We start from the raw sequence: 65,858 nt of genomic DNA, 5'->3' as shown, positions 1-65,858 counted from the left end.
CTGAGGTGAAGGAGACTGTAGCGGACTGAAGGGTTGAGGAGTTAGGAGGAAGCTCAGAGTCTTGGACATCTGATCACCAGCCTAGCTGGACAGGCAAATCTGAGGGAGGAGAAGGAACGTGACCATCAGAGTGTTATTTATTTACTTTTGAATGAAAATGGCTGAATACATTTTTTTTTTCCTGATTGCAAAATTAATGCTCATTTTAGAAATTGGGCCACATCAAAGGATATACGCAAGAAAGCAAATATCCGTAATCCCAACACCCAAAGATAACCACTGTTGACATTTCGACTCTCTCTTATTTTCTGCCTGTGCACATACATAAATACATTTATTACAAAATGTTATCATCCTGTACATTCTGCTTCTATTATAGATACCTTTCCACAGCATTAATAGTAGCTATACATTATTGTGTTTAATAGAAACATAGTGTTCCATTTTACAGATCTACTATAATTTGTAAAAAAAGTTTTTTGACGGGTATTGAAATACTACCAAATTTTATTATTATAAACAACTCCGAGATAAACTTCATCCTCCCTCTTCCTCCCTGTTCCTACTTCTTTCCTTTTTTCCTTCCCTCATGTAAGTGGGATTGCAGGGTCAGAGGGTTTGCATTGTTTAGTGAGTCTGATACGTATTCACCCAACAGGACTGTATATAGACAGTTACAAGTCATGGAACATTTATTATCTGCCGGATACTATACTAAGCACTTTAATTTACGCAACGATCCTCATACCAACCCTATGAGCTGGCTCCTGCTTTTAGTCTCATTTTACAGAGGAGAAGACTGAGGCACAGAGTGGGTATCTAGCTTCCCAATGCACACAGCTGGCCAGGGACAGAGCTGGGATTTGCACCGAGGTGATTTGGTTCTAGAGCCTGTGATCTTACCCCATTTCATCATCACATAGCTCCATGAGGCAAGTATCCCCATTTAAAAAAAAAAATTTTATTTATCTGGTTGGTTGCACCGGGTCTTAGTTGCGGCATGTGGGATCTAGTTTCCTGACCAGGGATCGAACTTGGGCCCCCTCATTGGGAGCGCGGAGTCTTATTCACTGTGCCACCAGGGAAGTCCCAAGTATCCCCATTTTTATGGATAAGGATATTTTGATGCATGTTAAGAAACGTGTCCAAGGTCAAAAACTGTTAAAGGAAAGCCGATGTTTGACTCATGGTCTGTCTGCCCCCAAAGCAGGGGTTTCTCGGTCCCTCGTGAGGATTTCTGAGTTCATTCAGGAGAGTGTCCTCAGCTGGGGTCTCACCTGCTCACTCTCCAAGGTTCCTCTCTGGCTTCCACCAGAGGCTGGCAACCAGGGCTGGGGGGTCTGCAGCCCCAGGACACACCCCTGTCAAGGCCTGCCGTTACCTGACTGTCTGCCTGGACCCAGTGACACACTGACATTCCCTCCCCTCTCCTCTCATCCTAGATCACTGTTGGGGTCCAGAACTCTCTCAATTGGGCACAGTTTTGGTTGCGTGTACCAGACAACTCCATTTGAACTGGGCTTAACAACAAAGACAATTTACTGGCTCATGTAACTGAAAAGTACACAGAGAAGAAGACCTCTGGGTACGGTATGTTCAGGGCCCTGGCTCAGTTTTTCTGTGATTCTCTCTGTTCTGTCCTCCTCCAAGTGTTAGTTTTTGTCTCTGGGCTGGTTTGCCATTTATGGTAGCAAAATGATTTGCAGCAGCAACAAGACTACATACTTGCTTTTCCACAGTCATTAAACAACCATCCTGAACTTGGCTCTGAGTGGGATCATCTTAGGTCACATACTTGCCCTTGAACCTGTCACTATGGCAACGGGGACCATCACCGGGGAGAGGGGTGAACCTTCTCCTCCTCCCTTGCCTCTACTTTGGTCCCCAGGTCCAAGTGGATTCTTCTGCAGGGATGAGAAGAGATGCTGATGCTGGCATCAAAGCTGACAAAGGGACAAAATAGATATCCTTACAGCTATATTGTGCTGTTCACATGGTCTTGCATACAAGCTGCCATTTCTAAAAGAGAATGGCAAGAACAGGCCCCTGCATTTTGTCAGAGGACTGGCATTTGGGCTGCACATGTCACAACAATCTTTGTGGCACTGGATGTTCTGCACAGAATGGAAAAATGCTCTCCCATTAGGAACATTATAGATCCATTTAAGAGGGAGCCGTTATAAGTGGAAAGTGACGTATGGAAGATACGTTGGGTGGGCGAACTTGCCGGAACATTTTCAAGTGGGTAAAATTTTATTCCAAGCACATCTGTATGTGCCTTTCCCCCTCCTTTAGTGAAATGCTCTTTCCCACCATGAAGGGAAAGATTCTTTTCAACTCTTGTCCTCCAGATCGTCTTCCCACTGGAGACCTAAGTTACCACCATTGCCACCCCCATGCTCATCCAGAGGGGCTGCTTCCCTTTTACTCCTTGGGTTTGAGGGAGTACCAGACCCTTCCCTAGGACCCCAGTGATTAGTTGAAATAGACTGGAATGCTGAACCAACTTGAGTGAGGGCCTGGGAAAGCAGAAGGGAATTATACACAAAGAGGAGTTTAAAACCAGGTATTAGATCAGGCTGCTGTCTCCCTGGTCTCTCTCAATGGGTCTCTTCCTTGCAAAGACTTCCCTGTCCAGTGACTGCTGCCCCCTCGTGGCAAATACTCTCTCAGCTTGCACTTGAGTGGGTATAGGCTTTGGCAGTACACAACTTGGGCAGTCTGTTTTCTCTTGTGTTCCCTATCTTCTGCTCCAGGAGCTACCTTTTCCCTAGATGATTAATAGGAGTAATGTCTGCTCCCTCGAGGGACTACCCCATCTTCAAGTTCTTTCTAGTTTAGGCATCAGATCACAATTGGTCAACACCTGTAAAAGCAAAGCATGGGTAACCCCAGGGCAATTGTCTCCTTACACTTCCTGCTATTACTTATAAAGGATAAGAGAACCCAGGAGGAGAGCATGACTTAGTTTAAGAAATATGCTTGCCCGTGGCAGAATTGTAGGTACCAGTGCCATGATAAATTCGGCATTGGTGGTAGGGGCCGGATTTACGCTTGCATAGGTTAGCACCAACTCTAAAGAGTAGAGGATGGTTTGGAAAGGGCAGGCAGACTAGCTCGGCTGTATGGAAGTGCAGCTTTCAGGCGCACCTTATATAGACTGTGTGGCTTCAAGTGATAGACACCCTGAATCATGGTGGGGATCCACGATGCATGAATCAAAGGAGACATGACTAATGTCGTTTATTCTACAACCATTGAGTGAGCACTCACTCTGTTTCCTGGCAGAAAATTGGAGAGGGTCTCTGGCAGCCCACGGTCTAGTGGGACAGGCTGACTTGTAAACACATCATTACAGAACGATAGGGTTCATGTTATAATGGAGAAGTGACTAAAGTACCAGAGGTAAAGCTAAGGGACAGACATTAGCTGCTGTGAGCAGCTGAGGCAGGTTCCCAGAGATGCCATCCATCATTACTGAAAGTGGGAAGAATGACATGACCCCCACTCCTCCATTCACCGACTGCCGCAGCTCCGATGGTCTCCCTGTGGTCCAGCCAGATTCCAGGAGTGGCCCCCAGCCTCAGGGCCATTCTAATCAACAGTCGTGAGTTGGCAGTGGTTGTACCAAGGAGCGACTGGCAGTGGAGGGGGTTTAGTTCTCCCTCCAAAGCTCCACCAACAAAGATTTTGCTTCAGCAAATGTTTCACAATTTTAAAAGATATTTGAAAACTGTTTAGGGTGTGATTTCATGGGCCAACAAGCTTTCTCCACCAAAGCTTCCCAAAGAAGTCTGGAGTTTAAGTAATAATTGTGTGCTTGCTGTCCAAACACAGGTCAAGTGCAATCTTCTACCTCCTTCCCACTGGGTTGCCCCCTAGTCCCCCCTAGTGGAGGACTCCTACAAGGCCCTCCTACTTTGAATTCATTCTGAAGTCTCTACCATGCAAAGTCAAGTCTTTTGCCCTTTATTCATGTCAGGCAAGGTGGAAGCTTGCCTGGAAATAAATGGAAGTAAATGCAAGAAAAGGAAGACAGTAAAACTAGTCATTTACAGAGTGGAGAATTCAGATAATGGACCCTGAACTCCATCTTCATGCCTGGTTCCCCTGCTTGGACGTGTGGACCCTGGGAGTCTCTGATGCCCTGTGATCGCTTGACTTAACCTGTTCTCCAAATATAGACATGGGCAGGGCTCAGGGAGGAGCTGGGCTGTGACGTGCCTTCCCTATCTCATTTTATTAATCAAGTTCTCTCTCAGTGTTAAGTCACTCTGGTCTCTGAATTCCAGGCTCTTACGGTTGGACACACATGGCCAGTGACTCAGGTAGGAAGCCACCTCTGTTTGCCAGGCCTTTCTTTGGGGCAGGGTGACTTGGTTTGACTGTATTTTAGAAAATGCATCCATTTTTCTGGGACCTGTGACTTCTGCTCAGTTGACTCCCTGCCTCCTCCCTTGCGACCGTGTATTCAACCCTGTCCTTATACATGGTGACAAGGAGGCCACAGCCTTCTCATCTCCTCCTTTCATACCTCTCCCTTTTACAGGCAAGAGGATGACTTTCCCCAACCTGATGTTTATTGCTTTGCCCTAAGACTTTGTCTTCTGTGAAAATGCAGTCCTGGCAGGGATATTAAAATGTGTGAATCGAAATGAACTCATAGAACTTCAGGCTTGGAAGCATCTCAGGGGTTATTTACTCTGCCTCCCTCAATTTGGATGAGAAAATGGAAATCTGTAGAGGTAAAAGGACCCAATCAAGGTCATGTAACTCATTAATGACAAAATCAGGATAGAGTGAGGACTGGATACCAGATATCCTTATTTCCAGTCTTGGTAACTTTTCATAGGTTTTCAGATTGTTCTCGGAAGAGCCCTGGGGGTTTTGTGGGAACCTCCATAGTGGCTGTCTGGATGGAGAGAGCGGCACACCCTCCCTCCCCAGTAGATGAGTTTTTATCTGTTTTACATACTGGGCTGCTGGTAAGATTTTGCTTCAGCAAATGTTTCACAATTTTAAAAGATATTTGAAAACTGTTGAACGATTCTGTGGATGTTTAGGGGGTGATTTCATGGACCAAGATGGGGGCTTCTCTGAAATGCTTACACTTCCTTTAGACAGAGGACCCAAACATTTATTGCTCCCTTAGAGAAAAGGCTTAAAATACACTCGTTTTTTTGGCTGCGCCGCACGACATGTGGGATCTTAGTTCCCCAACCAGGGATTGAAGTATGGAGTCTTAACCACTGGACCGCCAGGAAAGTCCCTTAAAATACACTTTAATGCAATCCATTGCTATCATTTTCTTCCCTCAGTAGATTTTAAGAAGGTTAAACAAGAATCAGGGAGGGAATTCCCTGGCAGTCCTGTGGTCAGGACTCAGCGCTTTCACTGTTGGGGTCTGGGTTCGATCCCTGGTCAGGGAACTGGGATCTCATAGGCTGCACGGCACGGAGGGGAGATAACATAGAAAGGGACATCTGAGCAGATGAAGACATCTGAGGAAGGTTTTCCTCCTTCCATTTTGCCTGATTCTGGCCCTCCCATGAATGTATAGGACCAAGCTGGTCCTCCCATCTGAATGCACAGACATGGCTGAGGATGGAGAAAGCCAAAGAGAGCACAGAGGCAGTATTATAGGTAGAGTTGATGCCGTTGTAGGGCCGACCAACAGCAGAGGTTTTTCCCTGTAGTCTGTCTTATCCCACACTCAAGCCTCAGAGTTATGGAAAGTTGACAACACGTTGAAGCTGATCTCTAAAGCAGACCGAGATAGAGATGAAAGAAGGGATCTCCAGCTACCAAACTAGAAGAGAAGCAGAAGATATCCCAGTAACCATTATCACGTCCTTTTTAATTAATTACTTACTTACTTAATTTATTGGCTGCATTGGGTCTTCATTGCTGCGCGGGCTTTCTCTAGTTGTGGCTAGCTGGGGCTACTCTTTGTTGTGGTGTGCAAGCTTCTCATTGCGGTGGCTTCTCTTGTTGCAGAGCTCAGGCTCTAGATGTGTGGGCTTCAGTAGCTGTGGCATGTGGGATCAGTAGTTGTGGCATACGGGCTCTAGAGCGCAGACTCAGTAGCTGTGGGGTGTGGGCTTATTTGCTCTGCAGCATGTGGGATCTACCTGGACCAGGGCTCAAGCTCGTGTCCCCTGCATTGGCTGGCGGATTCTTATCCACTGCACCACCAGGGAAGTCCCATTATCACATCCTTGATGAGAGTGACTTGAATCTGAGTTACTAAATCACCTTTCCTTCCTTCTAATCTTTCAACCAGATCAAACCATGACTATCATCCTGAAAGATTTATTTAATTACACCGATTTGTGGCAGTTGTTTGAGGATGAGTTTGCAAATTTCACCGGCACGCCACCCACAGAAGAACATTATTATAGTCCCTGTAAGATGGACACTGAGACACTCAACAAGTATGCTGTGGTCATCATCTATGCCCTGGTCTTCCTGCTGAGCCTCCTGGGAAACTCCCTGGTGATGCTGGTCATCTTATACAGCCGGGTGGGCCGCTCTGTCACCGATGTCTACCTGCTGAACCTGGCCATGGCTGACCTGCTCTTCGCCCTGACCTTGCCTATCTGGGCCACCTCCAAGGCAAAGGGCTGGATCTTTGGCACACCCCTGTGCAAGGTGGTCTCACTCCTGAAGGAAGTCAACTTCTACAGTGGTATTCTACTGCTGGCCTGCATCAGCGTGGACCGCTACCTGGCCATTGTCCATGCCACACGCACGCTGACCCACAAACGGCACTGGGTCAAGTTCATATGTTTAGGCATCTGGGTCCTGTCCTTGATCCTGGCCCTGCCCATCTTCGTCTTCCGTGAGGCTTATCAACCACCCTATTCCAGCCCAGTCTGCTACGAGGACATGGGTGCCAATACGACGAAATGGCGGATGGTGATGCGGGTCCTGCCCCAGACCTTTGGCTTCCTCCTGCCCCTGCTGGTCATGCTGCTCTGCTACGGACTCACCCTGCGCACGCTCTTTGCGGCCCACATGGGGCAGAAGCACCGGGCCATGCGGGTCATCTTTGCTGTCGTGCTCGTCTTCCTGCTCTGCTGGCTGCCCTACAACCTGGTCCTGGTTGCAGACACCCTCATGAGGGTCCGGGTGATCGCAGAGACCTGTGAGCGCCGCAATGACATTGGCCGGGCCCTGGATGCCACCGAGATCCTGGGCTTCCTCCACAGCTGCCTCAATCCTCTCATCTACGTCTTCATTGGCCAGAAGTTTCGCCACGGACTCCTCAGAATCATGGCCATCCATGGCCTGGTCAGCAAGGAGTTCTTGGTCAAGGACGGCAGGCCTTCCTTTGTTGGCTCTTCTTCGGGGAACACTTCTACTACCCTCTGAGACCGCGCGCAGGGCTCCCCCCTTCCCTTCAGCATCCGCCCCAAGCCGCATGTCCTCTGGCTGCTCACAGCCTTGTGTCAAGGCAGCCCCCCATTGTGGTTACAGGAAGTTGCTGAGGCCACATCCTTACTAGGCCCCCAGCTATGGATTCGAAAGCCCTGGCCCCCATCTCTTACCGTAATTACCATGTCAACTGCTAGAGCTCAGTCCATCCTACCACTGAGACCACGGCACTCTGTCTTCTGGCAGACATTCTTTGAAGATATTCTTTTAAGTGATTACAAAAATTTCCCACCATTGGGAGGCATTAGTGTCAAACACCATTGGTTGCTTCCCCAACTCTCCCTTTCCTTGCCTGCTAACGAAGTCCACCTCCCTTGAGAGAGGCTGAAAATGACAGATACTCACTTTCTAAGACTCCCTTAAACTAGGAGTGGCCATATCATTTGGTTCTGATTAGTAAGACTCAAAGGCAATAGTGTGCTGGTAAACCACTTTCCTGGGAGAAAGTCTTAATGTTCTGTGGTGTAAATAAATGCTCTTACCATGGCCGATTTCAAGGGTGGTGGTGTTTAGCAACAAGCTCACAAAATCTAGATAATGTAATAATCTGCTTTCACAAACTGGCTTCAGTGCACTGTTGCTTAAGAGGAAGTCTACTGTGACCAGGGGACTCCTGGGATATATTCCTGATTTAAAAGACACACACACACATACATATCCTTGGTTCTTGCCTTTGAATACGGTTATAGGATATGATGTGTAGAGCTGAGCCAGTCACTTTATGACAATGAGGCAAAAAGTGTGCCCAACACACTTAGGCTGGTGGAGCCAAAGGATAAAAAGGACCTGAGAATAAAGAGCCCAGAATAAACCATAAATGGTCAAATGACTTTATTTATTTATTTAAAAATTTGTTTGGCTGCGTTTGGTCTTCGTTGCTGCGCGTGGGCTTTTCTTTATTTGCGGCGAGCGGGGACTACTCTTCATTGTGGTGCGCGGGCTTCTCACTGCAGTGGCTTCACTCGTTGTGGAGCATGGGCTCTAGGCGCTCGGGTTTCAGTAGTTGTGGCACATGGGCTCGGTAGTTGTGACTCACGGACTCTAGAGTGCAGGCTCAGTAGTTGTGGTGCACAGGCTTAGTTGCTCCGTGGCATGTGGGATCTTCCTGGACCAGGGATCGAACCCGTGTCCCCTGCGCTGGGCAGGCGGATTCTTAACCACTGTGCCACCAGAGAAGTCCCTGGTCATATAACTTTAAACAAGGGTGCCAAGACTATTCAATGGGGGCTTCCCTGGTCAGGAATGTCAGGAATAAGGAGAGATCCAGAAATAGACTGAGTCTGGGGACTGGGTGAGTGAGATTCAGGGAGGTTGGGATGGGGTGAGTGAGATTCAGGGAGGTTGGAGTTGGGGTTGGGAGCAGGTATGGAGTAGGGCTTAGGAATGGGATGAAAGTGGGGGTGTGGGAGGGGTGTTAGAAATGAAGTGAATGTCAGGGATGGGTAAGTGGCTACAGTAGTGGCCACTACTATTTAGTCTGGTTAGTGGCTGCAGCGAAAGACATCACCAGTAGGGTCACCATCTTCTCTGGAGTATTGTCTAAGGTGCTCTTCCAGGGGCCAGGATGGAGACACCTTTGCCTGTCCAGCTTGAGACTCTACAAGTAGGTTGGCAAGGAAGGAGTTAAGGGCTCAAGCCCTAAGAGATACATCTGATTCAGGAGAGAAGACAGAAGAATGTAGAAAGTATCCAGGGAGGAAGGCTGGGAACTGGGCCTGGAAACCTCCCTTTCCTCTCCCTCCTTCCCTTAATCCCCTCTCCATCTCTTCTACTGTGTGACTCAGTGCTCACCTTCCTTCATCCTCTGCTGCCCTAAAGACAACTCCATCAGGGGCTTCAGTAAGTAAATAAGGATCCGTATCGGGCCTGGGAAAATACAAATGACTAATACACATCTGAAAAGATGCTTGGCCTCACTAGTAACCTGTGAAGTGGGAATCAAACAGCAATAAATAACTTGGAAGTGTTTTAAACAGGTCAGGGATGTAGTCAGAACTCTCTTCAAACAAATGCAACATTGTTCAGTTAGATTTTTTAATGCAGTGTGTAATTCTCTGGGTATAGCTCAATGATTTGGATTTCAGATCTGTAAGAATGCCAAGATGTTGGTACTGAAGTAACACAGTATATGAAAATATCAGAAACTGGTGTTCCGATCACTAGATAGGGTAAGGATTAGACATCTGGTCAAGGTTAGGGAGATGGTTCACCTTGGGAAGGAGCTCCATGTCCAGGACGGGGCTGGGATCAGGGATGGGGTGCACCTTAGGAGAGGAGTGGGGGGTGGTCAGAGATGGGAGAGAGTCAGGGATGGAACTGGGGTTAGGGATGGGGTAAACATCAAGGATTATAGAGGGAACAGGGATTGGGATGTGACTGTATGTTTTGCACAATGTTTGCTGATTTTAAAATTATTTTAAAATTATTTTTTTATATTTTGGCTGCACCATGAGGTATGCAGGATCTTAGTTCCCCAACCAGGGATAGAAACCCACACCTCCTGCAGTGGAAGCGCTGAATCTTAACCACTGGACCTCTAGGGAAGTCCCAATGCTTGCTGATTTTATTTTTTTTATTTTTATTTTTTAAAATAAATAAATTTATTTATTTATTTATTTTTGGCTGTGTTGGGTCTTCGTTTCTGTGCGAGGGCTTTCTCTAGTTGCAGTGCGCGGGCCTCTCACTATCGCGGCCTCTCTTGTTGCAGAGCACAGGCTCCAGACGCGCAGGCTCAGTAGTTGTGGCTCACGGGCCCAGTTGCTCCGCGGCATGTGGGATCCTCCCAGACCAGGGCTCGAACCCATGTCCCCTGCATTGGCAGGCGGATTCTCAACCACTGCACCACCAGGGAAGCCCGCTTGCTGATTTTAAATTTTGAAAATTTGTTTTGTGGGCTTGGTTAAAATGTTCCAGCCTCCAAGTAATAACGTTGAATTATACTATTTCCCCCTACACTGTTCCCCTTCTTACCAACCACAGCCTCCTCACCACCCCTTGCCTCCCTATCAAGTGGCCTATTCTTAGTGGTCCCAGCAAAAATATTAATTGATAATCTGTATTTTATTCCATAGGGGTTTAAGATTGCTCCTTTCCCAGCAACTTGCATTTTAATTAGGGTCTTCCAGCGGCTGAAAAGACACATAGATGCAGATGAAATAAATCGACCGTCTCCTCTTTGGTCTAAGGGTCTTCCCAGAGATATATTCCAAGAGATAACCATGAACCAAGAAATAATGAAGAGTTCAGGCATAACTTGGAGATATTACAAGTTTGGTTCCAGACCACCGCAATAAAGCGAATATAGAAATAAAGTGAGTCACCTGAATTTTTTATTTTTTGGTTTCCCAGTGCATATAAAAGTTATGTTTATACTGTAGTCTATCAAGTGTGCAATAGCATTATGTCTAAAAAATGTACATATCTTAATTAAAAATACTTTATTGCTAAAAAATGCTAACCATCATCTCAGCCTTCAGTGGGTCATAATCTTTTTGCAACAGTAACAGCAAAGATCACTAGTGAGCAAATGTTGTTGGAAAAATGGCGCCAATAGACTTGCTCTGGGCAAGGGTTGCCACCAACCTTCAATTTGTGAAAAATGCAGTATCTGTGAAGAGCAAAAAAGTGAAGCACAGTGAAACGAGGAGGTATGCCTGTACAGCCTTTGCTAGTTCTATGCAGAGGTTGGAGAGGCCAAAGATCTCTGGGTGTGACCCAGAAAGCCACAAGTGGCTAACAGCTGAGCCCTCACCACGACTGTTTTTATCTATCCTGGTATTCTGTTTTTAAACTCAGGATTCTTCTTCCAAGCCTGAGGGTAGAAATGAATTAAAGAATTAAAAAAATAAAAATAAGCAGAATATGTTAATGCAAACTTTCTAAAATTAGTTTTTCTTTTTTATCAAAGTATTTCACCTACATTGTTTAAAAAAGTGAAATAGCTTTATAAAGCTTATAATGAAAACCAGAAGCAGCCCTCCTGCCCCACTTTTCCCAGGCAAAGGCAACAACTTTCTTTCTGTTTTTAAAATAAATTTATTTATTTATTTTTGGCTGCGTTGGGTCTTCATTGCTGCTCGCGGGCTTTCTCTAGTTGCAGCGAGTGGGAGCTACTCTTTGTTGCGATGCGTGGGCTTCTCATTGCAGTGGCTTCTGTTGTTGTAGAGCATGGGCGCGTGGGCTTCAGTAGATGTGGCACGCGGGCTCAGTAGTTGTGTCTCGCGGGCTCTAGAGCGCAGGCTCAGTAGTTATGGTGCATGATGGGCTTAGTTGCTCCACAGCACATGGGATCTTCCTGGACCAGGGATCGAACCTGTGTCCCCTGCATTGGCAGGCAGGTTCTTAACCACTGCGCCACCAGGGAAGTCCAAAGGCAACAAATTTCAACTCGCATAGCTGTTTCATTCAATAGAGGTCTACATATTTCTAAATATCATGCTTATTCTGCTAGCTCTTGAGATTTTTTTCTGACTTTTAGATATCATCTATTGACTTTCAACCTTGGCTTATGAAGATTTAACACTCTCTCACACTCTCTCTTGCTTTTACTCCTGTCCAAGCAAACACAAATACTGCCTCTTCCTTTCTTCCAGGACATGGATAACACACTTTTTTGGTTAAATCAGCATTCAATGTTTTAGTTAAAATGACTATATAAAAAAACACTTCACAGTTGGGTGCAATGTTTATACTTCCTTTTTTTGTCCAAGTTTTGTTTTCCTTAGAATTAATGATAGGATTATTCCATGTACTTTTCATTACATCACTCTCAAATGTCTCCCTCAGTACATTCACAGTCATCAGATAATCAAGGTAATAAACATCTGATAATCTATAATTTTTTTTTCTTTCTTGGAGACCCCTTGCCTAGAGCCCTTTATACCCCTGTTCCAATCTGGGCAGGTTACTATGCCTGCTCTTTTTTTCTAAAAAGCTTTAACTACATTTCCAGATAAATTTTAGAATCTGATTGCTAATTTCTATAAAATGTCCTGCTGGGATTTTGATCTGCATTATGTTGAATCTATAGATCAATTTGGAAAAAGTTGACATCTTAATAACATTGAGTCTTCCAATCCATGAGCATGACACCTTTCTCCAATTATTAGGTCTTTTCTCGTTTGTCTTGGCAGTGTTTTGTAGTTTTCAGTACATAGATCTTGTACATATTTTGTTAGATTTATCTCTAAGTATTTTATGGTTGTTTAAATGCTATTATAAATGGTATTTAATTTTTAAAAAATTTCCAGTTTTTTCTTATTATAGAGAAATATAATTGAGTTATGTATATTGACCTTGTATTCTGGGACCTTGGTAAATTCACTTATTAGTTCTAGTAGTTTTATTTTTAAAGATTCTTTTGGATTTTGTGTGTACACCATCATGTCACCTGAGAATAAAGACAGTCATTTCTTCCTTTTATTTATGCCTTTTATTTACTTTTCTTGCCTTATTTCACTGGCTAGGTCCTCCAGTACAGTGCAGAATAGAACTTGTAAGAGTTTGCCCTGTTCCTAGTCTTAGGGTAAAGCATTCAGTCTTTCTCTATTAGACATCATGTTAGCTAAAGATTTTTCATGGAGACCCTTTATCAGGTTGAGGAAGTTCCTTTCATTAATGGGTGTTAAATCTTCCTCTTTCTTTAAGGGCATGGCCTCTGGAGCCAGACTACCGCTGCTTACATGCTTTGTGACTAAGGGCAGATCATTTAACCTCCCTCTACTACCTTGTAAAATGTGGATAATGATGATGTTCAGCTAATTCCTATGAGGATTAAATTAAATGACCACACACACACACACACACCATTTAGAAGAATGCCTATTATACCATAGTTGCTATATAAATGTGAGCAATCATAATTTTGGTTTACTCCTTTATTTTGTTGTACTACTGGATTTTGCTGAGAAAAGATACATAGTGGATAACTTTTTAGAGATCCTGAATTTTCAGAAAAGCCTTTATTCTACTCTCACATGTGATTGGTATTCTGGCTGAGTATTGAATTCGAGGATAGAATTCATTTTCCTTCAGGCTTTTCTTAATTTCATTTTGCAGGCTTTTCTTAATCTCTTCTAGCTTGTAGGGTTGCTGTTGACACTTGTGATGTTATTCTATTCTTAATCTATTTTATGTGACCGAATTTTCTCTTAGAAACTTTTAGGATATTCTCTTTATCTTTTCAGTATTAGAATGCATGATGATGTGCCTTGCTGGGGGTTCTTTTCTCATTCATTTTGTTGGGCACCTGGTGAATGCTTTTAATCTGGAAACTCAGGTTCTGTGAAATTTTCTTGTATTATTTCTTTGATATTTTCCCTCTCACGTTTCCCATTCTCTTTTTTTCCAGGATTCCTTTTATTTGACTGTTGAACCCCCAAGGTTGATTTTCTAATATTTTTTCAATTTTTCCTTTTTTTTTAATCTTAATCTTTTCATTTTCCATGAAATTACCCTTAACTTTATTCCTCAGCTTTTTAATTGGAACTTAAAATTTCCACTATCATATTTTAAATTTCCAATAGGCTTTTTTTGTTCTCTAATGTTTCCTTTTATGGCACTTCTTTCTTGCCTTATGGATATAATATTTCCTCTTATCTTTCTAAGGATATTATGGTTTTTGTGAAGATTTCTTTAGCTCTCTTACTGTCTCTGTGTTTTTCTTTTGGTCTGATAACTCAGTTACAACTTAACTTCTACTTTCTGACTTCCATTAAAAAAATCTCGTATCTTTTATTTTCCTTCACATTCTCTTTGTTCTTGTACCATGTGAGAGTATGCCTTAAAAAAATCCCTTCAGGGCTTCCCTGGTGGTGCAGTGGTTGAAAGTCTGCCTGCCGATGCAGGTGACACGGGTTCGAGCCCTGGTCTGGGAAGATCCCACATGCCACGGAGCAACTAGGCCCGTGTGCCACAACTACTGAGCCTGCGCGTCTGGAGCCTGTGCTCCACAACAGGAGAGGCCGCAACAGTGAGAGGCCCATGCACCACGATGAAGAGTGGCCCCCGCTTGCCACAACTAGAGAAAGCCCTCGCACAGCAACGAAGACCCAACACAGCCAAAAATAAATAAATTAATAAATTAATTTTTAAAAAAAACAAAAAAAATTCATAAAAAAAAAAAATCCCTTCAGTGTAATTTGTAGTGGATTTTTGAGAGGGAGTAGATATAAAAACATTTCTCCAGTCCTCCATTTTTGATATAATAAGTCCCCTGGATTTAAAAAACATACTTATTTTAAAGTCTCATCCAGATTGTCTTATTTTATCTTTAGTTCCTCAGGTGTGAATTCTCCTTTTTGTTATGTTGGCTGACTGTTGATTGTAGTTGTTATTAGTTCTTTGTAATATTCGATTATGAGCTCATCTATTGAAGAGCACTTTTTTTTCCCATGGGAGTCTTGCATGTGTCTGGGATTATGAAGAAATCTACACAGGGGCAGTGTCATGGCTGTCCTTGCTGGGGCCCTACTGGGTCATAGGGTTCATAGCATTTTTGGTAATTTTTGTTGTTATTTCTTGGTCCTAGGTTTCCACATCATTCCAAAGGGCATATTTGGATCCTCACCATTTTCTACTCAGGACTTGTAAGTCTGGATTGTTCCTCAGGTGGCCCTCTTTCCCCCATGTCTAGGGCAGGCTGCTCACTTTGGGGTCATGTCTCATAGCTGGCAAATGTTTTTCTATCCCCAGGCAAGGGTGGGTCAGCTCTTCTTTGGTTCCTGGCTTTTTGCAGGGAATCCAGTTCCAGTTCCCTGCTGTACCAGGGTCTGTAGACCCACTGGTGTTATCATTCTCATCCTTGAGATGCACAACCATTTCTAGCATCCTCTGGGTTCCTGTGGCTTCAACTCCTCCTTCTTGATAAGTCTGTACATCTCTAAGTTCCCTTTTCATATCTGGCCTTTAGAGAACCCCCTTTGCCTTTTTTTTTTTTTTAGATTTTTTGATGTGGATCATTTTTAAAGTCTTTATTGAATTTCTTCCAATATTGCTTCTGTTTTATGTTTTGGTTTTTTGGCCTCAAGACATGTGGGATCTTAGCTCTCCAACCAGGGATTGAACCCACACCCCCTGCATTGGAAGGCAAAATTTTAACTACTGGACCACCTCGGAAGTCCCTCCCCCCTTGCCTTTGATCTCAGATATTTATTTAAAAAAATTAAAATATATGTTATCTAACATTTCAATGTGTGTGTGTTTGTGTGTGTGTGTGTGTGTGTACTGTTGCTTCCCATGCTCCTCAGAGCACTATCATAATAGGATATCAGTAAAAATTCGAATAGCACATAAAATCAATCAGTTTCTTCCCATTCATTATTTCCTTTCCTTAAAGATAAGTGTAGTTAAAACTTTCTCCCAGTGAATTTTAATGTCAGTCTGGAGGACACATTGACCAAATGTCTAGTTAACTCACAGCCTCTAAGTATATGCTGCATGCGCACCTGTGCATGTGTATGTATGTGTTGGAGGTGAATGACCCTGCAGTATCTCAGGATTATCATGCCTTTCTTTTAGCCAGGTTCAAATCAGCAGTGTGAAAGAAGTAAGATATAGAAGGTAAGTGGGGAGGTGCTTCTGGGGAAATCCAGTCACTTCCGACATGGGGAGAAATCAGATTGCCCAACAGAAACCTATGAGGCCACATCCGTACTTCTCTTGGTTCCCATGTTGTAAACAAGACTGTTTTTCTGAAAGAGCTGGCTTTGCTCCAACTTTGAGAGTGTTGAAGGTGGAGGGAGACTAAACAAGTAAAGGCCTAAGGGCCACACAGCGCAGGGCTCCCCACTTTGCCAGCGTCCTTGTACACTCCCCTTAGCTGGGATCCTGATGATATTCTGCAGGCACTGTCCCCTGTGCCCATTCGCCAAGATGTTATAGAAAACATATGTTCATAAATAGGAATCAAATGGCCAGTTAGCTGATTATGTATCAAATGCCTATTATGCACCCAACTTTGTGCCAGACCCTTAAAATAAGGACAGGTACTATAGAAATGAAACTTAGAGGACAAGGAAACTTGTGAATGGAGGATATGTGAGGAGTTCATGAAATTTCCTATAGTGTCAAGGTGATCAGGACAAAGAGATCTGTCTGGGGGTTCTAGTGAACCACAAGCTGAATCTGAAGATTTGGGAAAAAATGTTTCTAATTAAATAAAAGAAAGAAAAGAAAGACTTAGTAGTTGTGTGACCTAGAATATTCATTTAGACTTTCTGCTGGCACATAGGAGCTCAATAAATATTTGCTCTTTTAGGAGTAAAAACAAACAAAAAACAAACAAAAAACCTTTCTGAGCTCAGTTTCCTCTTCCATGAAATGAGGTTGAATTAGGTAAGCTCCTTTCTAGTTCTAAGACGAGATGCTCTATTGAAGAACCTATACATTTACAGATGTGAACTTGATATGAAACTTCTATCTTTGCTCAGAACATGAACCTTAGTAATTAGGTGCTTCATAGAAGATCACTTCTTAATGTGTGCTTTCTGGGCAGCTGCTGACCAGGGTTGACATGAAAATTTCTAGAGAGGCCTCCCTCCTTCCCCCTCTCTTTTCTTATTCCTCCTTTCCCCCGCAACTCACCCTCCAACACCTTCCTCCCTCAACTGTCAGGAAGTCATTCCTTTGCACTTGGCAGGCCCCTTGGAAAAACAGCAAATACCCCTGGTGAGGGGAATACATTTCTTTCAGTCATTAAGCCTAGAAAGATAATGGGTTTTTGAAATCATTCTCTTGCACAGAAGAGCCTCTCTTTCTGAGCTTTCAGGGTCATGAGCAAACTTGCACACTACAATCCAACACGTCAGCTTAGCCTCTTACTAACAGATGTGCCTACTGGTAACTGCAGACCTAGGCTCGGTGAAAAGCATTTTTTACATGAAATATTTCATTGAAAGCTTACCAAGACCTTACGGTAGGAATTATTATTATCCTGTCTTATGGATGAGGAAAATAAGACCCAAGGAGATTAAATACCTTGTCCAAGGTAACACAGCAGCAGATAAGTGGTAAATTGGAGTTTAAATCAAGGATTAACTGCTTGCAGAGTCTGGGTTCTCAACTGCTCATGATACGTGGAGAAGCACTGGGGTGGAGTGAGAGCCCCAGCGGGCTTTGGGTCTTAGTCTATCCTGAGTTGTATGATCTTGAGCAATCACTTAACTTCTCTGACCCCTGTTTCCTTGAAGGCTCAGTAGAATTAGAAGCTTGTCAAGGTTCAAGGTAATGGATGCCAGGTTCTTGGAATAGACTAGGGCCTTGAAAAATGGCAGACATTATTATCAGAGCAGAGAGTCTTGGAGAGTTGTGTCAGTTGAGGAACAGGCAAGTAATCCCAAATCTAACTTTAAGGGCAGTGCTTCCTGCATGATGTCACAGGGTCAGGGGCTAATAGGAAAGATAAGATATACTGCTTTCAAAGACATCGGGCTGTTCTGAGATGAAAACACAGCTGGAAAGGGGACCAACGGTCTTTCTTCATGTTTTTCCAACATCCATTTTTTTCTTCTTCTCCCGGGTCATTGCCATTAACATACGAGCTCTCGTCTTATAATAACTCTTGTTGACCCCACAGCGCTATCAGCTACGGTCCTATTTCTCTGCTCCACTTTGCAGCTAAGCTCTGAGTCTCACTGCTCAAAGGGTGCTTTAAGCCTGTGAAGGGAGCTGAGGAACATTTAGCGGAGTCTCAGCTGGATCCTGACCTGGGCTGACTCTGGGGTTGGCATAAGTCTGGGCACAAATGAAAGGAATGAATGGTCAAGGGCCCTTTAGGGAACGAGCTCATCCCTAGGTGACAAGAGTAAAACTCATGGGTCTGCAGAAAGCCATCACTCAGAACTGGGGGCAGTGGGAGTGGGCACTGCAGTTAAGACCAGCCCTGGCCTGTGGACTCTCGCCTGAATGTTAGGGAGGTGGGGCTGGAAGTGAACATGAGAAAAGCTGGGAGACTTTGGCAGTTCAAGCAACATACGTGGATAACCTGGCCCTCTTCCGTTCCAGGTGGCTGAGCTGGATGATCTGCTATCGGCTGAGGGTGAAGCCCAGCTTGGCAACAAGGCCCGGGAGCTTCAAGGGGGCAGGTGGGAAGAGGGTCCTGGAGAGCTTTCCTGAGGTGCTGAATCACTGCATTCTCACTGGATGTACACAGACAGGTGTAAACAAAGAAAGAGCTCAAAAAGAGAAAAGGAGTCAGATTTCTGTCCCATGAGGGGTGCAGAAGAGCATCATTGTTATTTCCCCACTCGCCACACACTTCCTCCTTCTTAAAGTTCTGTTTTCTCTGGGCTCCTGCTTTCCTCCTGCATCTTTGCCTTCTTTTCAGTCTTTTTGGAAGACCCCTTTCCTCTTTCAGTCCTTTAAATGCTGACATTCTTCCGGATCCTCTTCCTCCCCCTTTTCTGCCCTTTCCCTATTGTCTGCTTTCCCTGAATGACATCATCTACTCCTGTGGCTTGAATGATCTGCTGTCTCTGCGAGAATGATCTCCAAAAATGTGGAGATTCTAGCCCATTTTCCCTGGGCTTCCAGAGCTGGATTCCAATGCACATTGACATGCCTCCTTGTACCTACACCATAAATTCAAAGTTAAAGCCAGCGTCTTCCCTCCAAAACCTGCTTCCTTCAAGCCGTTGGTCCAAGTTATAGGTTGAAGAATCCTTTTGACTCCCTCCTTTTCACTACCCCACCCCTATCCAATTCATAGCCAAGTCCTGTTGTTTTGCCCTTAAAGATCTCTTAAACTCAAGCCCTGATCTCCAGCCCCTCTGTCATTACTTTGCCCAGACACTCACCATTTCTTCTATAACCTCCTAACTGGACTCCTGCCTTGATCCTCAACCACGTTCGGTCTATTCATATACCACTCAGGGAGCAATCTGATTGCAGTGTTCATCTGCTTAAATCTCCTGTTGCCTGTGGGATGAAGTTTCCACACTTTAGCACAGCACTTAAGGCCCTCTGCCGTTAGGCCTTGCCTGCTGGCCCAGGTCTCGATATGGCATACCCACATCTGGTATAGCCTTTGCTTTGGCCATACTGGATTCCTTAAATTTCCCTGAATACCTCACACTGGCTGCCTTAGTCTAGATTTCTTTGGTTGTAAGTAACAGAAATCTGCTTTAAAGAGGCAGAAGCCTAAAGGGAATTTAGTGACAGGATCCCAAGGGTATCTTGGGATCTTGATGGACCCCAAGGGTCATGAGATTCTAAGAGGGACCAGTACTAGGAGCAGGAAGGTGGTTCCTTACTTGGGCTCTCTCTTTTTGAGGGCCACACTTCTTCAGCTCTACTTCATTTAGCAGGTCTATTTCACTCCTCTTTCTAGGTACACCAGCTTTCTCTGCTTCTTTCTGCCCACAGCTATCCATGAGTTTACATCACCCCAAATCAATTGAAAAGCTCAGGTAATATCCCAGTCTCCCATTTCCAGGAAAGCAACTCTGGTTAGCTCTGCTTTGGCCGGGGAGGTAGAACACACGTAGCTTGGAGAAGTGAGGCTTGGGTGAGAGACTTCTGTATGACCCATACAAAAGTCTCTAAACTGTAACATTGCTGAGCCTTTGCATATACCATTCCCCTTTACTGCATGTTCTTCCCTGCATCTCCAGTTGGCTAAATTCTATTCATCCCTCAAAAGGTAGGTCAAGATTTAGACTTTACAGAAAGCCTCCCCAGGCGGAGTTACGAGTCCCTCCATGTGTTCCCATAAGACCATTGCATAACTTGTCTCTAACGCTTATCACATTTGGGTTGTGTTAACTGATTTCTAGTCTATCTCTCCGCTACACCATGAGGTCACTGAACCTTTCACCTCTTTCCCTCTAGATTTGGAGGAATAGCTAGGTCTAAAATGGGGATAGATTCAACTTTTAAATGAATGAGTGGAACAGCCCATTAGTCTCTATCCACCACATGCAGGTTTTTTGAGGGGCTGGATTCAGGCATAAGATGGGAAAAAAGAAAATACCACAATTGGCTTATTCTGATGGTAGCATGTTCCTCACTGTTCAGCAGCGTTCCATGAATATCAGCCCTCGGGAAACTGCGTAATTTAGGCTTAGTTTTCTGCAAGTTTACAGGGTTGTGACTTCCTAGATGAAAACTGCCTAATTTCACTTAGTAGCTGACATAAATAAATGAATGGCTAAAAGCGGAACACATCAGATTTTAGAACACATTGGAAAAATATCACCACCTTTATATGACAGGCAAGTGGATGGTGGCTGTGTACATTTTGTATTAACACTATAGCTAGGAACTCATTTGAACTTTATATGAAAATTGCTATGCATAAAGTTTAGTCCAAATTACTACATCCATAAGTTGGAACAAAATTAAAGATTTAAATAAGTATTAATAGCTAACTTTTTTTTTTTTTTTTTTTTTTTGGCCTCGCTGTGTGGCTTGTGGGATCCTAGTTCCCTGACCAGGGATTGAACCCACGGCCTCGACAGTAAAAGCACCAAGTCCTAACCACTGGACCGCCAGGGAATTCCCTAATAGCTAACATTTATTGAAAGCTTACCATGGTCTATTACTGGGCTAAGTGCTTTATATGTAGTAACTAACTAATTTAATCACTAGACTACCCTATGGGGCTAGTTCTCGTTAATTACTTTTTAGCCCATTTTACAGAGGAGGAAACTGAGGCACAAGAGTTTAACTAGAGTTGGGATATGCATGCAGGGATTTGACCCCAGGGCCTACCCCCTCAAGCACTCTGCTAAACCACCTCAAGGTACGGTTTGGTACCTTTCTTCCAATACTTATCTGTTAATGATGGTTACTTAATTATGCCTTGTTTCACCATGCTTTAGTTGAGTTTTTCTTTTAAAACATCCTTTATGTTTATGCTTTTAGGTAAAAAAAAATCTCTCTGTGCCTTACCAAATCCATGTTTGGAATTTCAATTTCCCCGTTTTCTTACTAACACTGGTATAATAAAAAAATTTAACATTTTCTAATCTGCTGGATTAAAAAAATGCATCTCAAAGATGAATTAGTTAAAGAGATCTGCTGTACAATATGGTGTCTATAATTACCCATATAATATCGTGCACTTAAAATTTTGTTAAGAGAGTAGATCTCAAATATTGTGTTCTTATCACAAAAAGCAAGCAAGCAAACAAACAGACAAAAAACAAAACCAAAAACAACAAAAAAGCAAAAGCACAAAGGGACACAAGGAAATTTTCGGAGGTGATGGATATGTTTATTATCTTGATTATGGTGATGGTCATGGGTGTATTCATATGTCCAAACTCATCAAATTGTTTACATTAAACACCTGCAGCTTTTTTGGTATGTCAATTACAGCTGAAAGAAGCTGTTAAAAAAATGTAAAAAACCCCCTCTCTGTGGGGCTGTTAAGACTTCGTGGCATTAAAAACTCTTGCAAGAAGCTTTAATCATGTTAATGTTTACCACTAAATGAGCTCCAAACGTTTACCTGCTTCACGTGATGGTTGGGAATAAATGAATAAGTGACGGAGCAACTTTGGAACTACCCTCTGGGTCTCTCTCAAAACCAGGTCTTCTTTCTCCCTGAATCTTTATCTACACGTATGGAAGAAAAAGGTCATGGGCACAATGGCGAATCCTGCCATTTGTCCTGTGGGAATTAGGTTCCCCAGCGACTTGTGAGGAGGTGTCCTAGGATAGCAAAGAGGGGAATGAATGGGGAACCTGGAGACCTGGGTTCGGCACTGCTTCCATCACCTGTAGTTCAAGACCTTTGGCAAGTGTCCACCTGCTCTGGGCAACAAGTAGCTCACCTGTCAAAAGGGGAGGTCAGTCTATAAGTGAATCTTTTAGGCTCCCTTCCACCCAGACAGTCTAGATTTAGGTAAAGCAGTTCAAGGCCACCACTCACAGATGGGCAGGCTTGACACTGTACAGCCATAGAGGGGTGCCATTTGCAGAGAGTACAATGTGACAAACACACTTATTACATGTATATGTCCTAAGCAGAATTAGTAGAATCTTCCCATAAACAGAGGGATTTTGTGCAACCTTGACCCTGGTCCCTGAGAGCTACTATGACACTGAGACCCTGGAAGCTTTCAGAAGCTCCCTGGGAGTCATGCTTATTCATTTTTGGCAGTTGACTTGGACACTTGGGCAAGGGAGTTAGGCAGGGGGCAGTAGAGGTGTCCAAGTGCCATAGCCAACTGTATAGTCTAGTGAAGTAAATCCCTTAGCATAATGCTGGAACTCCAAGCAAGTCCTCTAGAAATGCCAGCTGGTATAATTGCTGTAGTGGGAATAGAGAACAAACATGGGACAGGACACCTTGTGGGAGTCAAGAGTTTGACCCAAACGCTGGGTCAGCTTGGCACAGAGCCAGCTTTGCTAGGAAACCGGTGCTGCTGTTTATGGCCAGGGGAATGTGTCTGACATCAGACTTTGCAAGGCTCTGTTGGGAAATCAGTGATGCATCTGTCTTCTCCGGGAAGGTGCCTTGTGCATGCTTCTGAAGCTGCTGGGGGAGGGGACTTAGGTTGGGGCAGTGATGTCTGCACCTCCCCGCATCCCCTCCCCACCACCACATCTGCCCCAACTTGGGCAGATGGAATGGTCAGGAGGAGGCTCCATGCAAGGCCACCTTGCTTTTGGCTAGAGGTCAGCTAAGGGGAGTTGTGGGGGTCTTAGAGAGCGGGTGTATGTGGAGAGAGAGAGGAAGTAGAATACGGACCTGCAAGGGAAAGAATCATCCTCACAGACAATTTTAATTCCAACAGGACATTTCTCATCTCCAGTTTGAAAAGCTTTGCCACCATTGCTTCTGAGTCAATGGGTTTTAAACTTGAGTTTTTTTTTATAACATTGACTTTTTGAAAATTTATTTTTTATTGAAGTATAGTTGATTTACAATGTTGTGTTAATTTCTGCTGTACAGCAAAGTGACTTAGTTTTACACATATATACATTTTTAAAATATTCTTTTCCTTTATGGTTTATCCCAGGATATTGAATATAGTTCCCTGTGCTCTACAGTAGGACCTTGTGGTTTATCCATTCTATATGTAATAGTTTCCATCTACTAACCCAAAACTCCCAGTCCATCCCTTTCCCCATACCCCCTCCCCCTTGGCAACCACAAGTCTGATCTCTAAGTCTGTAAGTCTGTTTCTGTTTTGTAGATAGGTTCATTTGTGTCACATTTTAGATTCCACGTATAAGTGATATCATATGGTATCTGTCTTTCTCTTTCTGACTTACTTCAGTTAGTATGATAATCTCTAGTTGCATCTATATTGCTGCAAATGGCATTATTTCGTTCTTTTTAATGTCCAAGTAGTATTCCACTGTATATATGTACCACATCTTCTTTATCCATTCATCTGTCAATGGACATTTAGGCTGTTTCCATGTCTTGGCTATGGTGAATAGTGCTGCTGTGAACATAGGGTGCATGTATCTTTTTGAATTATAGTTTTGTCTGGGTATATGCCCAGGAGTGGGATTGCTGGATCATATGGTAATTCTATTTTTAGTTTTCTGAGGAACCTCCATACTGTTTTCCATAGTGGCTGCACCAACTTACATTCCCACCAAAATAAACTTGAGTCTTGATCAGACTCATCTTGGGCTCCAAATTTCCAAGGACCCACCCTCAGCCATTCAGATTCCTTGGGCCTGGGACTGTCACGTTACCTTAACCTTAAGCTGGGTTGGTGAGTTGGGTACCTTCTGTTTGTTCTTCTGGATCCATTCTCTGCGTTTCTCTACCACGCTCTATGCCCTGGGATACTGACCAATATGGACTGCCTTAGTGGATTCCCCGTCCTCTGGTTTCTGAGCTCAGCCGATAGGAGCCCTGGTCGGGTATCTGTGGGCAGAAGCTTCAAGTCAGGGCATTTATTCTCCCAGCTTTGTCCCTGCTGGATGCTGGGATTGGCTCTTGTCTGATAGGCCTTGTCATACAGCTTTCCCTCTGGGCTCCTGCAATGGCTTCCCTACCTCACCCCTTAGGCCTAGGGATAGTAACAGCTCTCAGTCGTTACTGGCCTTGGGGTGCTGACCATGGCTCATTACTTTCCCCAAACCCTTCTCACACTTTTGTTAAAGGTCCCTTTATTCAATTCTCATGAATTTGATGAAACTCTCTCTCCTTGCCCAGCTCCACTATGCCACCTGGTTATTGCCAGGACCCAGATCCATTCAGGGCTTATCCCTAAAGCTGCATTTTAAGCAAGGAGTCCATTTTAAACACGGATATAGAAATTATTATAGAAATACATTAGAAATACTGCTCCAATGGCCTTGAATGCTTCTTAGTTCTTTTTTGGTCCCCTAGTGCTTAACTTACTTGAGAGTAAGGTGATGTTTTTCAAAAGCAACTTTACCAAGAAATGAAGTTTAAAAAAAAAAAAAAAAAAAGAAATGCCGGAAACTCCTCACCATGTGAAAAGACAGGTCTATGAACCAGGAAGGGTGTTTTCACCAGACACCAAATCTGCCAGTGCTTTAATCTTGGACTTTCAGCCTCCAGAACTGTGAGAAATAAATTTCTGTTGTTTACAAACAACAAACAACAACAAAAAACCAGCTCCCAATTGCTATAGTCAGATCCCTGTAACAAATCCCTCCTAGTGGTTCTGCTTTTCTAAATCAACCTTGTGTGATAGAGCGTGTGTCTCAACACAGGGTTTAGTTTGGCCTGTCTTTGAACTTCGTGTTGGGCTCCGATTGCCTCTTAACTACCCTGCCTGCCAGCGCAGAGTAGGGTAACCCCACCTGAGCCTGCTCCCACACCTGTGCCCCAAGCCTCAGCTGGCCCTTACCTTTAGCAGAAGATGATGGAGACTCCAAACCCCAGTGCCAACACAGATGAGTCTAGGCACTGAAGCGGTAGACTGGCCCTGCCGAGTGAGCAGAACGCTCTGAGCAGTTCAATGTATATATTACCCATTCATTCGTAAGATGTCTACAGATTTACCATTAGAAAAGCAAAATATCTGAGGAAATGAACTAGGAATTTTTATTCCAGTTCTATTACTATTTAGCCATGAGATTTTGGTCAAGTTGCTTTGCTTGGGCCTCAGTTTCCTCATTTATGTATTAAAAGAGTTGGCCTGGGGGGGTTGTCTCTAGGTTTCCCCTGGCTTTGCTATTGTGTGATGATGTGGTCCTCTTTGTGGGCCTACATGTGATGCGTTTCAATGTGATGTGCAAACTGGAGGTACTTCTTCTCATCATCCAAGAGAGGCTGGCGGCTGTACTGATGTCATGAAAAAAGGGAGCCCATCCTGCAGAGTCTGGGGAGGGACTGTGGGGCAGGAAGACGTCATAAACATTGGGGACAGAGAAAAAAGACAGATGGTGTTAGTGTAAGTATAGGAACATATCTCTGGAAGCAAGAGGGTCCAGCTCAGACTCAGTGGGCAGATCTAGGCAGAAAGCTGCTGGGCCCTGACACAGTGGGACTTACTTAAGCCTGGAAAGATGGGAGGGAAGAAAGAAATCAGCAACTCAAAAGCATGTCCTGTCCTAGTGATGGCTTGGCTGGTCGATTATTTATGCCAAGACTGTCTTTATATGTGTATGTGAGAGAGAGTGTAAGAGCCAGGGATAAATATTAATAGTTCACATAAGTACAACTCAGCCTCCGCCTCATTGCTTCTGGGCTTATTTTATCCTCTTGTTTTCCTTGGAGAACCATGTTTCCTCTAGCCCTTGTTCAGGGAGGAAAGAGCAGCGTTCCTGGCACTAGAGTGGCCTCCTCCCACCGACAGTCATCTCAGCAAGCCGTCCTGTCTGTTTGCCTTGTCCTGTCAGGACACCATTGGTCCCTCTGGCAAATTGGGTGTTTTGTAAAGACACATTCCCTTGCCTTTCCCTCCTGCTGAATCGGAAGCTGTTCTGAAGACTCAGCCAGAGCAGCTAAGTCATGCTTGATCCTGAGTTTAGCCCAGTGCCTGGCAGAATGAGCTTGGAACAAGGGATTATTGTTGCTGAATTAATCCTGCTTGTTGACTGCAAAAGGAAAAGCACTTTCGTGAGTTAGGGTTGGTGGTTACCTGCCCCTTGAGCACTGAAGCTCAGAGGTTTGCCTCTGTCTGCCTGGAGAGGCCTCTTGTCATAGCCACAGCTGCTGTCTCCTTGATTTAATGGTCAGAGAGTTGTTAACATGAAAGGGATTGGAACCTGGTAAAAGTTTGGTGACAGTGAAGTTCAGTTCCCCTTGTTTCCTTACTTCCTTAGTAGGCTTCTCAGAGCCAGAGCCCCTCCTGCCCAAGACCCTTCAGAGACCAGCCCTATGAACAGGGGCTGTGCCAGGGTGAGGCACTCTCTGCTTTGATTGTTTATATACCCAAAGCCCTAGAAGAGCAGGTTCTCAATACTGTTGAAGGAATGAGTCCAATTCTTTGTTTTGTCTGGGTGACATAGTCATTTTCCCATTCTGCATGAGTGCCGTTTTGTCAAACCTGAATGATGGGTGTGTGTGTGGGGCGGAGAGGGGAGAGAGTGAAGGATGACTCAAAGTGAGAGCTGCTGGTCGAGCTCAGAAGAGCTCTCTGACTTCCAGCTACCCAATCCAGCTGATTTGGTAGACTTTCTTGGCCATTCTAAGTCCCACCCTTGACACTCTTGACTCCTGTTTCACCCAAGGATACGAGAAGCACAAGATGATCCCAGGACATGTTTCCTTCCATAATACATGTTCAGCAGCAGGAGGCTTGGGCTGGGGAAGAAGAAGGAAGAAATACCAACCTCCATCTCGATTTTAGGCCTTCTCTCTATGTACCCGATAAACAACGAAGGGATTTATTTATTGTAAAGACCCTCATTCAGGACCTCTGCTCACTCTTGCCCGACCTCTCTGTAGCACTTTGGATGTTTTTTGTTGCAAGTAATGAAATACCCAACTAAAAGTAGTTTATACAAAAAAAGACATTTAATTATCTCACTTAAGAAGTTACAGGTAGGTGGTTCCAGTGGTTCAAGTTTGCCTTTTTGGAACTAGGTTTTTTGTTTTTAATTGTGGTAAAATATACATAACATAAAATTTACCATTTTACCCATTTTAAAGTGTACGGTTTAGTGGCATTAAGTACATTCACATTGTTGTACAATTGTCACCACTGTCCATCTCCAGAATTTTTTCATCATCCCAAACTGAATTATATACCCATTAAACAATAACTCCCCATTTTCCCCTTTCCCCCCAGCCCCTGGTAAACACTATTTTACTTTCTGTCTCTATGAATGTCACTATTCTAGGTACTTCATATAAGTGGAATCATATAACATTTGTGTCTGGCTTATTTGACTTAGCATAATGTTTTCAAGGTTTATCCATGTTGTTGCATATATCAGAATTTTATTCCTTTTTAAGACTGAATGATATTCCATTGTAGGGGTATATCACACTTTGTTTATCCATTCATGGGCTGATGGATATTTGGGTTGTTTTCACCTGTTGGCTATTGTGAATAGTGCTGCTATGAACATTAGTGTACAAATATTTGTTTGAGTCTCTGCTTTCAGTTCTTTTGGGTATACACCTAGAAGTAGAATTGCTGGATCATATGGTAACTCTATGTTTAATTTTTTGATGAACTGTCACACTGTTTTCCACAGTGGCCACACCATCTTACATACCCACCAACAGTGCACAAGGATTGTAGTTTCTCCATATCTTTGCCAGTGCTTGTTATTTTCTTCTTTCTTTCATTCTTTTTTTTTTTTTTATAATTGTCATCCTAATATGTGTGAAGTGGTACCTCACTGTGGTTTTGATTTACATTTTCCTAATTATTAGTGATAGGCTTTTTGTTTACGTTCTTTGGAGAAATGTTTATTCTCTAATTCTTTTGCCTATTTTTGAATTAGGTTGTTTGCTTGTTCGTTTGTGTTTTGCTGAGTTGTAGGAATTTTTTATAAGGATATTAACCCGTTATAGGATATACGATGTCAAATATTTTCTCCCATTCTGTAATTTGCCTTTTCACTCTGTTGATAGTGTTCTTTGCTGCACAGAAGTTTTAAACTTTGATGCAGTCCAATTAAACTACTTTTTCTTTTGTTACCTGTGTTTTTGGTGTCATATCCAAGAAATCATTGCCAAATCCAATGACATGAAGATTTCCCTCTGTGTTTTCTTCTAAGAGTTTTATAGTTTTCGCTCTAATTTTAGGTCTTTGATCTATTTTGAGTTAATTTTTGTGTATGGTGTAAGGTGAGGGTCCACTTTCATTCTGTGCATGTGGATATTTAATTTTCCCAGCACAATTTGGTGAAAGACTATCATTGCCCCATTGAATAGCCTTGGCACCCTTGTTGAAAATGACTGTTTATGCTTAGGTTTATTCTGGGCTCTTTATTCTCAGGTTCTTTTTTTAAAAATAATTAATTAATTAATTTATTAATTTATTTTTGGCGCATTGGGTCTTCGCTGCTGCTTGCGGGCTTTCTCTAGTTGCGGCAAGCGGGGCCTACTCTTCATTGCAGTGCATGGGCTTCTCATTGCAGTGGCTTCTCTTGTTGTGGAGAACTGGCTCTAGACAGACAGGTTTCAGTAGTTGTGGCTTGCAGGCTCTAGAGTGCAGGCTCAGTAGTTGTGGCGTATGGGCTTAGTTGCTCTGCGGCATGTGGGATCTTCCTGGAAGAAGATTGAACCCGTGTCCCCTGCATTGGCAGGCGGATTCTTAACCACTGCGCCACCAGGGAAGTCCTCTCAGGTTCTTTATATCCTTTGGCTCCAACAGCTCAAGTGTGTTGGGCATACTTTTCGTCTCATTTTCACAAAGTGGCTGCCTTGGCACCACACAGCATATCCTATAACCATATTCAAAAGCAAGAACCAAAGATATGTTTCTCTCTCTCTCTCTCTCTCACACACACATCAGGAATACTTCCCAGGGGTTTCCTGGCCCCAGTTGACTTCTTAAGCAATGATGCACTGAAGCCAGTTTGTATGTGCTTGTGAAAGCAGATTATTACATTTTCTAGATCTTGTGATCCCGTTGCTAAACACTGCCACCTTGAAATCGGTCATGGTGGGAGCATTTATTTATACCACGGAATGTGGTAAACGCTACAAATCAAGACTTTTTCTCCCAGGAAAATGATTTATCAGCACAAAATTTGCCTTTAATTCTTATTTATCAGAACCAGATGATATGGCCACTGCTGGCTTAAGGAAGTCTGAGAAAGTGAGTATCTGTCATTTTCAGCCTCTCTCAAGGGAGGTGGACTTCGTTAGCAGGCAAGGAAAGGGAGAGTTGGGGAAGCAACCAATGGTGTTTGACACTAATGCCTCCCAATGGTGGGAAATTTTTGTAATCACTTAAAAGAATATCTTCAAAGAATGTCTGCCAGAAGACAGAGTGCCGTGGTCTCAGTGGTAGGATGGACTGAGCTCTAGCAGTTGACATGGTAATTACGGTAAGAGATGGGGGCCAGGGCTTTCGAATCCATAGCTGGGGGCCTAGTAAGGATGTGGCCTCAGCAACTTCCTGTAACCACAATGGGGGGCTGCCTTGACACAAGGCTGTGAGCAGCCAGAGGACATGCGGCTTGGGGCGGATGCTGAAGGGAAGGGGGGAGCCCTGCGCGCGGTCTCAGAGGGTAGTAGAAGTGTTCCCCGAAGAAGAGCCAACAAAGGAAGGCCTGCCGTCCTTGACCAAGAACTCCTTGCTGACCAGGCCATGGATGGCCATGATTCTGAGGAGTCCGTGGCGAAACTTCTGGCCAATGAAGACGTAGATGAGAGGATTGAGGCAGCTGTGGAGGAAGCCCAGGATCTCGGTGGCATCCAGGGCCCGGCCAATGTCATTGCGGCGCTCACAGGTCTCTGCGATCACCCGGACCCTCATGAGGGTGTCTGCAACCAGGACCAGGTTGTAGGGCAGCCAGCAGAGCAGGAAGACGAGCACGACAGCAAAGATGACCCGCATGGCCCGGTGCTTCTGCCCCATGTGGGCCGCAAAGAGCGTGCGCAGGGTGAGTCCGTAGCAGAGCAGCATGACCAGCAGGGGCAGGAGGAAGCCAAAGGTCTGGGGCAGGACCCGCATCACCATCCGCCATTTCGTCGTATTGGCACCCATGTCCTCGTAGCAGACTGGGCTGGAATAGGGCGGGTGGATGGCCCTTCGGAAGATGAAGATGGGCAGGGCCAGGATCAAGGACAGGACCCAGATGCCTAAACATATGAACTTGACCCAGTGCCGTTTGTGGGTCAGCGTGCGTGTGGCATGGACAATGGCCAGGTAGCGGTCCACGCTGATGCAGGCCAGCAGTAGAATGCCACTGTAGAAGTTGACTTCCTTCAGGAGTGACACCACCTTGCACAGGGGTGTGCCAAAGATCCAGCCCTTTGCCTTGGAGGTGGCCCAGATAGGCAAGGTCAGGGCGAAGAGCAGGTCAGCCATGGCCAGGTTCAGCAGGTAGACATCGGTGACAGAGCGGCCCACCCGGCTGTATAAGATGACCAGCATCACCAGGGAGTTTCCCAGGAGGCTCAGCAGGAAGACCAGGGCATAGATGATGACCACAGCATACTTGTTGATATCCAGAGATTCCGGCTGGCATGGGGCAGAGTCTGGTAGAATAGAGGGCAGGTCAGTGTTGTAACTGTAATTACCAAAATCTTCATCACTGTAGTTTTCCCAGTTAAATCCTTCCATATTTGACGTAAACTTAATTTCCGGCCTAGAGAAGAGAGACGAGGGTTACTGCACAATAAATCTCCCCAGATTCTAGCCTGTCTGCTCACAACATTTAGATAGGATTCTTTGTGTTAGCTTGTATATTACATGGAAGTAACTTTCACTTCAAGGAATGGCCAGAGCACTAAGGTTTTGGAGACATATTTAGTAAAAAATGATACATTTCACAAAAATTGTCTAGATCCCTTCAACATCAGAGAGAGGTTCTTATCACTTTCCATAACATTGCTATCACCCAAACCATTGTTGAAACTTCCCCTTGGATAATCCCTACAGAACATGTCTTGGATCCTCGGTGGTGGGCATCTCTGACTACTGAGGCTGATTTTAATGTCAGAAACACGAGGTACCATTCAGTTCTCAATCTGGGGGACTAAGCAGGCAATCCAATTGTGTTAGATCCCTAGGAAAAGATCAAGGCTTGACTATAAACCTAAGAGATGAGTCCCTTTGTCCAACTTTCTGAAAGTTATTTTAAAAGAAGTGTTCTGGAAAAACAGTCTGAGTGATAGCAGCACGGAGTTTCAGGATGCTCGAGCTAAGAGAAAGTTGACTCCACTAGTACAGCCCAGCATTTTTCTTCTGAGATGCGAGGGGCCTGCTCTGGGCATACTTGTGTAGTTTGAAAAAAATATATTAAAAATCATAAACAGGTGGCTGACTGATTCTCCACATGGGTGGAAATGTAACAGATTATCTTGGGAGCTCTGAACAGGCATATTCTGCCATGTAGGGGTGAGCAGAGAAAGGCAGTATGTTCCCAGCATAAGGAGGAGAGGCAGCAGGAAGCAGAGAAGGCAGGTGGAGACACACGATCCTTGTTTTGGTGGCTTTCCAGTCCTGGTGGGGACCCTTCCTGCCCTGCTAGTGAGTGCCTTCTTCCAAACCTGACTCTCCAGCACACCTAGCTAACCTCTGTGGGCTCTGCCCTTGTTATGGGGGTAGCAGAGAGCCTTCTTTTGGGGGAAGCTGCAGCCACCCTGAAATATTATCCCAGTTTGCAAAGAGGAAGTAAAGTGACCAGCTACTGAATTAGCTTCCTTTTGAACCACAAAATATATCAGCATCATGCCATTTCTTTATAACAAGATATGGCCATCCTGTTACCCTATGCCAGTCTGTAGCCCACCTCAATATGGAACCCAGTGTTAAAGTGAAGAACATAAAGTAAACTACCTCACACTCACTAGCATGATCATAATTTAAAAAGAAGGACTATAATGATGGCGATGAGGATGTGGAGAAGTTGAACCCCTCGTACATTGCTGGTGGGAAAGTAAAATGGTGCAGTTGCTTTGGAAAACGGTTTGGCAGTTGTTAAGAAAGCTAAATATAGAGTTACCATACGACCCAGTGATTCCACTCCTAGTATACCCAAGAGAATAGAAAACATATGTCTGCACAAAAACTTGTATGTGAATATTCTCAGCAGCATGCAGCGAAAAAGTGGAAGTAATCCAAATGTCCATCAACTGATAAACGGATAAGCAAACTGTGGTATACACATACAAGGGAACATTATTCAATCATAAAAATTAATGAAGTACTGATACAGGCTACAACATGGATGAACCTTGAAAACATTATTCTAAGTGAAAAAAGCCAGACACAGAAGGCTTCATACTGTATGATTCCATGTATGTGAAATGTCCAGAATAGGCAAATTGGTAGAGACAAAAAGTAGATTAGTGGTTGCCAGGGGCTGGGGGCGGGGGAGTGTTACTGAGTACAGGGTTTCTTTTTGGGGTGATGAAAGTGCTCTGGAATTAGACAGTGGCAATGATTATGTAATTTCGTGAATATAGATCTTCCTCAACTTACGGTGGGGTGATGTCCCAGTAAACCTATCATAAGTTGAAAATATCCTAAGTCGAAAATGCATTTAATACACCTAACCTACTGACCATCATAGAGTAGCCTAGCCTACCCTGTATGTGCTCAGAACACTTACATTAGCCTACAGTTGTGCAAAATCATCTAACACAAAACCTATTTTATAATAAAGTGTGGAATACCTCAAGTAATTTATTGAATACTATACTGAAAGTGAAAAATAGAATGGTTGCTTGCATGGGTAAAGAATGGCTGTAAGTGTATCGGTTGTTTATCCTCATGATTGCATGGCCGCTGCCCAGCATCATGAGAGAGTATCCTATTGTACATTGCTAGTCTGGGAAAAGATCAAAATTCAAAATTCGAAGTACAGCTTCTAGCTAAGGAGTATCACTTTTGCACCATCATAAAGTTGAAAAATTTTAAGTTGAACCATTGTAAATTGGGGACCATCTATATACAAAACCCCACTGAATTGTATACTGTAAATTGGTGACTTTTTTTTTTCTAAAAAATTTTTTATTGAAGTATAGTTGATTTACAATGTTGTGTTAGTTTCAGGTGCACAGCAAAGTGACTCAGTTACACATACACATTACATTCTCCTTCAGATTCTTTTCCATTATAGGGTATCACAAGACACTGAATATAGTTCCCCGTGCTATGCAATAGGTCCCTGTTGTTTATCCATTCTACACGCAGTAGTGTGTATCCGTTAATCCCAAACTCCTAATCCATCCCTTTCCCCTTTGGTAACCATAAATTTGTTTTCATTGTCTGTGAGTCTTTTTCTGTTTTTTAAATAAGTTCATTTGTATCATTTTTTTAGATTCCACATATAAGTGATATCATGTGATATTTGTCTTTCTCTGTCTGACTTACTTCACTTAGTATGATAATTTCTAGGTCCATCCATGTTGCTGCCAATGACATTTTTCATTCTTTTTTATGGCTGAGTAGTATTCCATTGTGTGTGTGTGTGTGTGTGTGTGTGTGTGTGTATGCGCATAAGATTACTTTTATAGTATGTGAATTATATCTCAATTAAAAAAGATTAATCAAAGGTGTATAGGCTTGCAAAGGAAACACAAATATTAAAACAACAATATCATCATCATCATCAACAACAACAAAGGTCCTAGGAAGCTTTTCTCTTTAGCAGAAGAAACTGTTACTGTCAATCATACATAGCAAAAAAAAAGCTAAATGAGGTTAGGGAAACTGGAGAAACAATGCCCCTTTTCCTTAGAGTGATAGAATTCTTAGCCTTCACCTTCCTGAGAAGGTATTTCTCCCCTAAGTGATGGGAGCCAGATAAATTGCCTTCTCAGCACACAGATACCACAGATAGAGCAGATTAGATCAGTCTGTGAACCTAAAAGTTGTGATGATAAGGATGGAGCCCTGTCTGGCCAGGAGGCAGGGACGGTAGTGAGAGAGGAGGATAGTACAGCTGGCTCAGCCAGTGTTGCTGACAAAACCTGCGTGAAATCACTGACTCTGCAGCCCCAAGGTCAAGAGCAAGTTTGCTCAGAAGCCCAGGGTAATGTCTAATGAAGTCACAAGGTGGGGTCACTTCCGGGAGCAGATGATCAAAGATGTTCTTAAGGGAACCCATGACCTAAGAGAAGACCCACCTCTGAGAGTGGTTACAGAGCATGATGGGAGCAGAGAGCTTGTGCCCTTAGAGAGGAGAACCCCACATTTACAAGCATTGGCTGCAGAAACTGCCTCTCAGAAGAAGCAGCAACAGCCAAGCATGTTTCACAGACAAGTCCTCATTCTGGATAATCCAGTGCTTGGCTGTGCTGGAGCTGGGCTGGAGGTGTATGGGCGAACTCCCGCTGCCAGACATGAAGGCTCAGCTTCAGGGTCCAGAGGGAGACCATGCAAGTTAGGACAGAAGGTAGAGAACTCAGAAACGGGGAGCAGGCCAGGGCAATGACCTCCAGCCACTGGAGGGTGAGGGAGGGGAATGTTTTGTTGTTGTCTGTTTGTTTTTTAATTTACCAATCTCTGGTGAGGATGTTTTGACAGTTAAAGGGAGAAACTAAGGGAAGGAGCATACACATCTGAGATCTGCTTTGTGCCTCACAGGTACATGGTCTCGTTCGGCAGTTACCGATAGACAGTCACAGCAAGGCTCGGAAACCAGCCTGTGGTCACAGAGCCTCTTAGTGCTGCAGCCCGGATTCCAGCTAGGTGTGAAGGCTTCACGTGCTATTTTCAGTCTACAGATCTACTTCTTACAAAAAAAAAAAAAAAAAAAAAATCACAGCTCATGTGTCAAATATAGCTGTAAGCTAAGTTCTTGAGATATCATGAAGTTAACCTGGCTCTGGTTCACTCCCATTGTTTGATGTCTTGTGCATTGCTTTCTTTGCTATTCCTTAGGCCCAGAACGAGAGAAACAGCCCTTACAGGAATAATAAACCAAATGCCCTTGAACTGACTGGCCCCTGCTGACCACCCAGTCATGTTCTCGGTAACCAAGCAGGAGATCCCCTTACTGAATGAAGCTGCCAGCCCCTTAATGACTCATGATAGTTCAAAAACTCATGGAAAGGATTATTCTAATTTATTTCATGAAAATGCTACATTTACAAAAGCCCAAACATTTAAGGCAATCTTTTTAACAACGGCAGCACAATAATAACAACAACAAATTCAAGGTTATTTGAATACAATTCCAGTATCCTTTCTCTCTAGAAATATAATCCACACATATTTACATTTAATAGAGGGGAAGAGGGCCTCAGTAGTATCTGGCTCTTCCTCAGACCCAATACTAGCCAAGGCCGGGAGAGCCGGCTGGGTCCGCAAGAGAAGGCGGTGGGCAGCCAGTTGCCCTAGGTGCTTGTTGGACAGAGGTGTAGGGAAGAGGGGCAGAACCTCTCCCTTTGGGGATAGGGAGGCCTAGAGAAAGAATGGAGAGACTGAGGAGTGTGGGGATAAATGGAGGGGATAAATGGAGGCTGGGTGTCAAGGGGGACAGAGAACAGAGACATTCTGGAAGGGTGTTCCAAGACTTACCAGGATTCTGGGCTTGTCACCTGTGGGACACCTCCAGGAAGGCAGATGTGCCTGACACAAAGGGCGGCAGTGGTGAGAACACAGTGGAGGAAGTGAGTGGTGGACTAGGTTGCTCAATTCTGGGGTGGAGCCCCTGAGGGTGCGGGATGCCTTTGATAGCTTGAATAATTAATTCCCAGGTCAACTCTTCGATAACTAGTAGTCATTTTATTAACTGGCAGAGTTCACACTGGGAAGGGGCCTGTGGGGTTTTCTAGCCAATCTTTCCATTTCACAGATGAGGAAACTGAGGCCCACCCAAAGGAAGTAGTTGGCCCAGGACGGCACAGATTTCTCTTATCTTTGCCCTGAGCTCAGCAGCCCCTGGCTTTTTCAGCCACCCTGTCTGACTCTCCCCACAATTCAGCTGTCTCGGGAACCCTGTGCTTACAACCCAGCAGCATTACTGCTCTTAAACATCTTTCCCATCTCAAAGGGGAACATCTCTTTAAGGCAACGGAAACGGAACTAGCTTCTGGTGCGTCTGGTGGCTTTCTTCCCTGGACTTAATGCTTCTTGTCTCCACCCCATTCACCCTGGGCATCCTTAAAGCCTCACAGATTCCTTCTCCATGCCACACCCCTTTGAGAACTCCCACCCCCAAATAGGGGCCCCGTTCCACCTCACCTGGTCTTTCACCTCCCTCCCCAACCATCTGCTCTGACCGCATGCCTCTCTTAGGGCATTGCTATTTTTTCTTAGCTTGTCCACTTGGAATTGGATCTGCAGTAGCTACTACCTTTGGAACCAAGACCATCTAATTTGGAAAGAAAGCCATTTGGTAAAAGTTAAAATCCCACCCAAGTTCAAATACATTTTTGAAAACAGTGTTGAGTGACACCAAGAATATATTTTGTCACATTTGCTGTTGATAACAATTGAAAGGATAAATCCAGGCAGAGAAGTGAACACTAATTCACTGCTCCCTCCTAAGCCCCCACCCCAGTGATTGATGCCTCAGTCCCCTCCACTACCCCTTACCCTGACCTGTTGCTCCATGCATCCCAGGGCCCACACAGTGCTCAAAGCCTGTGGCAAACTCGTCTAAGCTGCCTACCCCTAAGAAAGAACCTTTGAGTCCAGCTATTTAGCAAACGTTCTTTGTCATCTTTCTCTTTTCCATGCTGGAGAACACAGTGACTCCTGGCCAGGTGATGGTAAACCCAGGCAGAGGCCCAGGACACACGGAGAGAGGCCATGAGAACAGCAGTTAAGAACTCTGCTAGCCTAGCAACTCTGGGCAAGCGACTTTTCCTTTCTGAGTCTCAGTTTACTCATCTGTAAAATGAGGCCAATGATAGAATCTAACTAATTGGGTTGTGCTGAGGATGAAATGAGGGATTACCTGTAAAGCCCTTAAGACGCATATAAAGCACGATGTTAGCATTTATTGTTGTGATTATTATTACTGAAATAGTTAATTAACTAATAGCATGGGGTCTCTCCCACTACATCCCCAAGCAAGAGAAAGCAGCGGGTCTGCTTTCGGGGCTGACTTCCAGGTACATCTTAATTTGCTTTAACCTGAATAGCAATAGTCACATTAGCTCTAATGTTGAGTGCCTGCTAAGTCCTAGCTTCCAGGGAAAGTGCTTTTCAGAATCTGTATCATTTAATTCTCACAACAACCCCATGGAGTGTGCACTTTTTGAATGAGGAAACTAAGACTCTGGAGTTAGGCAACTTACCTAGAGTGACGCAGATGAACTGACTTTTAAGCAGTTTTTGAGACTTTTTTTTTTTTTTTAATCTGACTTCAAATCTGCTATTGTGTCCACTGCAGTGTGGGGCTGAGCTCCACTAAGTACCTCTCTGTCCCAGACAACTGGGTGTGCAAAGGACAGCCCAGATTTGACATTTCCCAACCATCCTACTTCTTGATTTTCATTAGATTGATTTCATTTCCACTGAGCCCACAGCAGGCCTACCAATGGTGGGGTGAATACAGAACCAGCATCCAGTCCTGGCTCTGCTGTTAATGGTCAGGGTGAGCTTGGGCAGGTCATTTCTCTCTGTGCCTCAGTGTGGTCCCCTGGAAAATGAGATTAGCCACACGTGGCTACTTAAATTTAATATGTTTGTAAATGCACTTCATATTTATATTTAAAGTGCATTATACTGTGCACTTAAAAAAATTTATTTATTTATTTATTTTTGGCTGCGTTGGGTCTTCGTTGCTGCGCGCGGGCTTTCTCTCGTTGCGGCGAGCAGGGGCTACTCTTCGTTGTTGTGTGCAGGCTTCTCAATGTGATGGCTTCTCTTGTTGCAGAGCTCAGGCTCTAGGCACGCGAGCTTCAGTAGTTGTGGCATGCAGGCTCAGTAGTTGTGGCATGCAGGCTCAGTAGTTGTGGCTTGTGGGCTCTAGAGCACAGGCTCAGTAGTTGTGGCGCACAGGCTTAGTTGCTCCGCAGCATGTGGGATCTTCCCGGACCAGGGCTCGAACCCGTGTCCCCTGCATTGGCAGGCGGATTCTTAACCACTGCACCACCACGGAAGTCCCTTAAATTTAAATTGATTAAAATAAAATAAAAATTTAGTTTCTCATTTCAAGTGCTCAATAGCTACATGTGACTAGTGGCTACCATACTGGACAGTGCAGATACAGGACATTTCCATTACTGTAGAAAGTTCATTTGTACCGTGCTGTCTTGGTGAAGACTTATTTTGTTTCTGCAATTCACCACCTCAGTTCTCAGGGGACTCACAGGAGGAGGCTGAAGTTTCCAAATTCCTTCTATCAGAAATAGTCCCCAGCAGCCCGAAGACCGAACTGCTCACCTACCTGTTGTTGCTGCTACAGCTGCTGTGTTGTTGGAGTGGCCACTGATGCCTCCTCTGTGACTCAGGGCTTGATAGCTGTCACAGCTGTTGGACAGGAAAAAAGCAAAGCAGCCTTTACGTGGAAAGTTCTGACCCAGGGCTGCTGAGGGGGAAATCCAGGAGGCCCACCAGGGGAGGTGTTCCCACAAAGGAGCAATGAGGTCTGTTCTGGGACTCTGACTGAAGGCCAAGCCTCCTCCTGGCAATTGTGTAATGAGAGGTGGGAATTTTCACGCCTTCTTGTCTAATGGCTTCTGCAAGAGCCTGCCAGTCTGAAGGCGGAGGTTTACCTAGTCTACCTCTGTCTCGTTTTCAACGTACACCTCCTTCTTTACAAGGGAGATGCAGGCAACCCCAGCCCCCAGCTGACACGTAAGCCTGAATTTGTGTGTACACTTTCTCCCTTCCTTCTAGGAGCAGCGTGAGAATTATCCTTCCTTCTCTTTCGGTCCTGCGCCTGGCCGTGGGACCCCACTGCCTCTCACGTCCTTGAAGGTCTTGCCTCCTGCACCCTCTGCTCCTCGACCAGCTCTTTCCCTGAACTTGCATATGTCTTTCTCTCCCTCCCTCTGTTCTAGAACTCCTTTAGCGACCACTCCCCCTGGGCCCTCCATTTCACAGGCAAGCTTCTTGAAAAAGCAGTGAGCAGTTGCCTTTTCCACTTCGCCAACTTCTTGTTCACTGTTCAACCCACTGCAACCAGCTTCCTGCCCACTGCACTGAGGAAACAGCTTTTGCCAATGTTCCCGGTGACCTAGGGTTGCTAAATCCAGTACACTCTTTTCTTAAATAAAGCTGTTTTAATATTATAAAAATAAACTGTGCATATTGTAAAGAAAACAGGTGGTAAAAAGCATATAAAGTAAAATGTGATTCTCTTCCATCCTTCTGTTCACCTGTATCTTGTGAATATTTTTCCAGACTTCCCCCATGCACATACAAACATGTTTTTTCCTTCTTTAATAAAATAGTATTTAACTAGTTATATTGTTCTGCACTTTAACAATGTATCATATACCTATTTCACATCAGTACATATAGATCCATCTTACGCTTTTCAGTGATGACATAATGGTCCATGGCAAGGACATAACCTGATTTATTTGATAATTACCTTATAGATGAATATTTAGGTTCTCACTATGAACGTTTTTGGATATTGGTCTTTGGAAACTTGTATGAGTGTTTCAGTAGCTTAAGTATAATTTTGCTGGGTCATAACTGTGCATGTTGATATGTTGATAAATACTACTCATTGCGCTTCAAAAAGACTGTTGCAGTGTATTCTCCTGTTACCAGTTTATAAAAGGGCCTGTTACCCCGTCTACTCATACTGTCTCATACTTGTCAATTATGGTAAAATACCTTCTCCCAGCCTGCTGTATGCTTTTTAACTGTATTTATGGTGAAATGGATACCGTTCAAGCCTTATCTTATTTGATCTCTGAACCATTTAACCCCACTGATCCCATTGTTTTCTTATTTCTCAGAGAACTTCTCTTGGTCTTATTTGTTACTTTTTTTCTCAATTCATTCCTCAAATATGGATGTCCCTCAGAGTCTGCCTCGGTCCTCTTCTCTACCTGTTCTCCCTAGACTAGCCCACCTGCCTCCTTGGCTTCAGCCCCCACCCAGTATGTGCCAGTGTCTCCTACACCTATAGTTCCCAGCTTCTCTTCTAAGCTTCTCTTTAAGCTCAAATTCTTACATGTAATCACTTCCTGAATCTCCCCTGAGGTCCCACAGATGCTGCAAACTCAACATGTAGAAAACCGGTCTCACGGAATTCCCTGACACGGGTGCCCCTCCTCCTTAACCCGGAAACAGGCGTGCCCCTCACGCTTGCCTTGCTCCTCCTCTCCACGGAGGCCATCTCCTTAACATCTCTCTTGATTATCTCTTCCTCACCGTCTTCACTGATGATGTTAGGCCCCGCTTTATTTTCTCTTGCCTAAACTACTGCATTCGTCATGGGATGGCTGTGATTTCAGAGCTAGACTGTCTGTGTTAGGATCCCAGCAATGTCAGTGGTTGTAGACCTCGGGCAAGTTATTTCATCTCACTGGTCTCAGTTTCATCACCTGTAAAATGGGGATAATGAGAGCACCCACTGCATAGAATTGTCATGTGGCTTAAAGGAGTCTATATTTATAAAGCAGTTAGCATGGTGCTTGGCACTGTTGGTTGCTGCTGCTACTTCTACTACCAACACTACCAGATCACTATTTTCCTAAATGCTCTCTGTGTCAAGTCTTTCCTCCCTCAATCCATCCTCCACTATCTACCAGAACCATCTTCCTAAAATGTGAATTTGAGGGAATTACCTGGTAGTCTAGCGGTTAAGACTCAGTGCTTTCACTGCGGTGGGCCTGGGTTCGATCCCTGATTGCGGAACTAAGATCCCACAAGCCGCGCGGTGTGGCCAAAAAAAAAAAAGTGAATTTGATCACCCTCTTTCCCTCTTACAACCCTTCAAAGACTCCTGTTGCCCTCAGGCAGAGTCAAATTCCTGATATGGCACCTGGCGCCCCTGCATCTGACCCTGTGTGCTTCTCCAGCCTTATTTCAGGCCATGCCCTCTTGAATCCTTAACTCTGGCCACAGGGAACGACCTGCAGTTCCCCCTCAGAGCTGTTCTGGCTCCGCTTGGGCCTCGGCACTCATTTCCCTTTTCCTCATCGCCACCCTCTTGGGCTGGCCAGCTCTCCCTCCTTTCCAGTTCAGCCCAGTCGTCACCTCCATGCATTGCCGCCCCCCTCTGTGCTCCTCTGCATCCCCGGGCTTACCTCTACAATGGCATCAATTTCGGGGATTTATAATCATCAGTTTGGCTGCTTCCTCCTCCTTGATGTGAGGTTCTTGAAAGCAGGGATTTTATATATATATATATATATATATATATATATATATATATATATATATATATATACACACACACACACACATATACATATATATATATACATATACATATATATATATATATACACACACACATACATACATATATGAAATTTTCATCTCCCCAAACCAGACACACAGTGTTTGGCAAACCCTAGGTGTTTGATATCATTTTGTTGAGCACTGAATGAACTGACAAAGTGAGGAAACCAATGTACGTTAGTGCATCCGAGTGACATCTAATTTAAAGAAATAATTATGTCGCCCATATTTCCCAGGGCACCCCCAGCCTGTGAGCACAAACAAAGTCACGTCAATGGCGATAACCCAGATTGCACTGTTTTAGACCCTGTGTGTTCATGCAGGGCTTACCCCTCCTGTAGAATGCGCCCCAGGAATTTGGGAGAGTCTGTTGGAGGTGTCCCCCAGGTGCTCCTCTGGTACTGCTGGGCTAGACGTGTGCTCTGGACTCACCACTGGGGAACTGGTGCCCTTTCAGTGCCACGCTCTGGGATAGTCTATGGTGACCCTTGCGGAACCTTCTGCCAGAGGGTCCCCAGAGTCTAATGAGCCTCCCAATATCTTTGTAGAGCTTCTGTGCTCTCCATTGGACTTGGTGGGGACGCTTTGGGGGGCAGTGTTGAGCTAGAGGCTGGTCTTCAGCATTGCCCTTCCATCCCTCCCAAACAGGGGGTGAAGGTCAAGCTCCCCCATTCCTGGCCCCTGCTTTCCTCCTGAGTTCTTGTCCAGGAGCATCTTGCTACCTCTTAGAACATAGGCTTCAGCTAGGTCCCCTCTCCCCCATCAGTTCCTCAGGTAAGTCTGAACTCCATGCTGGAGTTCCTACTAGAATATGATGTATTCTGCTGTAATAAGAACCTGCCCTAATAAAAGTATCTGAGCAAGTCGAACCTCTAGAAAGGGACCGCTGTCCTTTAGGGCAGGGGTGATTCTATTGCCTTGATTGCTCCAGGAGCCCCAGCTCTGCCCCTTACTCCCTCCATTCCCTGCCCCCCACCTCGATGCTGCCTTTGATAAGGAGAAGTTCTCACCAGCTCTCCAGGGCAGGAACTGCTGTTACAAAACTCTTCCTCCTTGAGATGGTAATGGGATGCAACTCTGGGCGGCCCTACCCCAAGAGGCGGTCCATGGGCTCTGGTCAGATTGACAGGGTTGCCCAACCGCTGCAGAGGCTTTGGCAGTCTGCGTGAGGCAGAGGGGACAGAGACAGCATGCATGCCTCTTTGGGACCACAAAGTCTGCCCTGGAGCCCAGCTAGGGCAGCTAATCTCCTTGTCATAAAGTGGGGCCCACACTTCTTCTGAAACAGCGTTGTCAAAAGCACCACAACTGGGTGACCACTGAATGACCATAATTCGTGTTAAGACTTCTTGGGCAGTCAGGGGATATGATCTTGTACCATGGAACTAAACAAGTCCTCATCAACTGTCTTTAATACTAAAGTCTAGCTGAGTAAGCACTGCATAGAGAGTTACCTAGATCAGCCCCTTCTTCTGGGTGTTCACAACTTGGGACCCATCAAGTCAGCATAGTGGTTGGAAGGGAAGGGCAGAGAGGCTCAAGCCTCCCCTCCTGCCCACCAAACCAGACAGCCTGGGGAGTAACTGGGACTCCCACACTCTCTTGGTGGGAAGGTACAACGTACAATCTCTTTGAGAAATAACTCAGCCATTTCTTAAAAGTTAAACATACACCTACCGTACCACCTTGCCATTTCATTTCCTAGGCATTTACCCAAGAGGAATAAAGGTATATGTCTACACAAAGATTTGTACACAGGTGAAGATGGGAAACTTATTTGTAATAGCCTGGAATTGGAAACAACCCAAGTATCAGCAACAGGTGAATGTGTAAATAAATTGGGATATATCCATGCAGTGGAATACTACTCAACAGTAAAAAGGAACTTGATATATGCTACAACACAGATGATAAAATAATTATGCCAAGTGAAAGAGGGCAGATGATAAGGAGTATATACAGTATGATTCCATTTATACAAAATTCTAGAAAATGCAAACTAGTCTCTAATGACAGAAAGCAAGTAAGTGGTTGCCCGGGGATGGGGAGAGGTGGGGGGAGGGAGAGATGACAAAGGGCACAAGGAAACTGGGCTGACGGTTGTGTCTATTATTTTGAATATGGTGATGGCTTCAGGGTGTATATTAAAGTCAAAACTCATCAGACTGTACTCATCAGGTTTATGTGAAGTGTATTATACATTAATAGTACCTAAAGAAAGCTGTTAAGAATGAAAGCAGACCTCCGAAGCAGACTGCAGACAGGAAGCTCCCATGTATCATGAAGGATGGGCTGGCTGAGAAAGGAGTGCAGAGGAGAAACGTCAGGGCCACTGGGCCTTATTCTTGGACAAGGACTTTGAGCCTGCAGGGACTTTAGAGAGGATGGTGCCCACTCCCTCATGTTACGGAAAAAGCCTGACAGCTTTGCCAAAGTCACCCAGCTCATCAGTGGGAGATGCAGGGTTAGGACCTCTTTCCTGACTGCCAGCCCGGCTCCTTCCATCCTCCACACCACGGTCTGTCCACTCAAGTGCTGTCCACCTTAGATAGCCAACTTCTAGAAGGCAGGACTGGTCAGACCAGAGGGCTGGGAAGGGCCGAGGGGAGAGCCGATCAGGTGGGGTGGGTGGGTCTCAGTCAGAGGACCTGGGCTTCTCTCCTCTGGGAGCAGGGTGGGCAGTGGCACTCCTTCTTCTTAAAATCCACAGAGCAGGCATGGCAAACCAGGCCTCCGCAGAGCCTGGGGAGCAGAAGCGGAAGAGTGGGTACGTGTGGGTGCGTATGGGGGAGGGGGTCATGGGGTTCGAGCATCTTTGTGTCCACCTGTGTGTTTCCCATCTCCCAGCAGAATGGCCCTGGGTCTGTCTCAGGAGGCCTCTCCTTTCCTAAAAGGGGTCCTGATGCCCCACCCCTCCAGGGTCCTCTAACTCCAAATGGCAGGTTCTCCGGACAGCCCACTGTCCTCTCTCTTGCTGTTTGTCCTGCCACTGTGTTTCCAGGGCAAGGTGAGGGAAGCAGATTCCTCTGTACAGGAAATCTCTTCCCAGATGAGATTAGCTGATCAGTTAATCAGTCTATTTGTGGAAGGGTTACCCAGTCCCATCTTCCAGATGCCATTCCTTGTCTGCCCCCTTTCCACTGTTCTTGTTCATGTCTCTGCAAAGTGTCGGGTAAAATGAGTAGCCAGCTTTAAGTGGCCTTTCATAAATGCCTATTTCCTGTGTCCCTCCCTTCCCTGGAGTGGGCAGGGGGCTGTGGGCTGGTGGAAACTGGGTTGTCCCAGAGGAAGGATTCTGTACCCCACCCATTACCTGCACAGGTACCGCCGAGACAGCCGACCAAAGATCTTGTTACAGACAACACAGCATCCAGGGCCCAAGGAAGAGAGATGCTGGACCTTCTGCCACAGGTTATCCTTCTCTCTGATGGGTGGGTGGAGGTGTACGCACACACACACACACACACACAGAAGATAGAAAGATGGAAATGCACAGATGGAGAGATGGAGAGGGACAGAAAGAGATACACAGAAACAAAGAAGAGAGGGAGTCACACAGAGATATACACATAAAGAGGCCAAAACAGACGAGAGACAGTGGAGCAGAAAGAGACACAGAAATGGAGAGGGAGACAAAGAGGGACAGAGAGACAGGCACTCAGAGAGAAAAAAAGGAAGTCAGGGAGTTGGAGAAGGAGACAGAGACACACAGAGAAGCAGACAGGGAGATCAATGTAGAGGGAGAGAGAAAGACACAGGGGAGAAGATGCAGAGACAGACAGGGACAGAGACACAGACAGAGAGGGAGACAAATATGGAGAAAGATGGAGAGACCAAGAAAGAGACATAGTGATGGAGAAAGACATGTAACATATGTAGTTACATATGTTTATGCTCCTGCAAAACTATCCTCACTGTTTTTTTAAAGAATGTTTAGTAATATGGGTTGTTCAACATTTTTATCAAAATGACATACACACGTACGATTTAAAAATTGAACAGTACAGAAGGGCTTATATCAAAAGGCAATAGATATACCTCCTTCCCATACTCAGTGGCAAACCACTTCTTACATCCTTTAGCTTTTTCTCCTTGATATTACTTCCATATTTACGTAATATGCTCATATTCCTCCTCCTTGATTTATCAAGAAAGAACATCTTCCATAGAGCTTCTTGATATCACAAGGAGTACATCCTTAATTAACTTCCTAAGAAGGGCAGTGTGGGAGGTGAATTTTATGTGACCTGTCTATCTGAAAAAAATGTCTTTCTTCTGTCACCTCCTCACTTGCTTCCTAGTTCGGCTGGATATAGAATTCTAGGGCAAAAGCCAGCTTTTCTCAGAACTTGAAAGCATTATACCATTAAGTCTTAACATTTGAGGATATGGGTTATTTATTACCATCCTCACTAACTCCTCCTCCTTCCTCCCAGTGCAGTTATATCCCCATTTTTGGTTCCTCTATTGGTTACTGTTGGAATTTTACAGAATATACTCACATGTTTATTTCTCACTCATTCTACTGACTATAGATAGCATCATACGACTGCCATTCTGTAATAAGATGGTGCCAGCATCCCTTCTCTTCAGCTCTCCTCCTTCTCAACCTCCTAACTTATCTATTCCTGCAACATCCAATGTGGTAGACACTAGCCACATGTGGCTATTTAGATGTATAGCTAACTTTTTATTTTATTTATTAATTTTTCAATTTAATGATTCTTTAAATTCTACAGTACTTTACAATTTTTAAAAGTTTCACACACATGATTTCACGTAATCCCATAATAACCCCCTTTAAAAAAAATCCCCTACCCCTATATTGTCCCTTCCCCCTTTCCTTTCCCCACTGGTAACCACTAGTTTGTTCTCTATATCTGTTAGTCCGCTTCTTTTTGTTTTATTCACTAGTTTGTTGTGTTTTTTAGATTCCACATATAAATGATATCAGGTGCATATTTAACTTAATTAAAGTTAAATAAAGTTAAAACTTCATTTCCTCAGTTGCACCAGCCACATTTGAGGTACTCAATCGCTACATGGGACTAGTAGCTACCATATTGGACAGGGCAAAATCAGGACATTTCCATCTTCACAGAAATTCCTACCGGATTCTGTTCTATACTTAATATTGTTTAGGTGGTAACATTTAGGTTTGTTCTATAATTATGATTGTTTTCTGTGCTTTGCCTTTAGGTTGATTCCAATACTGAAAAAAATCAGTGAATAGTATTTACATTATTAGACAATATATAAGCATATTGCATCAACTGAAGCTAAGATGTGTTCTATAACATTTCCCTTCTTGGAAATTTTTTGTTTTTCTAGGACTTTCTAATTGCCTTTCTCTGCTCTTTGCATGACTTGCCTTTAACATAGCCTAATCCCCCACGCCCCTAGTTCTTCATCATATCAGATATTCTTCTGATGCTCTTCTCCCCTGAGACCTCCCTCCTGGGCCCTCAATACTTCTGCTATAGCTTGAACTGACTACTTCCTGGGCTTGCTGCCCCCTTGTCATCTTGGGAATTCCCTTTTCTTCTCTCATGGGCTAGAGCTACTAGTCCCTGAATTCTGCATCTTCTCCATTCTTGGTTTATTTCCTTGTTTTTTTGGAGCACATCCTTAATTAACTTCCTAAGAAAGTCTGTGTGGGAGATAAATTTTATGTGACCCATCTATCTGAGAAAATGTCTTTCCTCTGTCACCTCCCCACTTGCTTCATAGTTTGGCTAGATATAGAATTCTAGGGCAAAAGCCAGTTTTTCTCAGAACTTGAAAGGATTACACCATTGAGTCTTAACATTTGTTGGGTTCTACTCCTTTTATAAGTGGACCTGTCTTTTAGGATATTCTCCTTATCTTTGTTTTACTGAAACTTCACAATGATGTATCTAGATGTAGTTTACCACCCACCCCTCTCCTTTATTGTGCTGGCCACTCAGTGAAATCTTTAAATCTGAAGATCTATGTCCATCAGAGCTGGGAAAGTGTCTCATATTTTTATCTGATAATCACCTCCTTTTTATTCTTTTCTTTTTTGGAATTCCTGTCAGTTGGAGAAGATATTAGAACTCCTAGATTGATTCTCTATGTCTCTATTTCTCTCATGTCTTCATTTATCTGTGCTTTTATTCTACTTTCTGAGAGACTGCATCATCTTTATCTTCTAATCCTAGTGAATTAAAAATAATTTCAGTGATCATATTTTTAATTTCCAAGAATGTTTCTCATCTTTTGATGGTCGCTTTTCACAACATCATGGAAGGTGGATCATTTTTGTTTGTTTGTCTATCTTTGTCACTCCCCTTTATTTTCTAGCCTCTCCTCAAATGTCTTGGGATCCTTGGTTGTCATTTCATGTTTAAGAAAGAGGCGATAAAAGCTGCTAGAGCTCCAGGGAGTAGAAGGGGATGATTGACTCGTAGTGTCCCTTTAGGAGAGATTGGGCAGGGAGCTACCTGCCACTCCAGACTCTCAAATGCCAGAAGACTCTGCTCTTTTATTTGGGGCATTCTTTAGAGAAAGACCTTTTAGTTATTTGCCTGGGTGATAGGCCCCTCACTGTTAGATGTTCTACAGTGGGGGAGGCAGGCAGAAAGCACGGGTTGTACACTGCTCTTTCTAATGACTTTATCAGTTAATTTTCCTGATTTCTGCCCCTCATCTCACTTCTGCCATCTGTGTTCTTGGTGTCTCTGGGCCCTGAAGTTCTAACTGGGGTTAAATCCAGTATCCACTTTTCCATCTGTTTTCTGGCTTCTGGAAATTAGCTGAAATCTCTCATTTGTGCTTGGCTCCTCCACCTTTCTCTCTGTTTATGTTTTATTCTTTTACAGTCATTTTAGTGAGATCTCAGGATGGAGACTGGATAACGTGTGGTCAGTCTACCATCTTGACACAGAAGTCAACCTTCATGCTCCATCTTTTTTTTTTTGCTTAAGGCCATATCTTCCACAACGCTTCTGGGAGGAACATTCTGTTATGTGGTTTGGGGCCTTGTGATGAACTTCTTTAGCACTAGGAAAAACATTTGTCTCTCCGGATGAACTGGTATTGCTGCTTTGAATGGACAGTGAAACTTTCTGTGTTTCCCTTTTCCATCCTGCTATCAAGATGTTCAGAGCTAAGTTTTAACCCTAATACTTCAGGAGTATATATTTTTCACCTTTCATTAAATCTTCTGTTTTTCTTTAACTATATATATATGTGTGTGTGTGTGTGTGTGTGTGTGTGTGTGTGTGTACATATACATATGCATGCACATATACAGAATATATATGTCTTATTGTTAGCTACCTTAAATTCTTTTGTGAGATACATAGCTAATTTTTTATTAGCTTCCTCCCGGTTGACAGCTCCTCAGAGGAGATTATTCCTTAAATTCTTTGTTCTTTCCAGGCTGATCTCTCCCTTTTCTCATCTTTAATCACTTGGATTTTGTGCAAGAGGATTTAGTCCTAGATGATCCCTCAGCAACCTTCCAATTCTAATGGAACCTGAGTCCAATGGTCTCCTATTTCCTGAAGGAGGTGAAAGTATAATGTATATCTGTGAATTATCTCCTCACTAGACTGAAGGGTAGAAAGCAGGTTTTACACATTTCATCCATCCTGCAGTGAGCTTAGTGGTTTGGGATTAATCCTGGTGAGCTCAGCCTCTGGAGCCCAGGACAGCTGACCCAAGATGGGCCACAGGCCCAATTGTCTGAGGAAGTCCAGTAGGCAGGCAGGTGTAGGACATGCGATTACCTCTCAGTTAACCTATGGGCTCCTTTCCCTTCTCCTAACCTTGGTTGGTGTGTGTGTATGTGGGGGTTGGAGGGTAGCTTGCCTTAGAGGCAGAGGACTCTATGCAACTTATATGCTGTGTGTCCTTGGTGGCCAAGTCAGCCTCTCTGACCCTCGGTTTTCTCATCTATAACATGGGCATAGGGACTTCCCTGGTGGTTCAGTGGTTAAGAATCTGCTTGCCAATGCAGGGAACACAGGTTCAAGCCCTGGTTCGGGAAGATCCTACACGCTGTGGAGCAAATAAGCCCGTGCGTCACAACTGTTGAAGCCCGCGTGCCACAACTACTGAAGCCCGAGCACCTAGAGCCCGTGCTCCACAACAAGAGAAGCCACCGCAATGAGAAGCCCGTGCACCGCAGTGAAGAGTAGCCCCCGCTCGCCGCAAATAGAGGAAGCCCGCGCGCAGCAACGAAGACCCAATGCAGCCAAAAATAAACACACAAACAAATAAATAAATAAAAGAAAAGAAACGACATTTAGGAAACTTAAATGCATATTCCTAAGTGAAAGAAGCCAATGTGATGCTGCGGAGCAACTAAGCCCGTGAGCCACAACTACTGAGCCTGCGCTCTGGAGCCCGCGAGCCACAACTACTGAGCCTGCGCTCTGGAGCCCGCGAGCCACAACTACTGAGCCTGCGCTCTGGAGCCCGCGAGCCACAACTACTGAGCCTGCGCTCTGGAGCCCGCGAGCCACAACTACTGAGCCTGCGCTCTGGAGCCCGCGAGCCACAACTATTGAGTCTACGTGCTGCAACTGTTGAAGCCCATGTGCCTAGAACCCGTGCTCTACAACAAGAGAAGCCCGCGCACTGCAACGAAGAGTAGCCCCTGCTCGTCACAAGTAGAGAAAGCCCGCGTGCAGCAACGAAGACCCAACGCAGCCAAAAATAAATAAATAAATTTATAAAAAAAAAAATGGGAATAACAGCAGGGGATGGCTGAAAGCAGAAAATGAGTTAGTACATACAAAAGGTCCAGAGCTGCTGTACCATGCCCCCTTGTGCACCCCCTCCCCAGTGTCCCACCCTTACTGAATCAGCTCCAGCACCCGCCTCTTCATGGCTCGGACCAGGTCCCGCTGCCCGCCAAGCTCCTCCTCATACACGGCACCCTTCCTTTCGGCCTCCCGTTGCTTCTGCTCCAGCTCCGCCTGCAGCCGGGCCCTCTCCTCCTGACACCTGGGCGCGGAAGGAAGACTGAGTTGTGAAGGGAAAAGCGCAGCATCTGTGTCTGAGCTGGGCTGGGCCTCTGCCTGACAGGGAGCCCCACCAGGGAAGCTGGTGATGCCCCCTGCAGCTGAAGTGAGCACACACACACGCACACCACACACCGTACATTCACAACACAGCACACACATCACACACTACACACACCACACACTACACAGCACATACAACATACCCACACCGTACATTCACAACACAGCACACACACCACACACTACACACACCACACACTACACAGCACATACAACATACCCATACTGTACATTCACAACACAGCACACACACCACACACTACACAGCACATACAACATACCCACACCGTACATTCACAACACAGCACACACAACACACACTACACACACCACATACTACACAGCACATACAACATACCCACACCGTACATTCACAACACGGCACACACACACCACACACACCACACACCGCATACCACACACATACCACACATCATAACACACATCACACACATGTACATAACACATACACACCCACCCCCACCACACACACACCACAGTGAACCAGGCACTGTGTGGCCTGACACCTATAGATTGACCCCTCATCAACCGTTCAGAGCAGTGAAAACAGGGCCTAGCCTTGCATGTTCCTTTAGAGGGAACAAGCCAACATTTTCATTTGTTTTCCTTCTTTTTCTTTCTTTTTTTTTTAAACATTTCCATTTTAAAATGTAATTTTCTGGAAAGGCATGTTCACAATCCTGGCAGCTCTCTGGGGGGAAGTGGGTGTCTGGGAACCCAGGCTGGACGGGCTGTGCCTGCTGAAAACATTTGTGGTGTTTGGGGAGAGGGAGTAAGTGGTGTACGATTTGAAATGACTTTTTGGCTTTAAAATATTTTGAAAAATTTCATTACATTGTCTCTTCAATTTAAAAAAGTAATCTTAAACATATGGCTTTCTTAAATTTCAGTTTCAGTTTGGGCTTGGAAACTCCTCAGCTCTATTCTTGCCTCTTCTTTTTGTCTTTAGTGGCTTCCTAGAAGGTTCCAAGAAATGTAATGGACTGGAAATAAAAAGGTCCCAATCCCAGGTCCCAGCCTCTTACTCCATTGCTCAGATGCTCAGATGGGTGGGTGTTGCAATGGTGGTGCCCATCCTGTGACCTCTGGATGCTCGCTCTCTCTCTCTCTCTCTCTCTCTCTGGTGCACGCGCGCGCGTGTGTGTGTACCTGTGCCCCCGGCTGAGTGTGTTTGAGGGGAGGAGGCTTGACAATGAATTGAGTTATAATTTTAAAAATTCTGCCATGTAGCATGCTGCAGGGAGGAAAGCTGAGTGGGCCATGAAATCAAACTGACACAGCTAGCCACCGAAATTCCAAAAAGGCCAGTTCCTGCAGCCTTAGGGAGACATGACTTCTAACGAACATTCTAGTCTTCAGCCTCTTCAGTTCTTTGTATTAGGATTTCATTTTCCTAAGCTAGTTTACTTGCCCAGGGATCCCAGGGTCTCTGGTGTGGCCAGGCCCTAACGTGCCCACTGCGGTTAGTGTGTTTCTTTGTGATAAACCAGTAAGATAATTGTGTGACAGTGACAAAGGAGGGGGCAAGATGCAGAGTTGAGGGGATGCTCAGGAGGTCTTCTTAGACAAGGCGACATTTAAGCAGGTCTGAAAGACGAGGAGGCAGCCGTGTAAAGCCAGCCAAGGGCACATGCAAAGTTCTGCAAGTTGGGAAGGACATGGCTTGTTTGAGGAAATGAAAGAAGGGCTAGCGACACTGTAGTTCCGTGAAGGGCAGGGCTGGGGAGGCAGAAGGCAAGGTGGGAGGTAAGCAGGGTCCCTCAGGGGCCCCAGAAGGAGTGGAGTTTGATCACAGTGCAAAGGAAGCCACTGAAGCATTTTAAGTATTTAAAGTATTTAAAGTATTTATGGGGGTGACAGACACTCCTAGGGCAGGCCGAAGAGGGAAGGTCAGTGTCCTAGCGCCCCACAGCCAGACAGCCGGGGAGTGGGTATCAGAAGCCCAAGTGTATTTTTATAGCCCCCAGCTGGTCTGCTCTGGGGCCTGCTGTGTCTCACCTTTGTGTCTAGCCTGGGGCTCTGCACCCCTGCCCACCTTGAGTCTATTCTCCACACCACAGCCAGAGCAGTCCTTCAGAAACCCAAGTCAGACTAGGAGAGCCCTCTGCTCCTCCACCACGTGGGAGTCTCTGCTCCAGCCACAGGTCTGCTTGTCCCCAAGCTCATGTCTCCTGGGCCTTTGCATCTGCCGGTCCCCCTGCCTGGAGCACTCCTCTCGAGATACCTGCATGGTCCAGCTCTTCCTGTGGTTGGGATTTCTGCTCAAATGTCACCTCCTCGGACAGCGCTTCCCTGACTCCAATTCTAGATGATTCTCCTGTCTCTCTCTCTCTCTAGTCCCCACAGGGCCCATGACCACCTGACATCGTATTTCTATTTGTTGATATTTTGTCTGTCTCCCTACATCTTCCTAGGTCTGTGAGAGCAGACATTGCCTGTTCTGTTCCCTTCTGTCCCCCCACGTGGCCATAGCAGAGGCACAGTAAATATTGTTCATTAACTGCCTGGGCCCCTGTGGCCCTTCTCTTCACTGGTGGTGAGATACCGTCATGAGCTCGAAGCCCACGGCCCCTTTCCCATGGGTGAGGGGTTTGTCTAAGTTCCCTGGATCCCAGGAGGCAGGGGACGCATTCTTGTCCAGGCCTCAGGGGCTTCTGTAACTTACCACCGCATTCCGATGATTCTCTGGTGGGTCCCCCCGGCCCAACCTCTCTTCCCAACTCCACACTCAGCCACCCACCCAAGGATCCACTTAGAGTCTAACAGGGGTCTTGAACTTAGCAGGCTCCTAACCCAATGCCTGAGCCTTCCCTGCCAACCTGCTCTGCCACACAGTGACTCTACCTTTCCAGTCGGTCAGGCCGAAGACTCGGAGTCATTCTTGACTTCCGTCTTTCTCTCACACCCCACACCCATCCCTCGGGAAGCCCGACCTCACGTTGGATCCAGGATCCAGCGGCTCCTTCACGCCTCCATTGCCACCAGTGCATCCCAGCTCCCCTTTCTCATCGGTCTCCTCGCTTCCACCCCTGCTAGCCTACAGACCAGCTCCACGGAGCAGCAGGCGTGAGTCCTTGAAGCACATGTCAGCCCAGAATAGGCACATCCACACAGACAGAAGGCAGATCAGCAGTTGCCTTGGGCTGGAGGGTTGGGGAGAGATGGGCAGTGACTGCTAATGAGTATAGGGTTTCTCTTTGGGGTGATAAAAATATTCTAAAATTGATGGTGGTGATGGATGCACAACTTTGTGAATACACTAAAAACCACTGAATTGTTTTTTTAAAGCAGAGAAACATATTTTTAACATGCAGTCACATCATGTCCCTCCTCTGCTCAGGACTCTCAGTGGTTCAAAGTCAAGTCAAAGCCAAGGTCCTTTTGATGACCTGCTAGGGTCTCCTGTTACCCACCTGACCTTTTCCTACATCCTTCCCCTCCTTCACTCCACTGGGGCTACAGTGGCGTCCTTGATGCCATGCCCATTCCCACTGCAGAGCCTTTGCTCTCGCCGTTCCCTCTGCCTGGAACATTCCTCTACCACATATCCAAATGGCTCAGACCTCAGTTCCTTCAGGTCTTGACTCAAATGTCACCTTTCCAGGGAGGCCCCCTTGGCCATGCCACCTCATCTAACATGTCACCTCTGACACTTCCCATTCCCCTTCCCTGCTTTATTTTTTTCTTCTTAGAACTTATCACAATCTGCATCCTATGTATTTTACTTGCTTGTATTTATCAACTGCCTCCCCCACTGGCATGTAAGCTGCAAAAGGGCAGGCATTTTATCTGTTTTGTCCATGAGAATATTTTCAGCACATAGAACAGGTCTGGCTCCGAGTGTTTGTGGAATGACCGAATGATGGACGGGATGACGGGGGCAGGACAGGGGTCTGAGAAACAAGGGCTCCCCCAGCCTCAGGGAGCAGCCTGGGGCTGGGCAGTCTCCCTGGAGCCTCCTGGCTTCTCCCTCCAGCCTGTCTTGATCCCCAGAGATGGCCTCGAGTGGGCAAGGCCCCTGCACTCACTTAGGGCCTGAATCATGGGATTCTTTGCTGACCAAACCACAGGACTCAGATGAGAGTCTGGTGGGAGGAGTCCCCGGGGGCCTTTTGGGGTTGGCTCCTGGGCCCCCAGGCCTCTCTCAGCCTATTAAGCAGGAAATAGACAGCTCTGTGATTCAGTCTGAATCACAGTTTTGCAGGCTCCCCTGGGGGGTCAGGGCAGGTGTCAGTCAAGCGGGAGAGACCAGGCAGGTGGGCAGACTGAGGCACGTGGAGACCAAGGGAGAGACACACAGAGAGACTGAGTCAGACCAAGGAAGATCTTTGCATGGTGTCATAATTTCTTTAAAAATAAATTATGACAAAGAAACTGAGACACGGAGAGACTGAGGGGGAACGTAGAGACAAAACATGCACTTTGGACCCTTGAGGTGAACGTGATGGTGGGAGGATGAAGATGCCAGATGCTGAGAGGGGCAGAGGGGAGAGACAGGAGACTGACACACCGGCACTGGGGATCCTGGCTGACAGGGCAGCTTGTAGGCCCACTGGTTCTGGACTCAGTTGTAGGGTCTGGATCTCAGCTCCTCTACTAACCAGCTGATGGTGGGTGAGTTAGGTGGGTCTTTGAGCCTTAGCCGCCACATCTATAAAATGGGGGTTCTTGGAGGACCGATCTCCTGAGATCGTTACCAGGAAGCACCTGGAACAGTGCCAGGGACATAGTAAGTGCTCAGCGATGATAGTTACGACTACTGTAACCAAGAGGGTGAAAGAGTGACTGTACAATAGGGAACAGGAAAGTAAGAGGCAAAGAGGGAGACTGAGAGAGATAGTGGGGCAGGAGTGTGGTGGGAGAGGGAGGCTGTGTGGACGGAAAAGAGAGAGGGGAGCCCAGAAGAGGCAGCAGAAAGGCGCAAAGGTGAGTGTGGGAGGGAAGGGAGGGATGGGACACATAGACCTCACCTGGGGCTATTGAGGGAGGTCAGCGAGGGAGGGGGCTGGCAAAGGGGAGGGGAGGGGAGGGGGGCAGGAGCACCCTGAGAGTGGGAACAATTTCCTGTATGCACGGCATGCCAAAGTTGTGCCCGCACAGGGCCTGGTGCACGGGAGGTGCTCAGAAGATGCTTGCTGGCGTGACCGTGAACGTGAGCCTCCTGCCCCCCTGGCCTCCTGGCTCCCATGCCCTGTGGCACTGGTGGTTGCCTAGGTTACCTGCTGAGCTGTTCCTGCAGTGCCTTCAGCTCCCCTTCCTGCTCCTTCAGCAGCTGTTCCTGGTGCTGGGCCTGCTCCTTGGTTTTCTGGAGCCCATGTCTGAGACTCTGAGGGCAGGGAGAGGGTAAAAGGAGGGGAAATGGAAGCTGAAGGAGGAGGGCAGAGACCCCAGCCCGGGGCCTGACCTGACAAACACCCCCGTGAGACCCCAGGCCATGTGAAACAGCCCTTGGGTGGGAGAGCAGGACTGGGGACAGCGTTGGGAGCTGTGGTGCTTGCCTCTGTCCCTGGGTGAGCCTGGAGCCACCATTTCCTCCTTCGCTAAAGGATGGAAGTTACAGACCTCAAGGATCTGGAAGACTCAGGCTAGGGAGGATGCTGAAGGAAGGCTTGAAAACAATTTGGGTGACCTTGAAGAGAAACATCTACAGGAGCAATTAGGTCGGGCCTGCAATAGCAGAACTTAGATATTGGGAAGAAACCTGCCAATAATGAGGGCTATGGAACTTGAGAACAAGCAACTGCCCCGAAGAACTGTTGGGAGGGGATTACAAACTCAGATGCCTACAGGGGCTGGGCAGGATGAACAAAGTGGGCCTGGTGTGAGGCAATAGGGAGAGGTGGGTATTGTGGTAAACTGAAGAATGCGTGTTCTTCATGTGATGAACTGGAGAACTTCCAAAAGGCATCCTCAGATCATAATGATCCTGTGTGGCCCAACGCAAATTGGTCTGTGGGCTGGAATGGCCCTGGGCCATCCTTGAAGACACCCACCTGTGGGCTAGGTTAGAGATAGGGAGCAGAGACAGGTACAGAGCTCAACTGCTCTCACCTTGACCACATCCTGCAAGGCCATCTCTGCTTGTTCCTCCCTCTTGGTTGCAGTGGTCTCTCCTATTTGCTCTTGGGGCTTCTCTGTGGTGGAGCCTTCCTTTGTTTCCAGGCCCTGAAGGACCCAGAACTCCCTCGGGATGCTGGGCACTTTCCCGCCCTGACGGCTCCCTGACACTGCATCCCCTAACATCTCTTTGGGGCTGGAGGCCAGCAGCCTATGGATATGACTCCTCTCTGCTTCCCCTTCATAAGTCCCATCTATTGTTCTCTGGCCCTCTGCACTCAGCAAAACCCCCCTGCCCTCAGCCTCTGTTCCTATCACCTCCTTCAGAGTCCCTTTGGCCCCTTTCCCCTGTCCCTGGATGCTAGGTGTTGAGTTCTCCAGGCAGATCCCCGTCCTTGGAGCTCCTTTCTCCTGGTTTTGCTGAAGTTCCTCCCCCTCTAGTTCCCACATGCTCTGGGGAGGCCCAAGCCTCCTGGGATCTTCTTTCTTCTTTTCCAAAAAGAGGGGCTGATGTTTGTGTTGCTGGGCCCTGGGGAGTCCAGCCAACCTGTCTTCCCTGGGTGCATCTCGCAGAGAACTGGCTTGCCTGGTATGTGGTTCCTCTGGGTGGCCTCCTGTGGGGTCTCCATATGTGGGTGAGATCTGCAGAGAAGCCACAAACCCATCATCCCTCTCAGCACCAATTCACCAACCTGGTGCATGGGAGAGGCCACAGCCCTAATCCAGTGGGTTTGCTAAATATATGGATTCCTGGTCCTCCCACTGCTGAATACTGATTCAGCAGATCTGGGGTAGGGCCCAGGAATCTGAATATTGAAAACACCCCAGGTGACCTAAGGCCCAGGCTTTGATCTGAGCAGTGCTTCTCAACGCCCTTTCCTTCCTCGCCTCTTGCTGGCATCCTTCTCCCTCCTTTACCTCCATCTTCTGCATCGATCTGATTTCCCCTTAGTTCTTCCCACCACTCTCCTCTGATCTTCCCCCCTGAACTTGACTCCTCTGTGTTTCCGTTTTCTGGTCTGTAAAATGGGAGTAATAATACTTCCTTATAGGGTTGTGGAGAAAGCTTAAATAGACCGACAGCCCCTAAAAGTCACCTCTGTCAAGAAGCCTTCTCTGTTCTCCCACGTTCCTGGGCGTGTCTGGTCACTACACTTAACTTGTGTTGCAATGCGTTCCTTTGGGGTCTGTCTCCCCAGCAGACCTGGAACTCCTTTAGGTCAGAGACTGAGTCACAGTGTCTGCACCTGGGGCCTGGAAGCTGGCGGGGGTGCCAAGCTAGCTTGTGGAAAGATGACAACCCCAAGCTACCGCTTATTGGGCACGTAGTAGGAGCCTTGCTCTGTGCTGCACCTGGGCTGTCTCAGTGCATCCTCACGATGCCCCCGTGAGGCAGGACAAGTTACGTGCCCAAGGACTATGGTTAGTAAGGCATGGGGCTGGGATATCAGCCAGGCAATCTGGCTCTTCAATCGCTCCCTGAATTGAACTGAGATGTTTGCAAATTGTCCAGCAGAGGTTGTTTCCCTGGGCTGTTTCCTGGAAGCTTCCGGTCACCCTCCCCAACCTTCCCTCCTCCCAGGGGCCCCAGTGGCGCCTGCAGGTGCTGCCAGTGGTTCCCTTCTCTCCCTGATACCCTCACCACCTTACGAATGTGAGCCTTCGCTTCTGTGGCTCCCTAGCCCCAGGTCCACACGTTGGCCTCTCCCTCTCTGTCCAGCTGGGTCAGGGCTCAGTTACTTCTCAACCTGAGGGTCCCAACAGAGATAGAGAAGAGGCAACTAGAGTGAAGGTTGGGAAGAGGCACCTCCTTAGGGGAATCTTTGATCTTTCTGGGTCTTCTTCCCTGGGTCCAGTTGGAATTGGAGCAGCGGGATCTGAAAGTGAAAGAAGCAGGGGGACCCTGGACCTCTCTCCAGCAGTGGTCTTGGTCCTCAGATGCAGGATACCCCATCTTTCCAACCACCCATTCATCCCACCACCCATCCCACTTTCCTGCCCTTCCACCCTCAGGCATGCATCCTTCTCTCCATCCACCCATGCATCCCACCCTCCATCCGTCCTTCCATTCCATTCCAACATCCCAACATCCATTCATCCTTCTAACCGTCTACCCCAACCATCCAACAACTCTTTAATGAGTGTGTCTTCTGTGCAGCACCATGGGACATCCTAAGATGACACTGGGAAAACAGAAGGCTAGGGAGGTGGAGAATCGGGAGTCAGGGAGTAAGAAGGGAGGGAGGAAAAGATGGGGCTGGGGGTTGAGGGCTTGGGGTTAGTTTGGGTGGGTGGTAGTAATGGGAGCAGGCATTGAAAAGAAGCTTCCCTCCACGCTGCCCCCACTCACTCTGAGAACATGGGCCAGGCTCCATCCAAGTCTGGCCGTTGCAGGTCCAAGTCGAAGGTCACCTCGTTGAGAGCATAGAGGGAATCCAGGATGTCTTCCTGGAGTTCAGGGCACACCAGAGGGCTCCGGGGGCCATACCACTCCCTGTGTTAACAGGGAGCAGCACCCTTGGCCTTCGGCCCTGGTGCTATTGCCACCCCCGACCTCAGAGAATCTACCTCCACTGCACACCAGAGTGGGATGGTTCCCCAGACAGGGTTATGGTCCTTGGGGACCAGGAGGCCAAGCATCATGATGCTACCGGGACTGGGGTTCTAACCTCCCCTTTGCCCTTTCTTCCTTGGCTTTCCCTTTATGACCCTTATTTTAGTCATCTTTCATATCAAACCATCCTTCTAGGGGTAAAGAGGAATCTTCCCGAAGGAGGGTCACGGGCTCGGATGGTATCAGTAGCCCCACCTGGTTAGCTCTGGGTTCAGGAGGCAGAGCTGCAGGGACTCGGCCAGCTGTCCGTGGGCAAGACAGAAGCGGATGAAGGCTCGGCCTTTTCCCAGCGGGGTCTTCAACTGCACAGCACACAGACGACAAGTGGGGGCATGGTGGTATTAGGACACAGAGAACGCAGCCAGCACAGAGGGAGAAAAGCTAGAATGAGTGGTGCATGAGAAAGAGTGTCCTGGGACTTAAGGCTGTGGGAGGAAAGGGGGTGACCGGAGGGGTGTGAGGGCAGGGCTAACAACAGGTGAGGACCAGGTGAGGGGGACTACGGTCAGTGGAGCTGGGATGGGTGAGAAAGGAGCCTCGGGCAGGCCGGTGTCCCCTCCGGCCACCGAGCCATCCTCGTCAAGGACCTGGGGGCAGGACCCCATCGCACCGAGGCCAGCCCCCCTGCCACCTGGCCCTGGATACCTTGTCCTGTGAGTGGACAAAGTGGACTGGCTCCGTGTCCCCCCGCTGCCGCCACAGGGCCGTGCAGAGGAAGTCCCAGTAATCCTTCCGAGGCCTCAGGAAGCTCTTCTGCTCTTTCTGGTCAAACTGGGAGCAAGATGAGGGAAAGGAAAGTGTGGAAATGTTCCCTCCTAGAACACTCTGTGTTCCAGCACGCTGAACAGTATAGCGGAAAGGGCTTGTGCAGACAGGCCCACTTCAGGTCCTGGTCTGCCCCTACTGGCTGTGTGACCAGGAGCAAGCTGCTTGACCTCTTTGAGCTTTCAGTGTTCTCATTCATTCATTCATTCCAGAAATACTTATTGAGCACTTACTATGTGCTGGGCCCTGTTTTAAGCTCTGGGGTTACAGCAATGAACAATCGGAATAAGCAAAACATATAGTATGTTAGATTGCGCTGACTGATAAGGAGAAAAATAAAGCAGGGAAGGGGAGTGGAAAGCGCATGGTGTGTGCATTCATGTGTGAGATGTGTGGCCTGTGGGCTTGTTCTGAGAGCCAGAAGTAAAGACAGGCATGGAGTGGGAGACCCAGGTGTCCTGCCTCCCATGTGTGGTGTGTATGTGTGGTGTGTGTGTTAAAAATGTAGATTAGGGTGGCTAGAGAAAGCCTCACTGAGGAGGCTCTCTTCAAGTCCAGATCTGAAGGAAACGAGAAAGGGTTCCATCCAAATTTCTGGGTGAAGAGCATTCCAGGCAGAGGGAATAGCAAGTGCAAAGGCCCTGAGGCAGGTGCTTTTCTGCTGTGCTTTAGGAAGATCAAGGAGGCCGGTGTGACTGGAGTGCAGCACATGAGGGGCAGACTGGCAGGAGACCACACAGGCACACAACATACACCACACACACACAAACCTCACACACATGCACACTCACACCACACATGTACATGCACATCGTCAGAGAAGTAGGAAGGGTATGTGTGTGTCTGTGGGGGGGGGGACGGGCTGGTCATCAAGCACCTCAGGGGGTTAGAAGGAAAATTAAACAAGATGGGCACGTAAAGGGTTTAGCTGGGCACATAATACGTGCTCAATAAAAGCTAGTGATAGTGATGACTGGGGCTCTAACCAGAAGCGAGGAAGGCCAGCCCGAGGACATCTGTGCCTCTGAAATTTTTGTCTTTAGAGCAGGGTGACTGCCCCCAGCCCCACCCAACCCTGCCCCAGCCTTGTCCCACCTCAATTCCCAGGCTACAGTGACAGCCTCCAAGAGTGAGGTTAGATGTCAGGAAGGGTTTGCCGATTGACAGAGATGAGGTAGTGCGTGGTAACGAAGAGAGGCAGTGGCTCTTCCCTCAGGATCTGGGAAAGCCCATTCGGTTATTGGTTATTGGGACCTGGAGAGATGGGAGAGAGGGGGGGGAGGGGAGGGCCCTACCTGCAGCAGTTGCTCCAGGCAGCCACAGAGTCTGTGCAGTTCAGCACTGGCGTCTGTCACCGGCTGCCGCCCACGCCCATAGCCCTGGAGGATGGCAGAGATGACAGCTGTGGGGAGGATGGTGGACATCAGACCTCAGATGGTGAGGGCTCTGAAGGAAAGGCTCTCAAGACCCCTCACCTCTCCCCCATTTCGGTCCCAGAAACTCTCTCAGGACACACTCACCCTTCAGGTCACTGGTCATCTTGAAGACAGCCCCTTCTTCTGCCATGAGTATTTGGAAATGACGTGATTCCTTGCGGGTCTAGAGGCCAAGAAGGAGCCTCTGGCTTCAGCTGCCCAGCTCTCTCCTTATACAAAGGAAGAATCAGAGCCAAGAGAAACAATGTGACGTCTCTAGGGTCACACAGCGAGTTCACTGGTAGGAGAAGACCCAGCTCTTTCTTGTAAGGCAGGGCGGGAGGATGATGGTGTGGTCCCCACCTACGGAGCCGTTCCTGGGTGCCAGGCCCTGTGTCCTGTGCCTGACATCCTTGTCTTATTCAGTCCCCATAATAACCCTGGGAGGTTATTAACTCCATTTTATACCAAGAGAGGGGGGCTTAGAGAGGGTAAGCGTTTTTTCCAATGTCACAAAGTTCTAAGTGGTGAAGCTAGAAGTGGAACTCAGGTCCCTGTGCCTGCAGGGCTCATGCTCTCAGCCCTGACTGGCTGTGAGCAGCCCTGCTAGTGCTCGTGTGTGCAAGCCATGTGGACGCTGGGCTGAGGGGCTGTCACCCCCTCCCCCCCAGGGGGCCTTGCCAGAGCAGTCGTCATCCCTGGGACACACATTCATCCTTTCCTGGGCCCCAGCTGCATGGAAAATGTGTGTTCTCTGAGGAAAAGGAGGCAGAAGTAAGGCGAGGCCCCAGAGTCGGGCCTGGGCCAGAATGCTGGGGTTGTGTAGGGAGCAGGGTTTTAATCCCACTGCTCTCTCCCCAGTGAATCTCAGCCTGTTCCTCCCACAGTGGGTCCCGGGGCTCAGAGAGGAATACTGTGGCCCCTGAGGGCCCGTGGGCTTGTTCTGAGACCAGAAGTAAAGACAGGCATGGAGTGGGAGACCCAGGTGTCCTGCCTCCCATGCTGTGGTGGCTGGAATTTGGGAGTGAGTGGGAGTGAAGGAGCGCTGGGACACAGAGGAGGGGAAGGGAGAAGGAAACGAAGGTAAACAAGGGAGGGTGGGTGGGGAATGGCATTCAGGGAGCACAGTGCTGGGAGTCAAGAGACCTGGTTCTCCATCCTGGCCCTGCTGCTGGCTCATTGTGTGACCTGGGGCACATCCTTCGCTTTTCTTGGGTCTGGATTTCCCCATCTGTAGACCAAGGGGTTGGACTGAGGGTCTCTGCCGCTCCTTTTAGCTCAGATGATCTATGAAATCCACAGACATCTAGATGGACCTCCTCCCCTTCCTCATCTCTATCCAGGATTCCTCTGCCCTTGCTCCTGGCCACCCCCAGACCCAGGGGTCTCCTTGCTACTCACCTGGGAAGGCCTGGCTGGTTGGGGCATGGAAAGCAGAGCACTGCAGCCTGAGCCTGTCATTTGTGACTGAGGGCTCTGCACAACCTTTTCCAGAGTTCGCTGCCTGCGAAGTGACTCATGCCCAGCCCAGCACCCTGGAGGAGGGGGAAATCTTGCTCAGAGCAGGAGGAGCGGAAGACTGTGGGGCAGAAGTGGTAGAGGCAGGATGGAGGGCACCAGGGCACAGTGGTGAGATGGGGGATGGTTCCTCTTAGGCAGACCTGGGGTAGGTTCGCTTGTTGGCCAAACACAGACTGGGACCCAGACTCACCGATGAGGTAGTGGCAATTGTTGCTCTGCGAGTTCTCTCCCCTTCTCATCACGGTCACTTGCTCTTGTCTTTCTTCCTTATCGCCACCAGGTGGCACAAAGAGACTATGAGGCTGTCCTACCTTTACTGTCACTTGGTTGGAGTGTGGTGCAGGTGTGGAGGGGAGGACAAGGGTCCCACCTCACGTCTCCCTCCTCCTCCCCATCTCTTCTGAGGGGTCCCGGTGAGTGCTGGTCACCAGTGCCATTCCCCCAGTTCTGGGACTCACCGCTGAAAGGTTGAAAGTGAAAGTACTGGTGAGATGCTCTGTCCAGGAAGTGGCCCGGTGGGTTGCCCAGGCGGACTGTGGCCCTCCCACCCTGGCTGTGCTTTGTCTCCTTGAGGCTGGGGTCTTTCCACTGTTGGTTCCCAGGGCCTAGTATTGGGGGCAGAGAACAGAGGAGCAGGCATCTGCGAGGACTACCCGTTTCACAACCCCCCAGGAACTGCATGTAAACACTGGAGCACGCGGTACCCATGCCTGGCTCTGTCCTACCACGGGGACTGCCTGCCCGTCTGTCTCTCCTTCTCTGGGACTTGGTCTCCCGCGTGCAGAGGCTGCGTCCCCCCTCTCTGTCCCCCGTGTCCCCGTCTCTCCCTCATTATCTCTCCTTATCTGCTTCCTGCCTCTCCCGTCGCGTCCGCTGGCGCGCTCTCTCTCTCTCTGCCGGTCCGCCGCCCCGGTCCCGAGACCCTGCGCCGCCCCTCCCCGCGCCACCGCGCCCTCGGGTCTCCCTCCTCACTGGCTGCGTCCGGGCGTCCGCGCCCGTGTCACCGCCCCTTGCCGGACTCCGTGCTCCCCCGCTTCCTGGAGCTGCGGGCCAAGGAGGCTCCGGGAGGGGACGGGCTGGGGGTGTCGCCGTCCCCCTCCCGACGTCGCAGGCTCCCTGGGCCGAGCGGACGCCAGGGCGAGGGGCTGGCTGGCGCCCCGGCCGGATGGGCTGCACCGTGAGCTTGGTGTGCTGCGAGGCGCTGGAGCCCGGGCCTCCCTGCAGCCCCCAGGCCCCGGGGAGCCCCCCGGCCCCCGCGCCGCCCAAGTGCCGGGAGCCCCGGGGCTCGGGCCGCGCCGAGAGCAGGCGGCTATTGCTTCAGGTAGGGCGCCGCGCGGGGTGGGTGGCGGGCAGAGCCCGGCTCACCTGAGAGGTAAAGAGCCCCGCCGGGAAAGCGCCAGACAGCGGTCGGGGGGCTCTGGAGCCAAGACCAGGTGAAGGGGCAAGCGAGTTAGGCCGAGGTCTCACCTGGCTGTCTTGTGCCCTTGGGAAAAGGGTAATGTAGGGCCTGAGTCTTAAAAGGACAAATAGTTCAGCTGAGGTTTTAGGAGCCACCCAAGAGGGGCAGGGCTGGGCTTGCAGGGAAAGGCACTGAAAGAGTGAATTTCCCCCGACCTGGTCCAGGAGTTGACTGTGTGTCCCACAGGTAGCTGGGGCTATTGCTTCTGACCAGGGCTCTGTAGCCAGGAGGGAGGGGACCTTCTGAGTAGGAGGGCCCCATTAGAGCCAGGACTGACCTGAAGATGGTGGGGGAGCTGGACCCTCACCCCTGCATTCTCTGTTCTGGGTAAGTCTTGGAGCCTTGCGAGTAGGAAGCTGACGCAAAGGGGTGGGAATAGGCCGGTGCAAGGAGGCAGGTGTTTGTTCTGGATGAGGCACCTGTCTGTGAACCAGCAGACTTGGTTTAGGTGTGGGCATTGGATTTCTCCAAGGAGGAGGAGTGGGGGAGATATTTGGGGTTACCAGGGACAAGACAACCCTGCTCTAGGCTCCCTGCATAATCCCAACCTACCTTTCTGTTTGGGGGCTGTGAAGGCTGCAGCCTCCTAAGATTTGTTTGCTGTGTGGAGTTTGGATTATGCTGGAGTCTTACCTCCCTCCCCCTGGGGCTCACAGAGTTTGGGCAACTCAAAATGTATGGTGTGGCCACAGCCCTTCCCCTTTATCCTCCTTCCCTGTGGCAGCCAGTGAAACCAAGCGTGCGCGCGCGTGTGCGGGCGCGTGCACGCGTGTGTGTGTGCGTGCGCGCACCAAAGTGACCCCCCCCCCCACCCCACTTGACTGGATGTCCCTCCAGGTCATAGATTTGGCATATTTGTGGTTGTACTCCACAGTGCCAGGCATAGGGCTACACTTATAAAGCGAACTCTCTCCTTCCCAAGCTCTAGCTCCGGTCCTCACCACGATGACCGACCTCAGTGAGGGACAGGCTTGGTGGGGTGTAGTTGTTGACTGAGTCCTCACAGTGGCTGGTGGCCCAGGGATGATCCTGTTGGAGGCTTGAGCTTAGCTTTGGGCCCCGGGGGAAGGGTGAGGCCCTGGGTGTGTCAGCTGGGCATCCCAGACTACCGCCTCTTGGTCCCGCCTCTTGGTCCCGGCAAAGGGACAGAGAGTGAAGGTGACATGGCAG

General features: G+C 47.0%; 3 protein-coding genes across 6 annotated transcripts; 1 reads left to right on the top strand and 2 right to left on the bottom strand.

Moving 5' to 3' along the window:
* The first annotated feature begins 4,287 nt into the window (after positions 1 to 4,287).
* Positions 4,288 to 8,229, top strand: LOC118898133 (C-X-C chemokine receptor type 2). The gene is made up of 2 exons (XM_036858110.1): positions 4,288 to 4,328; positions 6,284 to 8,229. Exons 1-2 carry the CDS (start codon positions 4,313 to 4,315, stop codon positions 7,372 to 7,374), a joined length of 1,107 nt encoding a protein of 368 aa, XP_036714005.1. The 5' UTR covers positions 4,288 to 4,312; the 3' UTR covers positions 7,375 to 8,229.
* A 21,208-nt stretch (positions 8,230 to 29,437) lies between these two features.
* On the bottom strand, positions 29,438 to 38,820 carry CXCR2 (C-X-C motif chemokine receptor 2). 2 transcript variants are annotated; one of them, XM_036858114.1, is made up of 2 exons: positions 38,800 to 38,820; positions 29,438 to 31,095 (listed from the first exon to the last, which is right to left on the bottom strand). In XM_036858114.1, exon 2 carries the CDS (start codon positions 31,068 to 31,070, stop codon positions 30,006 to 30,008), a length of 1,065 nt encoding a protein of 354 aa, XP_036714009.1. In that variant the 5' UTR covers positions 31,071 to 31,095; positions 38,800 to 38,820; the 3' UTR covers positions 29,438 to 30,005. The 2 variants fall into 2 exon arrangements, with proteins under 2 accessions (XP_036714009.1, XP_036714008.1); XM_036858113.1 differs by lacking the exon at positions 38,800 to 38,820 and adding an exon at positions 35,979 to 35,999.
* A 4,920-nt stretch (positions 38,821 to 43,740) lies between these two features.
* On the bottom strand, positions 43,741 to 64,439 carry RUFY4 (RUN and FYVE domain containing 4). 3 transcript variants are annotated; one of them, XM_036857380.1, is made up of 16 exons: positions 64,202 to 64,439; positions 63,688 to 63,834; positions 63,420 to 63,495; positions 63,110 to 63,243; positions 62,855 to 62,939; positions 61,814 to 61,938; positions 61,589 to 61,695; positions 60,174 to 60,299; positions 59,724 to 59,830; positions 59,265 to 59,408; positions 58,722 to 58,791; positions 56,909 to 57,556; positions 56,077 to 56,183; positions 50,610 to 50,756; positions 45,094 to 45,204; positions 43,741 to 44,522 (listed from the first exon to the last, which is right to left on the bottom strand). In XM_036857380.1, the coding sequence occupies exons 6-16, from the start codon at positions 61,857 to 61,859 to the stop codon at positions 44,420 to 44,422; spliced, it is 1,716 nt and encodes a 571-aa protein (XP_036713275.1). In that variant the 5' UTR covers positions 61,860 to 61,938; positions 62,855 to 62,939; positions 63,110 to 63,243; positions 63,420 to 63,495; positions 63,688 to 63,834; positions 64,202 to 64,439; the 3' UTR covers positions 43,741 to 44,419. The 3 variants fall into 3 exon arrangements, with proteins under 3 accessions (XP_036713275.1, XP_036713276.1, XP_036713277.1); XM_036857381.1 differs by lacking the exons at positions 62,855 to 62,939; positions 63,110 to 63,243; positions 64,202 to 64,439 and having other exon boundaries at positions 63,688 to 64,000; XM_036857382.1 differs by lacking the exons at positions 63,420 to 63,495; positions 63,688 to 63,834; positions 64,202 to 64,439 and having other exon boundaries at positions 62,855 to 62,995; positions 63,110 to 63,124.
* Positions 64,440 to 65,858: the final 1,419 nt, after the last annotated feature.

The sequence above is a fragment of the Balaenoptera musculus genome, chromosome 7, assembly GCF_009873245.2.
Source record: "Balaenoptera musculus isolate JJ_BM4_2016_0621 chromosome 7, mBalMus1.pri.v3, whole genome shotgun sequence".
Classification (NCBI taxonomy): domain Eukaryota; kingdom Metazoa; phylum Chordata; class Mammalia; order Artiodactyla; family Balaenopteridae; genus Balaenoptera; species Balaenoptera musculus.
This window is presented reverse-complemented; position numbering and strand designations above follow the sequence as displayed.

Bases quoted from the DNA above. Each gene is read 5' to 3' on its own strand.
- RUFY4 (XM_036857380.1), bottom strand. From the start codon at position 61,859: ATGGCAGAAGAAGGGGCTGTCTTCAAGATGACCAGTGACCTGAAGG. The intron at 56,184-56,908 runs GTGAGAGCAGTT...CCCTGCCCTCAG, and splicing joins CCTTGCAGGATGTGGTCAAG to AGTCTCAGACATGGGCTCCA. The intron at 44,523-45,093 runs GTAATGGGTGGG...TCTGCTCCCCAG, and splicing joins TCTCGGCGGTACCTGTGCAG to GCTCTGCGGAGGCCTGGTTT.
- CXCR2 (XM_036858114.1), bottom strand. From the start codon at position 31,070: ATGGAAGGATTTAACTGGGAAAACTACAGTGATGAAGATTTTGGTAAT.